This window comes from Oncorhynchus clarkii, chromosome 20 (genome assembly GCF_045791955.1).
Source record: "Oncorhynchus clarkii lewisi isolate Uvic-CL-2024 chromosome 20, UVic_Ocla_1.0, whole genome shotgun sequence".
Taxonomy (NCBI): Eukaryota; Metazoa; Chordata; class Actinopteri; order Salmoniformes; family Salmonidae; genus Oncorhynchus; species Oncorhynchus clarkii.
In genome coordinates, this window is record NC_092166.1 from 63,232,772 (window position 1) to 63,304,166 (window position 71,395).

Here is a 71,395-nt window from a genome sequence, read left to right on the forward strand (position 1 = left end):
AGCCAAGAGGCCCATGTTCACTCTGGATGAACTGCAGAGATCTACTGCTGAGGTGGGAGACTCTGTCCATAGGACAACAATCAGTCGTATATTGCACAAATCTGGCCTTTATGGAAGAGTGGCAAGAAGAAAGCCATTTCTTAAAGATATCCATAAAAAGTGTCGTTTAAAGTTTGCCACAAGCCACCTGGGAGACACACCAAACATGTGGAAGAAGGTGCTCTGGTCAGATTAAACCCAAATTGAACTTTTTGGCAACAATGCAAAACGTTATGTTTGGCGTAAAAGCAACACAGCTGAACACACCATCCCCACTGTCAAACATGGTGGTGGCAGCATCATGGTTTGGGCCTGCTTTTCTTCAGCAGGGACAGGGAAGATGGTTAAAATTGATGGGAAGATGGATGGAGCCAAATACAGGACCATTCTGGAAGAAAACCTGATGGAGTCTGCAAAAGACCTGAGACTGGGACGGAGATTTGTCTTCCAACAAGACAATGATCCAAAACATAAAGCAAAATCTACAATGGAATGGTTCAAAAATGAACATATCCAGGTGTTAGAATGGCCAAGTCAAAGTCCAGACCTGAATCCAATCGAGAATCTGTGGAAAGAACTGAAAACTGCTGTTCACAAATGCTCTCCATCCAACCTCACTGAGCTCGAGCTGTTTTGCAAGGAGGAATGGGAAAAAATTTCAGTCTCTCGATGTGCAAAACTGATAGAGACATACCCCAAGCGACTTACAGCTGTAATCGCAGCAAAAGGTGGCACTACAAAGTATTAACTTAAGGGGGCTGAATAATTTTGCACGCCCAATTTTTCAGTTTTTGATTTGTTAAAAAAGTTTGAAATATCCAATAAATGTCGTTCCACTTCATGATTGTGTCCCACTTGTTGTTGATTCTTCACAAAAAAATACAGTTTTATATCTTTATGTTTGAAGCCTGAAATGTGGCAAAAGGTCGCAAAGTTCAAGGGGGCCGAATACTTTCGCAAGGCACTGTAACTTTGTTTAGACTGAAGAACATATTGTATAGTCCATTTTTAGGGAGTATGAGCGCCTATTCGAGTTCTGCTAGGAGCAAACCGAACCTACAGTGGCAAGAAAAAGTATGTGAACCCTTTGGAAATACCTGGATCTCTGCATAAATTGGTCATAACATTTGATCTGATCTTCATCTAGGTCACAAGAATAGACAAACACAGTCTGCTTAAACTAATAACACAAACAATTATACGTTTTCATGTCTTTATTAAACATACCATGTAAACATTCACAATTCAGGGTGGAACATTATGTGAACCCTTGGATTTAATAACTGGTTGACCCTCTTTTGGCAGCAATAACCTCAACCAAACATTTTTTGTAGTTGCGGATCAGACCTGCACAACGGTCAGAAGGAATTTTGGACCAAACCTCTTTACAAAACAGTTTCAGTTCAGCAATATTCTTGGGATGTCTGGTGTGAACTGCTCTCTAAAAGTCATGCCACAGCATCTCAATCGGGTTGAGGTCAGGACTCTGACTGGGCCACTCCAGAAGGCGTATTTTCTTTTGTTGAAGCCATTCTGTGGTTGATTTACTTCTGTGTTTTGGGTCGTTGTCCTGTTGCATCACTCAACTTCTGTTGAGCTTCAATTGGCGGACAGATAACCTAACATTCTCCTGCAAAATGTCTTGCTAAACTTGGGAATACATTTTTACGTGGTTGATAGCAAGCTGTCCAGGCCCTGAGGCAGAAAAGCAGCCCCAAACCATGTTCCTCCCTACACCATACTTTACAGTTGGGATGAGGTTTTGATGTTGGTGTGCTGTGCCTCTTTTTCTCCATCCAAACAACTCAACTGTAGTTTCATCTGTCCGCAGAATATTTGGAAAATCCAGGTGCACTTTTGCAAAATTCAAAAGTGCAGTAATGTTTTTTTGGACAGCAGTGGCTTCTTCTGTGCTGGACTTTCTCCATTTATAGACAATTTGTCTTACCGTGGACTAATGAACATCAAGGTTTTAAGAGATACTTTTGTAACCCTTTCCAGCTTTATGCAAGTCAACAATTCTTAATCTTAGGTCTTCTGATATCTCTTTGGTTCGATGCATGGTTCACATCAGGCAGTGCTTCTTGTGAATAGCAAACTCAAATTTTGTAAGTGTTTTTTGTAGGGCAAGGCAGCTCTAACCAACATCTCCAATCTCATCTCATTGATTGGACTCCAGGTTAGCTTTTGGAGAAGTCATTAGCCTAGTGATTCACATACTTTTCCCAACCTACACTGTGAATGTTTAAATTATGTATTCAATATAGACAAGAAAAATACAATAATTTGTGTTTTATTAGTTTAAGCACACTATGTTTGTCTATTGTTGTGACTTAGATGAAGATCAGATCAAATTTGATGACCGATTTATGCAGAAATCCAGGTAATTCCAAAGGGTTCACATACTTTTTCTTGCCACTGTATACATATGTAGATGGACAATATTGGGAATTTTCCAGTACATATGTGCACATTATACATCTAGAGTAGTAAGCAGAATCAGTACAAGCCATATGTGTCTGGGCCATTAGGCTATTCTAAGTTCTTACATATACATTATTTTATCAATCCACCCTTAATGACTAAATAATACACACTGATATATCAAACACTATAGGGAAACATAAATGTTATACAAGAATAAACCAAACCAATACATGTAATGACATTCGATTACTCATCAATGACTGTTCTATGCCTATATCCAATCATAACTCTTCCGGTTAGGATTTTCATTATAATCTTCATGAAAGAACAGCCTAAACATTAAAAATGGTATCATCCAACATGGGCTCCTTGTAGTTAAAAGAAACTGAGCCTTCTCCTAGGCCTGGAGCTCTGTATTCGTCATCCCACTGGTCGGAGCTCGGAATCGGTCCGTATCTCACCATCTGCTGCGTCATTGACCTCTCCAGAGTCCTGGTGATTAAACCTCTCACACATGGGACCAAACAACATCCACACAGAACCAAAACACTCATACAGGTGAAATTTGCCCACAACACAGTGATTATGACATTTTTTCCATTTCCCAAACATACTGTCAAACCAATTTGTTAGAGAATTATCCACCCCAGAGTTCTTTGCTAATTCGTGAGCTAATGTGGTTAAACCAGCCAGGGCCTTGGTCACTGATCCATCTGGAGCTGTGTTATTTAAAAAATAAACGTACAGCAATGAACCCCAATCATTCTACATACCCCGCCCTTTTCTGACATTAACATACAGAGAGTCAGTCTATTTTACCAGGCCATGAGGGAGGTGGCGGATAATTGGTCAGAGAACCCCTTTACTGCATCCCCAGTATCATTCACGAATCTCTGTTGATTATAATAGATGTCATTAATCCAATCCACATTTTTACTTATTGTCAACCACCAAAATAATGTAGTGGTAAAGCCTTCACCTATTTGATTCATCTGGAACTTCCCTGAGGATGCCAATAGCATCCATCTAGACTCCCATCATGGTCAAAACTCCTCCTGTGCCTACTTAAGCCTCCTATAACTGGCCTCTGATGACTAGCTCGAACAGGTTGGACCCAAGTGAGTCACTCAGGTATTCTAATGGCAAAGGCGGTGGTTTAACATAACCTGGTATGGGCCTTCCCAACGGGGCTGCTTCCAGTCTATTCTCCTCAGGGACTGGATCCACACCCCGTCTCCTGGTTGGATTGAGTGAATCACCTTCTCAGGTAATTCACCTGTTGGACACAAAATCCTGGACATACGGGTATGTTCTGCTAGTATATCTTCAACTTCTATGTCTATCTGTTCTGGTCCCTAACTCTGGTATTCTATTTGTTCTACCTGATTAGCTAAAATGTCATCCATTATTTAAAGAAATAGATCCTAGTAAACCCTCTAGAGATAGTATCTTGACCTAATATTTTAGCTACCATAATCATGTCCGCCAAGTAAGTTGGGAATGCTTCTACCCCTTTAATATACTTATCTATTATTGTTAAACACCCCTTCTTTCCCTCACTTCGGAATAGATCAATGAAGTCCATTTCCAAATGTTGGAGTGGATATTCTACAAAAATAATATATATTTTTAAAGTAATTATCCTCTAGGCCATTAAGTCTTTCCTAACCTGCAGTGTTTCCTAACCTGCTCTACCATCCTTCCTCTAACCTGCTTTCTGTCTACCCTGGTGATTATTCTGTGCACAAATGACACAACGTGATTTTTAAAAAAAATAGTTATTCCGTATGCTACAAAGTGTTGTCTAATTTCCTCTACCAACCCTCCGGTTGATACATGGCTCTGCCCATGTATCAATATAGCTGCATATCTAAACAATGACTTAGGTAGTATGGGCAATTTATCCTTGTACCAAATATTTTGTTCAAATTCACCGGTGTTACCTAAACAATCGAACCAAAAATGAATAACCAAAAACTATCACAAAACATTTACGATTCAACTATTCAGACCTGAATCCCTTACAGCCAAATATAGCCCAGCGCGCACAACCAACTCTCCTCTTCTTACCCGTGGGCAAAAATATAACCTCTACTCAAACAACGTTCTGCCTTACCTCTATCGTAAGATTAAAACCAAACTTTATAACTGTCCCTTCTCTTTCGGCTTCACCCTTATGAAATGTCCCAGACTTAAAAGTCACATGTAAATCGGCAAACTTTATAACCTACATCAGTCAATCCATAAGAATAACAAACCCATTTCGGTGGGTACAACTCTATCGCAATTATCGCCGCTATTATTTATAATTTATTTGATTTAGGTAACTGTCTCTTCTATGATTCAGTAATTTAAATACGACTCCATTCTCAATACGTTATTCCAGCAGATCATTTAGGCAAGACAATGTATTACATCGAAATAGCCTCGCTATTATTTAGAATGAATTAGTCTTTCAATTTAACCTAAACAAGCTATTAAAGCGTTCCGTTTATATCTTAAACAAACACTAACAACCGTATCTTTCCAGGCAAAACATATCAATAGTTGAATTACAATCAGTAACCCAGATTTGAGTCTATTGGTGCATAGGCTGGGATACAAACCCGAGTGGTAGGCAAGAATTCTACCGCTGGACCACCAACACTATTGAAATGACGAAGACTCTTCGCAAATAACCCTATTTATAATTGTCTGTAGTCGTAAAATCAGGCACGTACTATTTTGTTGATGATTTACTTACAGGAGAGTGAGACCAAATCATGGACTCTGGACAGAGTGGATTTCAGTTGTAACAAAAAGGCAGTTTATTGAGTCAAAAGATATCTTGCCCTGCAGTTTTAACGTGCACGGACCTGATTCATATAACTCAAAATGGAGTTAGCTGAAAAAGGGCTTAGACAAAGGTTACAACAGTTTTTATACATAGAATAATGTAGGTGGAGTCTTGTCGTGGTGGTCTTCTGACTGGTCCCGAAGGGTTGGAGGCGGACTTGCTCCAGCCAGAGCAGGAGCCCCTATGGTGCACAGCAGAGCCTTCTGCTCTGGGCACCCGACCAGTAGAGGGGGGATGGAGTGTGTGTGTTTATGCAAGAAGGTATTTGTGTGTCAGGGGATCGTGAGGTAGGGACTGAAACTGGCAGTTTATGGCTGGGGGTAGGGTGCTTCCTGTTCGAACAGGGGTGCTTGCAATGACTTGAGTCAAGCGGATAAGTTTGGCGCTGTATAATATATGAGCTATGTGTATGAATATATGTATATATGACACTACCGAGACAATTCCCAGAAAATAGCCCTAACTTAAAGGTCCAGGCATTTCTCCAGCGATGATTCTCCTTACTCTCTCTCGCTCTTCTTTCTAATATATCACTGCATGTTTTAGAACTACTGAATGTAAACTCTGATTTTTTAAAATATAAATATGAATTTTATCAAACAAAACATACATGTATTGTGCAACATGAAGTCCTATGAGTGTCATTGTTGATAAATAAAGAGTTCACAGCAAAAGAATTGGGACCCATGATGAAGAAAGCCAAGAAAAGTAAATGGAATAAACCAGATAATCCATTGATTTTTCACTCTAAAGATAAAGCCTTTATCAAAATACTGACCACAACAGTAATGAATGGGGATCCAAGGGAAGTAGTAGGTTACAGCTAATCAACAAATACAATTAGGAGAATAAATAGAACCAATAAGCGAACAAAGACAGGAAATGGAGAAAAAAAACATACCAGAAGGGGTATGGTCGCAACATGACACAGACATTGGATTGGTAAAATCAGCAAATCCTGTAGGCATCAAAGTAAAACCGGACGCTAAACCCCCTTGGAAAGCTCAATATTATATGAATCCTGAAGCCGAGGAAGGCATATATGACAATTGAGGGACTAATAAAAGCAGGGTTATTGATAAAGACACAAAGTTGCTGTAATACACATTTCTACCAGTTCTTAAAGCAGATGGTAAAAATGGAGATTGGTACATGACTTAAGGGCAATTAATGACATAGCACAGGACTGGGCTGCGGAAGTTCCTAACCCTCATACGCTGCTGACCAATGTTTCCCCAGATGCCAAGTATTTTACAGTGATTGATCTACGTGGAGCATTTTTATGTGTGCCTGTGGCGGAGGGGTGTAGACATTTGTTTGCGTTTGCATACAGAGGACAACAATATACGTATACTCATCTTCCCATGGATTTAACTACTCACCTCATGTATTTAATCAAGTGCTGAGAGCAGATTTGGAAGAATTGGTGCTTGATGAAACGTTGATTCAATACGTTGATGCCTTGCTAATCTGTTCTCCCTCTCTAGAGCAGTGTCACACAGACTCCATGAAAGTGCTAAAACGATTGGCAGAGGGAGGACATACAATTTCAAAGAAAAAACTGCAACACTGCCAGCCCTAGGTTGAGTACCTAGGAAGAACTATAGCTCATGGAATCAAGGCAATTAGCACCAGGACAGTTGGAAGGAATCAGTAAAGCACTGTTGCCACAAACAGTAGCTCAAATGATGACCTTTTTATGGATGACTGGATTTAGCTCAGACTGGATAGAAGAATATGTAGTGAAGACAGCCCCCTTGAGATAAATAATGAAAGAAGCAGGACAGCTTAATCTCAGGGCTAAACTGGACTGGAACAATGATGCCCTGGTTGCATTAGAAACACTAAAAAAGGAAATGCAAACAGCACCAGCTCAACTCTAGCTCCAGATTACACAAAACCATTTTTGTGATATTTAGCAAGCAGATGTCATAAGTATGCAGCAGCATTACTTATGCAGGAAACGTATAGTGGAAGACAGAAACAGCCCATTGCGTACTACAGTACTAAACTGGACCCTGTTGCCCAGGGATATCCTCCTTGTTATCAGGGAGTGGCAGCATTGCAGTATGCGTATGACAAAGCATCAACCAAAGCTATGGGATATCCAGTAACACTCCACATACACCATAAAATAGTAGAGTTATCCAGATGTATCTTTTAAACGATGCACTACAGTAAATCCAGCTGAAAGAATTCAATTGGAATTCAAAAGAACAGCACAAGATTGTGTAGCAGAATCTCTGACATTTACCAAACTAAGACCAGATCTTGAATCTACACCATTGCTGGACAGAGAAGGTACTTGTTTATAAGAATACTTTGTTGATGGTTCCTGCTATAAAGACTATACTGGTAACCATGTAGGATATGCAGTAGTAAGAAAACAAGGAAAAGGAAAAAACTGAATACTGTCTACAACCATGTTCAGCTCAGTTGGCAGAACTAAAAGCTCTTACTGCATCATGCGTTTAAAAAAAGGAAAAACAGTAAATATATATATGCTGACTCAGCATATGCACACGGAGTATGTCACTTATTTGGAGCTGTGTGGAAACAAAGAGGATTTAAGAAAAGTGATGACACTCCCATACAACATCACGTACAAATTATAAAATGAATGATGGCATTGATGTATCCTAAAAGACTAGCGATAATTAAATGCCAAGCACATAAAAAAGGAAATGATTTTCTACCAGCATTTGCAAAGAAATTCATTAAAAATCCTACAATGTGATTTTCTGGATTGTTTTCCCTCGTTTTGTCTGTCATAGTGGAAGTGTACCTATGATGAAAATGACAGGCCTCTCTCATCTTTTTAAGTGGGAGAACTTGCACAATTGGTGGCTGACTAAATACTTTTTTGCCCCACTGTATGAGACAACTAGCTGCCATACACAAAGTTATCTATCTCCAGGAAAAAGGGCAAGAACCTGAACCAGGATCATACCAGGAGATCGGATCTACCTCCGAGTGTTCCAGAGGAAGTGCAACGAGCCAAGGCAAGAGGGTCCCTACGAGGTGGTCCGAGCGACACGAACAGCCATCCAGGTGGAAGGAAGCACCACGTGGTTCCATCTAAACCACTGCACCAAAGCTCCGAGGGTGATCGAGCGATCATTGAGCCCAGAGGGAACGGAAGGAGAGGATGCTGATACCTCAGGCAGGAGTCCGGAGGGAACGGAAGGAGAGGATGCTGATACTCCAGGCATGAGCCTGGGGGAAACAGAAGGAGAAGAGGTCTAAGGTGCAACCCCCAACAGTCAACAGATACACTCACCTGAAGATCCAGAGAGTCCAGGGATGGGGAGGAGGGACATGCCTGTTGCTCCTGATGACCTATCTACTCTGGCAGATACCCCTGACGGAGGCACTGTCCAAGGGAACGGGGAAACAACGACAGGAGAATGGGAAGGAGACTTCCCTACCATCGACTTCTCTGCCCTCACATGGTCTCCCTGACAGACATTGGAAACCAAAACAACTGAAGATTGGTGAAATAGCCTTGACAGCAACAGCAGCAAACCTAGGAAACATGGTAACAAACCCACCTACAACCATAGAGTATGCCAAAAGTAGGGTAAGAAAACAAGTTTCTACGAAATCTCATTTAGAAAAAAATAGGATCAGCATCCCCATTCCATCCCAAACAATAATGAAAGCAGAAGTTCAGAGGTCCCTCTCAATTAAGAGAACCAGACCTCTACCAGAAATATGACTCTGTGGATGGTCCCATCATCAGATGAGGGGAGAAGCCATCTGGGACTTAAAAGGATGCAACCTAAGAATAAACAAAGGAGAAGCTAATTGGCTGATTACCATGGAAAAGCATGAACAAAAATGAAGGTGAAGAATATATAATAGAAATAGTTAGCACTAAATGGTCTGAAGGGATACGACTGCAACAAAAACAACAGCAGTAACGACTGCAGAAAAAACAACAGCAGTAACGACTGCAGAAAAAACAACAGCAGTATCAACCCAGCTACCGTCCACTGCTATTACAAAAAAGCCAGAAACATCAGAATCAGTTGGGTTCCTCCAAAACATTTGGAACCTTCTAACCAATCCCAGTAGTTTAAGTCAAGAAAAGGAGACTGTAACCCCAATTGATGATTCAACCCCAGAACTATACAAGGACACATCTTTGAAGAAAGTAGCAAAAAAATGAATGGTATGAATGGGCTCAATATACAGCATCCAAATTTAGACTGACAAATTGCTTATTGTGTGCGCCCTTTCCACTGAAATAATGAATGGTGGGACCTAATCGTTATGATTATAGGGCTTGTGCTGACTTTAATAAAAATGTTTGTTATTTGAGGAGATCAGAAAGGCCTTATTGTCCAGCTGAAAGTTTGTCATATTTGGGTAATCAACACTATCAAATATATTACAACCAAACTGGCTGGGGAAAATGGTGTCAAGAATTGGATGTACGGGTGGAAGCACAGAAGTTAGAGACCCCATATAAATATTGAATAGATTATAACCAACCGTATGAGTGTTTTAACAGCACAGAAGAACAGCATGAGATGGGGTAGTTTAGAGGCACATGTGAGACCACACGGCACTTAACTAACGACACCAATTGGAATGCAGACACACCAAAAAGAGCTACGTATCAAGCAGCTGGAAGTTGGGTGGGAAAAGGAATTACTCACGATAGTTGTCAAAAGCAAACTCTAGCACTACCATTAATTGCACCATATGAAGAACAGACTGTGGTAGTGGCAGATTTCTTCTGGATATGTGGAGGGAAAAGATTAAGGGAAACATTACCAAAAGGATGGACAGGCCTTTGTGCAAGTTAGGTTGATTCAACAGATAAATGTTACTGAATGGAATCCTAGTGATACTAAGCAACAAACTACAAAACAGAGTAAGGAGAGAATATAAGTCCCCAAGGTCTATTCAGATGCAATAGGACAACCTAGAGGAATCCCCAAAGAATACAAAGCAAGAGATGAGGTTAAGTCAGGATTTGAATCAATATTTCTTTGGATATCACCAAACAAAAACCTAGAATGGATAAATTACATTTACTATAACCAACAAAGATTCATTAACTATACCGACTCTGCATTGACAGCTTCGGGAGAACAGGCCACTAGCAAAAGGACATGGCAGAACAGGCAGGCTTTGAATGGGCTCTTAGCAGACAAAGGTGGAGTTTGTTTAACATTCAGAGAAGAATGTTGCACCTTCATTCCCAACAACACGACCCCAGAGGGATCATTTACGGAAGCTATGACCAAACTAAAAGGATAACGGCAAGAAGCAAAGGACAATGCTGGATTTGATATCCACGCTTGGAACTGGTTGGATTTAACTTTGGGAAAATGGGGAGGAATGCTTACAAAAATTGCTATCATGATAGGTGTTGCACTGGTGGTCATGAAATAGTTTTTTGTTGTGTCTTACCATTGATAAAGTCTCTCCTGGTACAGACTGCATTAAAACAAATGGCTGTGGGAATGGGTGTTTATGACCCACCTGTTTTAGTGAATCCTGTGCCTGATGCTCCTGGACAATATAAAGATAGACCATGCAATGCTAAAGGAGGACCATTGGACTGTGCTTTTGGAAATCCAGAATGTCTATATGGAGTTAGGCCAGGAGGGGGGTGGGCTTGCCATGACTATCAGGATCAACAAAGGTTGCTGGGAAATGGACTGGACAGGGATCTTCCTGACCTATACCCAGTCCCGGACTATGGTGGTGATGATACTATGCCCAAAAAGAGGGTTGTGCAAATAGTGTAAACTAGATGATCAGAGACTTGGACATTTTCATCATGCGGACCCAATTGTCTGTGCTATGTGTCAAACGGGTGACTGCCCCTTATTTTGGGATAAGTAATGTGTTTAATGGATTCACATAGTATGAAATAATATAATCATGTACACAGTGTTAAAAGTATATAACCATGTACTCAAGGATAAATGATGTTAGACCTTCTGAATATTTGTTCCCCTGAGACATATTAATATGTAACATATAGGGTGTTTCGGTTACAAGTGTCCACGGACCATCTAACAGGTTTTTCACTTGTGACAAAACAATTGTTAGAGAGGTGTCTGTGAGGGAGGGCCATGTGTTTAGGTGGCATATTGATCTTATAAGGATTTATAAGGTTCTAGTTTATCGTCTTTATTATTTTTATTGTATTCTACATAACTGCGATGACCTCGGGCAAGGCAAAGAAATGCACATGCTTTTACACTATGTTAAAGGACAATTGAGGACAATTGAGGATGGATGGATCTTTTACTTATTTTAAAAAAGAAATTCACCTACCCCATTTTTTGTGGGAGGGATTTTTGTCTCATTGCTACAACTCCCGGAGGAAACACTGTGCACCTGGCCAGCATGCTCTGTGCTCAGCCCACCACAGGAGTCACTAGTGCGCAATGAGACAAGGATATCCCTACCGGCCAAAAAAATAAATAGATAATGGTGGCTAAATACCCAAGGGGATGAATAATTAACATGAAGAGTGACTATCTGTGTGACTTAAGGATGAAAACTGTATAAAGAGTGTGTGCCGTTGCTGGAAATTCAGTTGATCCATGGACCAGCTCAGCTTGTTACTTTGTAATAAAGTCTATTTGAATTCACAAGTTCCGGTATCTGAGAAATATTATTGAGCAACTATTTCTACGACAACACCAAGGCTGCGTTTCAAACTCATTAAAGACCCACCCTTGTCCACACCTTATGCCCTTGGGGGAATCTTCGTCCCCATCTTGGACGTCGGTCCAAACGATTAGCCAAACAATGGAATTTTGCAACGTAAGCCCCTCAGCCCTCGTTTTTGATCGAGTTTGTGAGTGTACAATCAAATAAAATAACATTTTATTGTAAATTATGTTCACCTCGGGGCCTGAAACACCCCATAATTCAATTCGCGATGATTGTACATCCGCTAAGAAAAGTCAGCCGAAACTTAAAACCTCAACGTCAATATGGATATGTCAACATGTAAGTAAAAACGAATGTAAAAAGGTTAGAAATTGTGCTACTAATACACATGACGGCACAAACACGACTCGTAAAAGTAATTATGGTTTTGTTTGGTTAGCTTTTGGAAATTGTAGAAATCAAACATTTTCCTTCATTTTTTCAAGTCAGTTAAGAACAAATTCTTATTAAAAAATGATGGCCTACAGGCCTACGTTAGTTAGCTAATTAATTTGCTAGCTATCATACAATAGGCGTATTTTAATAATTAAATAGTTAATATAAGTAGACATGCAATCATTATTGACTGTAGCACATATAAACACCCACAAGCTACCGCTGGCTGAAAACACAAACCTCGCGGGATGAACGACTGACAAATTTCCGGGCATAGGCTGTCCATTTCAAAAGAATTCGTTCTGACGGACCAGGCAACAGCAGACACTTGGCTCCACATACACCCAACCCACAACAGCTAGCTAGCTAAACACTTTATAGTTCCATCTGAAAGAGAATCGCCAAGAATCCAACATGCCCAAGAGAAAGCAAGGAGCTGCTGGGGACGCCAAGGACTCCTCCGAGTCCTCCGTCCTCTCCCCCGAGGAGATCCGCCCAGTTATCAGCAAAAACAGCCCCAGCCAAGACTGAACCCAAGGCCAAGAAGGAGAAACCACCAAAGAAAGAGAAGGCTGTGAACGACAAGGAGGAGAAGAAAACTAAGAAGGGCCGCTGAACGCAGAGGCAGCTGAGGAGAACCACTCTGAGAACGGAGGCGCCAAGTCCAACCAGATGGAGGGGGTGGAGAAGGAGGAAGCCAAGTCTGAGTAGCAACACTGCCAACCCCTGACCCCTAACCTCCGTCCCCAACCCTCCCCCCCAGCCTGCCCCAGTGTTCGTGGTCCCCCTCCAAGGCGTATTGTTAACAGTGGAATATTTTTTATCAGTGATTTTATAAGTATACTATCTATTGTCCGTACAGATTTTTAGCACAAAGTCAAGCTGAGTAATATGATGCAGATCTGCAGTGGTCATATCAACAAAGTGTCTGCAGGCAAGATGAACACACTAAAATCGTTTTTTAATTAAACAGCATTTCATGATTGTGTAGGAAGAAAAGTGCGACCCGCCCCATAGTGAGTTGTGTGTTCCTGTGCCTCCCTCCTCCACAGTTGGTTATCCTAGGGTAATACCTTAGTCCTGGTTTATTAACGGTTCTCCCTACGTTCCCTTGCTTTGTTTAAATGTTCCTGTTTTTACATGAAACATGTTCTAAGCGTGTTGGAAGTGTGTTGTCCAATAAGAAAGAGGAAGAGTCCTGTGGACCCCACCCCCCCACAAAAAAAAGAATTAATAAATAAATAAAATATAAATGTAATTTATACTCGTCAGACGTTATGAAACGTCATCAGAAGTGTCGACTTAATTTGAGGGTGTGTCTTTTAAGTGTTTGGAATGATTGTACCCAACTGGTTATGCCACAGAGGCGCTTTAGTTATAACTGGTCGTGTTGGAAATCCATGATGCATTGTGGGTAAATGGTGACTGACTGATCTACAAATAACAACGAGTTGTTATTTATGATGTTTTGTAGATCAGTCAGTCGGCTGCAATGTCAAACAAGCCCGTTTACACATTTACCGGTACCTCGTGTGTTACATTTAAATAGGTCCTCGCAGTACTTACACACAGTGGCACCGAAGATTATTTCATATATTGACAAGACTATCAAGTGACCACTCCAACAGTGGAACTGCATATCCTCAAAAATGGACGGCAGGTGGGAGGAGGCGAGATCAGGCGGGACAATTCTAGCCAATGAGAAGGCAGATACGCGTGTGAAGAACATACACTACTCCGATATAAAGTAATTGTTATCAAAGTTGCAGAAATGCCGCGTGCGTTGCCTTATATCGGTGCATTCGTGACAACCTAACCATTACGAAACGTCTATTCAACCAAATAAGCCTGACGTAGCAAATGAGCAGTTACATTTTCTGTTATCCACTTTGACCTCCATTCAAAGTGCCTCACTTCCTGGCCTTTATTTTCGTGGACTGATTTTGGGCGGCGTAAATCCTCTCGCTTCGCCTCTTCCTCGCTGGTGACGCCTTCTTATATGCAGTCATTGGGTGGCACAAATTGGCAAAAACGATTGGCATTTTCGTGTGTCTAGTGTGACTGCAGTGGAGAGACATGCAAAAACAAATGTCTGGGGGGAAAGGTAACATATGTATAGCTAGCTATGTATACGATACTAGAGCTAGGGCATAGTTAGCCATACTTAGCTAGCTAGCTAAGTATGGCTAACTTCCTACTGTTTTGTGCGGGAACTGGACTCGTTCCAGAACGTCTATAATATGTTTTGCGGGTCTTTTATTTGGAATTATTGAAGTTGTGCAGCATTTCTAAACCTCTCTGATTTCATGCCCGGCCTTTTATTGAATAATGCAGTAGAATAATTAAACTTCCTTGACGTTTTAGCTTGCTAGCTAACAAGCTAATGTATTTGCTGCTTTGCAGTCGTTTCACTGCTTCTCTAGGCCCTTCCAGAAACAACCCTACAACCTGTCCCCATTATTTTAGATCCACGCTTTGATCAACTCCCCAAAGCTAATCAAAAGGAACACTCTGTGACTCCAAGGGAAGGGCTAGGTGTTGTTTCTGGATGGACAAGGTCTTCTCACTCACACAACATTCTTGACAATGACACACATAGTAGTTCCACACGCTAAAGTTTGATGTGCCGCGCAATAATGGGTGCTTGATTTGTGAACAACCTATGTCAAATTCTCTGTTTCAGGTCCCCCTCTTCCTCTCCCCTCTCTGCGCCTCATGGTCCCGCCACTGCGGCTGGTCTCAGCAGCCATCTGGCAAACGATCCAGCAGAGATACGTGATGGATTATGGGATGCTAGAGGAGTTTGTTACCATGGTCACAGAGATGGTTCCAGAGCTTCTGAACATCCGACAGAGGGCCCAACTTATTCTGGGTCTTCGAGCACGGGTGAGAGAGGGGTGGAGCTAGTGCTCATCATTAAGGGGGAGATATATGATCATAATTAGTCATGTTTATGGTCTCAAATAAGTCTCCTGACAGGTTTGCTCTGCTTTCAGCTGGTCCTGGAGTTGTGTCGCTCGAAGCCGATCACAGACCTCCAGACCATTCAGCCACACCTAGACAGGATACAGACCCTCACACCTCTCTGGGGGACACAGGTGAGCTCTTAAGGTCAGAGACTCAGCAAAGGTGTACATCAACCAGTCAGTCAGTCCCACACAACTGATTTGATAATGATCATTATAACAGAAGTGTTTTCTTTCTTGCAGACTGATGATGAAGATTTATCTGAATCTAACTTTCTGGGGCTGATTCAAACCCTGCTGAACGACCCAAATGAGATGGAACACTTCTTCCAGGTCAGTGTGGCTTTGGAATAGCTGTGTAGGTATACTACTACCCAGAAGTGCACACTCGTAGTCTTTGTTATTTATAAACAATGTTTACCTTTTTTTTTTAAGGCCTCCTTTTATTCTGATTACAGCTGTATGTGTCCATGTGAGTTGCAGGTGCCAAATGTTCTTATATCAGATATGATTTATTTTATACTAATTTCTTATTCTCAGGATGTTTTTCCTGTGGAATTTGGTCCCAAGTATGATGCAGCAATCGAGAAACTCATGTGTCAGTTTCTTTCAAGACTTGAGAAGCTACTTCCAGTATCAAACTTTCAACAGGTACTGAAATTAGAAGAGTACCTTCATCAATTCAGTGAAGGATCACTATTCACAAAGGTTCATTCATAGAGTATATTTTGAATCACCCCTAAATCGTATCCATTTTCCTTCCGTGTCAGGCTGCGTCCCTGCTCAGCGATGTCCCCTCTGTTCTGGAGGAATGTGTTCAGTCTGTGTCTCACCCCCAGCAGCTGAAAACCCTGCTTCAGTACCACAGAGACCTCAGCCAGCTGGACAACCATGGTAGACATCTATCATAGGACGCATGTAGATATTGGCCAATCTTCTGTCGGGACGTTGACATTTATTCACTTCTTAACCATTGTCTTTAATTTCTCGCTTCCCTTTCTAGATACTCTGTCTTCTTCCGATGGGGACTGCATTCTTTCAGCTCTCTGTCTCCCTCCAGTAGAAAGGGTGGTGATTGCAACTGAACAGACAGAGTCAGAAACACAGACATTATCCTTGAATGTCTTCATGGATACATTTACCAAAGAGTTGGAGGTGGACTCTGCAACACTGACAGAGTACACAGAGATGGAACCCGGGACAAGTATGGATGTAATAAAAAGCGAGAAGAGGGTGGAATGTGAGAAAAACAACAAACAATCTATAGAGTTTACGGACCCTGTGGAACATGAGGACATGGAGGTTCATGACGGTAATGAAGAAGAGAATGTTCTGGGGATTGGACAAGTACAAGATGAGACGGAAGGTATTGTTGAAGAAGTGAACCCCAGGTACAGAACAGTGATGGTTATCGGGGAAGATGGGGTGGCACAGCCTTATGAAGATTCAAGCGTCAGAAAGCCCAAAATAAAGACTCATAAAGACAGTGGAAGTCATGGAGAACAAATGAAAAGCATAGACGTATCTGATAAGATCATATCCTCAATGCTTCACAAGCCTTCAGTGGAGCTACAAAGAATTGATACTACTAACCTGATATTACCATCTAGACCAGTTAGACAAAACAGGGGGCGTAAGATGAAGACATTGCTAGCACGAGAACGGCAACAAACCAAAACAGAACTTTCAGAAGAAAATGCATTCAAAAAATGCCCAATTTGTGGGAAGACTTTCAGTCGAGGTGCTGACATGAAGCGGCACCAGAAAATCCACACAGGTGAGCGCCCATTTCAGTGTCTCCAGTGTAAGAAACGCTTCCTGTACCATTTTGATCTGAGGAGACATCGGCAAAATGTGTGTAAAGTCGTTGTGTCAGAACCTAAAGGTGAAACATCCAAGCAACTCAAAGGCAGGTCAAATATGTGTGATATGAGTTACAAGGACCCACAAAGCTTGGAGAAACCGAGACTAAAATGTGAAAAAGACTCCAAGAAAAAGCGTAGCAGATCTCCAGCTAGTGATGAGGACACAATCCAGAAACCTGAGGGAGGAGACACGGAGCCGTCCAGTGGTGTTACTCTTGAGGCAACACCCGAGGACAGTGACTCATCCTCCACCAGTACTCCCCAGGACCCATCTTACGACCCATCTGGCGAACCTAGCAAGACTGAAAAACACAAACAGTCAAAAGTGTGCTGCATTTGCAAAAAACGTTTGCCAAAATCTTACAGCATGAAAGTTCACATGAGGTCCCACTCAGATCTGCGCCCTCACAAATGTCCTCATTGTGGGCAGACGTTCAAGAACATCTATGATATGAGGAAGCACATTGTAAAGACTGTGTGCAAGGTGCTGCGAGCTGATCCTGAAGAGGCCCAGGCCCAGGTACATGCACTCACCCACAGCCCCCTCCACTGCACTGAGTGCAGTAGGATGTTTGCAGACCCAGTAAAGCTAGATAGGCACAAGCTGTCGCACAAGCCTTTGAAATGCACCATGTGTGAAAACAGCTTCAATGGGGTCAAGCCCCTTAAGAAACACTATCTGGATGCCCATAAATTCAGCGGGCCATTCCTCTGCACCTCCTGTGATAAAAGCTACACTGATTTAGCAGCTCTCATCAGACACGAGAGGACTCACACCGGAGATCTCCCATACCAGTGCTCCCACTGTCCACGGAAGTTCAACTTATCAGCGGTTCTTGTCGAACACGAGAGAATACATACCGGAGAGAAACGATGCCTTTGCTGGGAGTGTGGAAAGGGATTTATCAGCAATGCAAAACTGAAAATGCACATGCTGTGTGTTCACAGAAAACCTGAAGATAAACACTTCTCCTGCTCCCAGTGTGACAAATCTTACGCATTACAAAGGACGTTACAAGTCCATGTGGCGAGACATCATGCTGGGGTGCGTTTCCCGTGCACATACTGCGGTAAGCTGTTTCTGAACATGTCCTCATTGACGAGGCATGACCTGATTCACACTCAGGAGAGGCCTTTTAAATGCCCCGAATTGGAGTGCGGCAAAAGTTTCAAATCCAAATCTGAAGTGAAGGTACACATGAGATACCATACTGGGGAGCGGCCATTCAAGTGTAAAGTCTGTGGGAAGGGTTTTACTCAAAACTGTTATCTCACTCAACACATGCGAACTCATACGGGGGAGAAGCCATATCCTTGTTCTGTCTGTGGAAGAAAATTTGATGACTCTAGGAAACGGAAAAGGCACATGATGATTCACACTGGAGAGAAGCCCCACAAATGTTTGAAATGTGAGAAAGCTTTCAGTCGGGCAGACCTGTTGAAAGCACATGACAGGAAAGAACACTGAACAAGTTCAAGTCCAGGGATTATTTTATTTTGTTACTTTGTATTTTTTCTTCTTCTGTATAGATGTTAGTAATGAAACAGTTTGTCCCTCTATGTTGTGAACGTATTCTGGATCTTTTCTGAAATGTTGTTGTCTTAAAAATTAAGGATCTAAGAAACATGACCTGTCTGGGAATATGTATCCCTGAGATGCTTTTAGGGACGAGTTGGAAATAATGCAAGCTATTAACACTGATGCAATAGATTGGATAGTTGTTTAGTCAACGGCTTTTTATCTATCCTCATTCAAATAAAACCATGTGTATTTTGATGCAAATCTGTACTCGCCGCTAGAGGGAGTTGGTCATCTTTCTCAAGCATCCATTCACACTTCACTCTGAATAAAAGTAGATAGGGCCATGCTTTCGGAATGTACATTGTTTTTGTCAGTCAACATAAGTTGTGCTTTCTGAAATGTATGGTGAAATGTATATTTTCAGTTTTGTATGTTACAAAATTGGACAAAAAACATGAGGGTAGCATCTGTTTATGAACGGTGATGATCAGCAGCATCACAACACAGAGGTTGAGCTCAAAGTTCAAGATGTTCAGGGGTTTTCTAAGATAAGGCTCTAACATTTTCATACTGTCAGATAGATACTAGACTAGTCTATGTATGCTATAGTGCATTCTAGAGTGGAAGGGGTTTTCTGCCAATCAATGTTATGTTACAATAATACCAACAATGTACCAATAATGTTTCAGTTTTAATAATGGTCCCTATGGCTGATTTTAGATGGGCAATTCTGATATTTTATTGACTAATTGTTCTTTTGACCAATCAGATCAGCTCTGAAAAATATCTGATGTGATTGATTAAAAAATAATAATAATACAATTAGTGGAAAAAAAGATCAGAATTGGGCTGCCTGTCTAAACGCAGCCTATGAGACCCCTGGGCCTGTTCTCATGCATAGGGCTTAGCTTTGTTGTTTCAAGTACAAATAAAATGTATTGAATGATTGTGAATACAAAATATTTTTGAAATAATGCTTTCAATAGTTAATTTGTGTATTTATTATGTATTTTATGGTCTGTGATAACTGTCTTTAATAGGTATTTTCAGAGGTAGGCTATTAAGGTTGGCTGGACTAGACATCGATGAATGAATTATGTGCACATGTTTTCCCAGACCCTACAAAATGCACATAGCTTAGTAGGCCTGTAAAGGAAGACAAGACTATTCATACTCGATAGTACAAGTCATCCAATGGCACACACTTAGGATGCCTACGTCATTTCAACTTATCAGCAAAGGGAAGTGTGCAGTGCAATAGTAACTGATAGAAAATAACAGTACAGAATGTTGCCAAGAACTCAAAGTGGTGATTTTCTGTGTTTCACACGCCTTGGGACAAGACCTGTGACTTGCTTTGCTCTCCAGAGCAGGGCGCCTTTGAAAGGAGTGATGGCTTGGGTGGTATTAAGTGTTGAGGTGGAGCAACTGAAATTGACCCGGTGGTGAAACTGAGAAGACACTCTCTGTTCTTTTGAGTTTTGAAGCAAGAGTTTTTACCTGACAAAGTCATGTTAGGATATGTCAGAAGTGCCCAGTGCGAGAGAGACAGGTTAAGGTTGTCAGGGTCAGAGTTGAACACAAGGTGTCGTTTGCTGAGGCAGTGAAGAGGGTAGTGGATGAGGGGTCAAAGGTGAGTAGTAAGCCTAGGCCAATACAGAGTGATATGAATTTGTGCTTCAGTGAGGTTGGCTTTTTAGCATTCATTGCCCTGGTTTTCAATTGTACCGCATAAATGTAATGTAAGTCACAGAAAATAGATGTGATGGCAGCTGCAGAGAAGTACTTAGGTGTACGACAGTGGAGGATGCTGAGGGGAGGACGGCTCATAATGATGTCTAAAATAAAGTGTTACGACTGGAATGGAGTGAATGGAATGGAATCAAACACATAAAAACCATGTGTTTGATACCATTCATTCCATTCCAGCCAATATTCTCCCCTCAGCAGCCTCCAATGGTGTACAAGGCTTTGCTGCCGAATAGTTACATGGTGTGTTGAACGAAAGAGTCTGTTGTTATGGTGTATGATCAATTAAGGTCAAAGTAGTGGAATGGGATGGTGTTATACATATTTTTTTTTAAATAGAGGCGTAGAGATAGTCCCCCTTTTTTTTTTTTTAGCATGTAATGTAACGTGATAGACCACACACTACCGCACAGTAGGTGGCAGCAAGCACAAACAAAATGTGCGAACGCCATGATATCAAAGAAGGAGAAGAAGAATAGACCAGTGCGCGTTTACTGACGTGGTAAACTACGTTGCTGCTGGAGGGGGATATTGTGTGTGGAGTGAGATGCTTAGGCAGTTTCATCATACTGTGGTTGTAGCCGGTGAATAGACATACGCTTTAGACAGCTGATGAGGGGAAACGCATTTGGTGGATCAATATATCTCAAAGGCATGTTGCATTGGCTGCGAAATTAGTATCCTACCTATTCCAATGAAAGCCCATTGATCAGTCGGGGATTCATTGTGGCCGAATATGCTTACAGATATGATTGAGGTGGAAGAATTCGAAATCCAGGAGGATGAACCTTGGTATGACAAGCAGGACCTTGAACATGGTAAATATTATTATATCCATAATGATGACCGAGACTGGGAAAGCGCGGGTCGACCTGTGCTGTGCGTATAAGTGGCCGGCAGCAATAAACCAGGCATTGGCCACAATTTGACACAGCGTAAGACAAAATTATTTTCAAGCAGGCGCTGAAACAATGAGCGCCTGGTGCACCGCCACTTTCATATGGCAGGTGTCATGTCACTAGCAAATGTAGTAGCCTACATGCTACGAGACACATTTGGTAGCCAACTGCGGCAGAACACACTGTCGGACTTCGGACAAATATTTCAAGGTAGTCTCAAGCAGAAATTCAATCACCCTCGAGGCTATCATTCCATTGCCATGGATTTAGTAGGCAACCATTTGTAAAAATGAATCCTTTGTCTTAGATTTTCTACACATTTTTAAATGTACTTCTCTGCATATTAAGGTTTTATTCCACGAATTTGCGTTGTTCAATATCTACCATTGGCTATCTATTGATGAATGCTGGAATAGAAATAAGGAAACGGAAATGGCTCTAGAAACATCTATTCAGTTTTCATGCTCATAAACTCACCCCATCACAAATCCTGTACATGACAGTCTCACAACGCATGAATTAGGCCAGAGTGATGAAGGTAGATTTATTTATTTCTTAACTTTCTGATTCCCTGACATGGGTCAAATAGCCTACATATCTCCAATATATTTGATGTGTGTTTGATTTATCCCTTTTGGGGTCTATATTCCATCAGTTCCATTGTTGGCAAACTATTGTAAATCATGGGCAGCACAAGTAGCGTGTATTTGACACACCAACCCAGGGAGGATGTCTGCAAGATAGATGCATGTACCTGACCTTGAGCATTGAGGCACAGACACAGCCATAGGTGCACTCTGCAACCTCTTGTCGCACTAATGGCCGCGTCTTTGCCCAAGCCATTATTTCGTTGGTGACACACAGTGATCATTTATCGATCCTATTCTCTGATCTCTCTTTTCTGCCATGTAGACCTGCACCTAGCTGCTGAGCTGGGGAAGACCCTGCTGGACAGGAACAGAGAGCTGGAGCAGGGTCTGCAGCAGATGTACTCCACCAATCAGGAACAGCTACAGGAGATAGAGGTAAGGGTTTAACCAATCAGGTTGTAGCTACGAGGGTACAGGTAACTGGGTTTGACCAATCAGGAGTCAGCAGACACACAGTCCCAAACTATAGCTATAGGCATTTCCCGTAGTGTGTGCAGTTTTTTTTCCCATCCTAGCACAAGCACACATTATCTAAGTAATCGAGCACTAGTTGACACACCTGAGGCCTGTCCGTTAGGCTACAATCTGTTCCTGTTGAAAACAAGAGATGTTGAAAAGAAAAGGATCTCTCCTCAGATTTGTGCTCCTTTAATTCCTTAATCAAATCAGTGTTCCATATTGCCAAAAGGCAGGCTACCATTATCTCCCTTTGAAGCTGAAATGAGAGGGTTGGACCCTGATGTCCTGATTACTTAATCTCTCGGTTGCACCTGTTGTTTACCATGGGTCCATGTAGGGTAGGACTCTAGAAACACAAAGGTAACAGAATATAATGGCTATTTTATAATGCAGACTTTTCATCTGAAATGGTTTTGTCAAGACAAGGCTACAAAATCTATATTCCAATCCTTGTCTTTCTTTTTCTATACTAGAAATCCCCAGGTGATAAGTGTTTACAAAACCATTATCAAACGGTAGTGCACCGATTGGGATCTCTTACTCCTTTGAAAACAGCATACCTCAATGCTTTTCACCTTGTTTAGTGAAGTTTCAGGTGCTTCTACACCTGCATTGCTTGCTGTTTGGGGTTTTAGGCTGGGTTTCTGTACAGCACTTTGATATATCAGCTGATGTAAGAAGGGCTATATAAATACATTTGATTTGACTAGGGAAGATAGACTGCCCATATCAGTTGTCCTCTTTAATTTTTTCGGACATACCTTTGAACCAACATTGCCGCCATTGTTTTGTTGTGACTCAAAATAATGTTAGATTAAATAGCCTCTCCATGCTATAGAATCTATTAAGCCAATTATTGAGTTTGTATTTAAATATCACATTCAGTGATATGTTTTTTTTTTCTCTTGTATCAATACTGAATCTATATTGTATGGTCAGCAACCGCCACTAATTTCCAGATGAGCTCTGGATTTAATTTCCCTGAGCAGGGTCAGCTCTGGATGTGCGACTCCTAAATCCTCCCCCGTCTCTGAAACGGCTGACTGACAGAATTAATCTCTCTGAAGGTGCCATCCATTTCATGACCTGACTGCATGTAGAAACGGTACAGGAGAAAGCTGATGCTGTGAATTATGTTACCTTGCCTATAATGTTATGTTACACAATAGATCATCACCACAATTTTTCATGATATTAACTTAGTATTTTGAATTCTGCATGTTATCTAAGTGAATTGCGTGGCAAGATAATTTAGAGCTCCTATCTACTGTAGCAGTATTTGTTTTATTGCCATGATTTATGTTTTTAGTAGGTGTTTTGTGGCTGATCTTACTTCATGAGCTGACTAAAGGTTCACATCGTTCTCCATAGATATTGAACTGTTATCTATGGCATTCTCCCTGTTTTACCCTGATAAACTGTTCTCAAAGGAAAAGAGAGAGAGATGTATAGAGAAAAACAGAAGATGAAGGGTATAGGGAGTAGCAGAGAAATGATGTGTGAGGAGAGATAGTGTTATGTTATCCCAGCACCATTGTTAGTGTATTTAGCTCTTCAGTCTGAATCAACCTGTGTTAATAAGAGCCTGACCTTAACCTTGTGCTGGTGCCTTTCTACATTCCTCAGGAGTCAGCCTCTCGCCAGAATTGTTACGCTCCTACAGACACTCATTCAGACCACTCAAACGCCATTACAGACATGCTGCTATTAAAGCAATGATAGTCGCCCAGCCAGGAGGTAGTGGTCATTGATTCTGCTAAGTTTGATTGATCTCATTCATGGCTGAACAAGCAGCCAAATTAAATCATGTGTATGCCTTGTATGTAGTGGCTTAAAACCAATCGTATTGACGTGAACAAGTACAATGGTGTAATCTCAGTGGTAGAAAAAGTACTCACTTGTCATACTTGAGTAAAAATAAATATGCCTTAATAGAAAAGGACTCAAGTGAAATTCCCCCAGTAAAATACTACTTGACTAAAACGTCTAAAAGTATCTACACTGAATAAACTATAAACGCAACATGTAAAGTGTTGGTTGCTTGAGCTGAAATAAAAATGTGTCAAATGTTCCATACGCACAAAAACAATTTATTTCTCTCATTTTGTGCACACATTTGTTTACATCCCTGTTAGTGAGCATTTCTCCTTTGACAAGATAATCCATCCACCTGACAGGTGTGGCATATTAAACAGCATGATCATTACACAGGTGCACCTTGTGCTGGGTACAATAAAAGGCCACTCTAAAATGTGCAGTTTTGTCACACAACACAATGCCACAGATGTTTTAAGTGAGTGTCCAGTTGGCATGCTGACTGCAGGAATGTCCACCAGAGCTGTTGCGAAAGTATTTAATGTTAAGTTCTCTACCATAAGCCGCCCCAAACGTTGTTTTGGAGAATTTGGTAGTATGTCCAACCGGCCTCGCAACCGCAGACCACGTGTATGGCGCTGTGTGGGCGAGTGGTTTGCGGATGTCAACGTTGTGAACAGAGTGCCCCATGGTGGGGTTAAGGTATGGGCAGGCATAAACTACGGACAATGAACACAATTGCATTTTATCGACGGCAATTTGAATGCACAGAGATACAGTGACGAGATCGTGAGGCCCATTGTCGTGCCATTCATCCGCCGCCATCACCTGCACAGTCCCATAGCAGCATACCCCCTGCATCCCACTGCTGGCTTGTGTCTGAAGCTAAGCAGGGTTGGTCCCTGGATGGGAGATCAGATGCTGTTGGAAGTGGTGTAGGAGGGCCAGTAGTAGGCACCCATTCCTCTGGTCTAAAAAAAATATCACAATGCCCTGTGTAGGGTGTCTTTCGGATGGGATGTTAAATTGGTGTCCTGACTCTGTGGTCACTAAAATATCCCATGGCACTTATTGTAAGAGTAGGGGTGTTAACCCTGGTGTCCTGGCTAAATCCCCAGTCTAGCTCTCATACCATCATGTCACCTAATCATCCCCAGCTTACAATTGGCTGATTCATCCTCCTTCCTCTCCCCTGCAACTATTCCCCAGGTTGTTGCTGTAAATTAGAGTGTGTTCTCAGTCAACTTACCTGGTAAAATTAAGGGTAAAAAAATGGTGCAAGGATCTGTACCCATTCCTGGAGCTGAACATGTCCCAGTTCTTCCATGGCCTGCATACTCACCAGAAATGTCACCCATGTCACCCTCCCATGTCACACCAATATTCAGCAAATTCTCACAGCCATTGAAGAGGAGTGGGACAACAGGCCACAGTAAAAGCCTGATCAACTCTATGCAAAGGAGATGTGTTGCACTGCATGAGGAAAATGGTGGTCACACCAGATACTGACAGGTTTTCTGATCCACGCCCCTACTTACATGTTGTTGTTTTTTAAGTATCTGTGACCAATAGATGCATATCTGTATTCCCAGTCATGTGAAATCCATATATTAGAGCCTAATTTATTTCTTTCAATTGACTGATTTCCTTAAATTAACTGTAACTCAGTAAAATCTTTGAAATTGTTTCATGTTGCATTTTATATTATTGTTCAGTATAGGTAAAAATGTACAGTTGGGTAAAAAGTACTAAATTGTCATAATTGAATAAAAGCAAATGCTATACATGAAGTTCCTTATATTAAAGCCAACAAGACGGCACACTTTTTTTTTTTAGACAGCCAAGGGCTGTAGTGGAGTATAAGTTGTCAAAAATTGAAATAGTAAACTACAGACACTCCCAAAAACTACTACATCGTACTTTAAAGTATTTCTACTTAAGTACTTTACACCAATATGTAATCTGGATCCAAAGTAGAAATGAATTGTGAATTTGAAGGTGGCCGGTTATGTGATGATGCTGAGTCCTGGTTCTCTCCTCCATCCCCCTCCCTCCCTCCAGTACCTGACTAAGCAGGTGGACCTCCTGAGACAGGTGAATGATCAGCATGCTAAGGTGTACGAGCAGTTAGATCAGTCCTCCAGAGAACAGGAGCAGAGCAACACCCGCCTGGTACAGGACAACAGGACCGCCCAGCACAAGATCCAGGGGTGGGTTGACACCTGAGGCTGCGTCCCAATTCTTCACCCGTCTCGCTCAATTTCTCATATTAATCTTAACAGTGGTGGAAACTCCCTTCAGCCAATGCTTATACCAATCCTATGCATCTAAATCAATGACGGGGTGGAGAATCGGGACACATCCTGAGTCTTTCTGCAGAGAATACAGATGAAATGGTGAACGACTTGAGTTGGTGAGAGGAGAGCTAAATGTGTGAGGGCAAAAGCAACTTGATTAGTCAGTCTCTCTCCAGGCTCACAGAGATGATCGAGGCTCTGCAGACCCAGGTGGAGGATCTGCAACGTCAGGTAGAGGATCTGAAGACCGCCCCTGCTAATCCCCATAGGAAACCCCTTGCAGAATCATGGCGGCCCTACGGGGTGCAGAGTGTGTCCTGCCTGAATGAGTTGCAACGCACACACAGGTGAGATCACAACACTCATACATGAAATACACACACTCGGCGTTCCCGGTCTTTGAGCTTGTGTGGCCTACCACTTCGCAGCTGAGCCGTTGTTGCTCCTAGACATTTCCACTTCACAATAACAGCACTTACAGTTGACTGGGTCAGCTCTAGCAGGGCAGAAATTTGACAAACTGACTTGTTGGAAAGGTCATTTGAGTCAATTGGAGGTGTACCTGTAGATGTATTTCAAGGCCTACCTTCAAACTCAGTGCCTCTTTGCTTGACATCATGGGAAAATCAAAATAAATCAGCCAAGACCTCAGAAAATAAATTGTAGACCTCCACAAGTCTTGTTCATCCTTGGGAGCAATTTCCAAATGTACCACGTTCATCTGTACAAACAATAGTACGCAAGTATAAACATCATGGGACCACGCAGCTGTCATACCGCTCAGGAAGGAGACGCGTTCTGTCTCCTAGAGATGAACATACTTTGGTGCGAAAAGTGCAAATCAATCCCAGAACAACAGCAAAGGACCTGGTGAAGATGCTGGAGGAAACGGGTACAAATGTATCTATATCCACAGTAAAACAAGTCCTATATTGACATAACCTGAAAGGCCGCTCGCAAGGAAGAAGCCACTGCTCCAAAACGGCAATAAAAAAGCCAGACTTCCAAAGTTGTGGCAAAATGGCTGAAGGACCTGAATGTATTAACATGTGAGATATTTACAGCTGAATAGCTTGTGCATTAATAATTGTTTTTATGCTGCAGGAAGAAATAGTTTTGTGGTAAGACGTGGCCCCACTGAAGTTGCCATTAGTTTGTTCTATTCTTGATGGCCTAAGGCCCTGAGCCTCACTTTAGATTGCGTTCATTCAATACCACTATGTTTCAACAAGTCTCTTGGCCCTGCCCTCGCATCGCGGTTTGGCTCTTTCGCTCTCTCTTGCCGTACACTGCAGCTGTGGAAGGGGACTAGTGCTGCTGCTAGTACTCTCGCCCTATTCCTGTCCTCTGATGCCATAGCAGTTCAGACCGTGTTATTGAGTTAGGGATGGGCTCCTCTCCTTTAATCCAGGCCTAAACTCATAGGTCACTGATAAACACACATGCCAAGCAGATTATAGTACTCTCTCCCTACTGACCTCACTGAGCACTGGTCACAGTTGTCACCCACAGGATTTGATTTGATTTAAGATAATTTTCCACCCGTAAGGCCACTCATCTCTGCCTTCACTAAAGATCACTCCCTGATTAGTCTTATTGGCAGCTTATCAGTGACTTTATTACACTGATTAGGTGTAAGTGCTGGTCTGGACTGGAACAAAATCTGTTTTCCATCCTTTTTAAAGTTTGATTGGTTGGATTCTCTCTGACCCCTCCATGGTACTCAAGTGTCTACTCTGGAGACCATTCGGATGACCCCTGGTCTCCCTCTGACGTCTCGTGGCGGGAGGAGGAGCAGGAGTCACTACTGAGATCGCTCCGCTCCCTACAGACACAGTTGGCCAATGAACGTGCTCGGAGGGAGGGGGCAGAGCGAGATGCAGACCACCTAGCCAATGAGAATGTGGCACTGGAGCAGCGCCTGGGAATGATGGAGGGGTGCCAGGTGAGAAAGAGAAACAACACACACAGAATAATTTGAAGCAGATGCGTGCTTCAAATTCAAATCGTTTGTAGGGAAATGGAAAAGTCAAGAGTTCCATGTGACATTACTGAATCTGGTCTCTTTCTCTCTTCCGCCTTCTCTCTCTATCCCTCCTATCTGTCCTCTCTCTCTCTCTCTCTCTCTCTCTCTCTCTGTCCAGGCCAGACTAGTGGAGCTGGAGTGTGAGGCTGAGGAGCTTCGTCAGCTGTGGAGAGCCGACTACGGCAACAAAGCTTTGAGGTCAAGGGTCAGCCTGGGCATGCTGCCCAATGCCCTATTCTTCCCCCTGAACCAGGAGAGGGGGATGGGGGAGGATGGAGAGAGTGAGGGAGACCTGATGGAGGTCAGCTACCGTTCCAAGGTGAAAGGTTGTGATGTCCTAAAGCACTGCAACAGCGAGAAGCAGCTTAGGTCGCTGCGGGGTGAGGGGTCAGACGTATACGAGAGTCATGACCACGAGCGTTCGTGCGTCCGCCATTCGGAGGTGGTGAAGCAGCGTGGGATCTCCCTTCTCAACGAGGTTGACGCTCAGTACAGCGCCCTGCAGGTCAAATATGACGCGCTGCTGCGGCGCTGCCACCAGGGGGAGCCGGACCCAAGTCAGCAGCACAGCCAAAAGGAGGGCCAAAAGCCCAGCGGAGCCCCTTTGGTCTGCCCACGAAGCCCAGCCTCCCTCTGCCAGGGCCAGGAGGATGAACTTCACCAGCCTGAGTACAAGGCCCTGTTCAAGGAGATCTTTACCTGCATCCAGAAAACCAAAGAGGATCTGAGTGAGAACAGGGGAAAGTCTTGGCAGCTGGAGTAGCATTACTTTTGCAAATAAACGTAGAAAAATGGGTTTGTGCTGAACAAGCTATTTTTCTCCCGAATTGGAGCTGGGACATACTGTATGTGCAAAACACCTTACTCTAAACTATTTGAAAGACTTTAAGTGTGCCTGGGAACTGACGTGTTAAATCTGGTAGAAGTGAAGATGAATTGATAACCTTCTCAAAGGGCTCATCGTTATCTATGGACGTTGGCACAGCTAAAGAAAGGCAAGATACACCACCTCTTATGCATGGAAACAACAGTGCCTAACGTTCAGTCTATTGTACATAATTCTGCCTCAATCTCCCAGGTATACCTGAGCCAGTTGCTTAGCATCTAAGGGCAACTTTACTGTACATTGAGAAACCAAGGACCTCTGGAAACTATTTCTGTGGACTAGCTCTTTTCAATGGTACCTCCTATGCACTGTTAAATCAAAAGTTGCATATCCTTTTAAAGTGACTTGTCTGAGCCTGATGGTCAAAACGGGAACTTTTTACCATCTTTGTGTGCCTAGAAATGCCACTGTTTCCTACTCTTGGTAATGAGTTACCTTGCAAGGCAAGGTGTGAAGGCAATCTGTGAATTTTAAAAAGGGAGAGCTTGTTATCGCTTTTGTTCAGTGCAGCTATACAATAATCATCAACTACAGCTACAGCTATGAAATGTTTGGCCTAGATCTTTGTCATTATTAAAAGTTTCTGAAAATTTTACCAGAAAAAAAACACCTGATGGTTTTTGGTGCTCATGTAAGGTCATGTAAGGTCCAAGTTGCACTATAATTTCCGGAACTCTATCTTTCACAATTGTACTGTATGTCTTCAAAGTGTTTTGCCTGATCCTGAAGTTTAAAAACAAAAGTAATTGGGTACGAAGAATGAGTTGTTAATGAATAATGTAGTAGCTAGTGATAATCTACTGAGGCTATACCAAAACTCAGCTATATACTGTACGGTGCTATGATATTAATGTGCTTTACAAATACAATGTAGACATTTCATAAGTGCTGTTCCGAGTCTTTGTCAGAAACTGTCTGGTTAATCAAATGTTGTTTTTTTTAACTCGTGCTATCCTAATTGTTCATGATGTCCACTAAGGATGTGGCTATCACTGTAAAATCACATTGTATTGAGATGCACTTAAGACTTGCACAGGGATCGTTGTTATTTTCTGACACTATGTAGCTTGCCACTGTATAACAAGTGCTATTAGTAGTTCCTGTTCACTGTATTAGATACCAAAATATTGTCAAATGTATGCGTCACCTTTGATAAATGCAAACTCTGAGAGGATTCTGTGTTTCCATTGGTCAGTTATTACATGCCTAGTCATGTGGTTTGTCAAGGTGCTATCATCACCCATGCAATTTTAACAGACCAGTTTATACACAGAGGGACATCATCACACTGGTATCACAAGACAGTGAAACAACTCTCACTTTGCAGAAGGGACAGGATGGAGGGCAGAGCACGGTGGGACTCTGTAAGTTGCTGTTTTCTACTGTGTACATGTGTGCAACACCAGGGTTGTGGGGTTGATTCTCATGGGGAACCCGTACGAACATGTAAGTTGCTCTGGGTAAGAGTGCTGCTAAATTGCATTTATTTATTTGTATTTAATAGTCTACATAGTAACAGATTCACTTGCCTTGTTTGGCATTTTACAAAACAGTTGAGTTGGAAGGAGTAAAAAGTCTGGTGTTTTGGAAATGAGTAAGACAAATTCTGAGGGTTAGTATAATCTTTAGTTCCAGCCAATCAGTGCTCAAAATCAGTTTGTTGCAAATGCCAATAAGAATTGTATATTATGATTGTACCTGTACATAATTAGGCTGTCTTTTGAAATGAGAAAAGTTTGGTAAAGTAGATGTAGATATAATTCAATGTATTTCCTGATGAAGCTTTATTTTATACAAACTAAACATACGTAGCACTAACTGGAATGTAGACAATCTTCCAGTGTATGAATAGAGCTGGTTTCTCTGTAAGAAATCAAATGGCATGAAGATGGCGGTGATGAGGAAATATGGTGCTATGCAATAGATTTTAAAAAGCTAAGAAACAAATAGACAAATTAATATCACTGACCAAATTTTTTTAAACATATGATTTCAAGATTTTCTGGGGGATAACTTTTAAAAAAAACGTTGTCTTCCATTGTTCCACTTCAAGACAAAACTGCATGTGTTCACTGTACACTGATGGGTTTCTCAAAGCCTTTATATCCACCTCCAAAATCCGTCTCTCTGGGGAGAGAAGGGGACCACTGACTCTAATATGAGTCTCTGGGGAGAGAAGGGGACCACTGACTAAAAATGAGTCTCTGAGGAGAGTGAGAAGGGGACCACTGACTCTAATATGAGTCTCTCTGAGGAATGAATCAGGAGAGACCAGATTCACTTGTGCCCAGCTGTGTGTCCATGAAGAATGACCTGTCTATGATACTGCCAATATAATTCAAGCATGGAGCCTTCGATGATAAACAAGGTTAAGACATTGGCATTTTCTTAATTACTTTTCTTGGTAGAAACACCAATATAACATAATAATATATAATATAATAAATATTCATTTTCTGCTTAAATAATGGATAATGATGTTATTATAGGAGGAGAAGATGTTTTATGAAACTTGTCCATGTTAGTCCAAAAGGCTCCACTCTTAGTGGGATAGAGAATGGTTCTGGACTTATAAGGAGTAAATAAAAGTTATGAGTTTCTTGCATCCCTGATTCGAGTACTCTCCTAAATTTGGTCAAATTAGATAGTAGGTATTTATTTCTCTGTGATTGATTTGGTAAATTAGTTTTTCTTAAATTTTAGTTCACCAAGATAGGGGTGGTTTGGATTCCGAGTTTTATTCTCCCTTAGGTAGTTAGCTGTTGTTGTGGGGAGATTATATTTTTGTGAGAAATTTAACACAACAAGGCTGTAAAATTGATATTATAGTATTATATTTTTTTGTTGAATAAGGTTATAAAGTTAGCAAGAACAAGTTTTAATTATGGTAGACTTATGTTAAGTATTTAGGACATATTTTAAGCCAACAGGATCAAATGATAGAAAGTGTTTTAATTGTGACGAAACAGGACGTCTGGCCCGAGAGTGTAGAGCTCCTCCAAAGGATGAGAGACAAAGACAGTATTGCGACAGACAGAAAAGACAGAACAAGAATAGTAGGAGACAGGAAGACTCTGAAGAAGAGGAGGAAACATGACTAGATTGGGAAGAGGAGGATAGTGAGAGTGAGGACTCATTAGATCTAGACTACGAGGTATTCGAATTGGCCAACAAAGATTTAGCATTACAACAGGAACAGAAACCATACTTGACACTGACTGTTATTGGAAAGAAAAGACACGTAAAGAAAGAACAGAGAGAAAGATCGTCAGGCAGATAGTAGGAAAGACAGACGGAGAAGGGTTCCCCCGCCCTATGCTGAGCCCGAAGTTACCTTGATGGTTTGGGAGTAGTAGGAAGAGGAGGGGGGCTAGGAGGAGAGCAAGAGAGAGATCAGAAGGAATTTGAGGAGAATGAGAGGGAGACTGGGAGTGAGGAGCAGGAGACCTGGAGCGTTACGAAGGTTAAAATCTCATAATAAGCCAGGATTGAGAGATGACAGAAGCGACACAGAATGGTTAGATGACGATGAGGCGATTCCCCAATTCCCACTCATAGCCTTACACAACCCCAGAGCTGGGGACGGAGCACATCAGACACGATAAGAGAGCAGAGCAGAAGAAGGAGTCACACATCCTAAAACAGGAATAGAGGGATTCAGAAGAGATCTAGAGGGTCTCTTGGCCAGTTTCAAATTGAACACAGGAGAACTGGAAAGGGCAGTCAGACAGAGAATAGGAAAAGACGGGGACGACACGTGTCGTTAGTGAACGAACCATCTGAGGAATGGCTGGCATTGGGGAAAGGGGTTCAGTAGGGAAAATGAATTACTGATTGGTAACAGTTACTGAGGAGACCAGCATAGTTCATTTATAGACAGGTATAGATGAAAACTTTTTCCACATTACCCACTGCAAAAAGGTAGGAACACGTACAAACACTGCTGAACACACAGAGTTAGGGAGCAGAACCGAGTACCAATAGGGTCCGGAGGTTACCTCCCTAACGAAGATTCCCTATCCTGACCTATCATCACTGTGTGCACTCATAGAGCTGTGGGTATGCAGTGGTTCCTAGCAGATCGACTAAGGGCAGAAGAGGGTTGGCAGTTTTGGGGAATATTAGAGACTCTGAGCTGCATCATAGTCTTGGTAACCTTTCTGATACATCCAGATCCACCACCTTCCTTCTGCGTACATGCAGAATCTGCCCACAGGAGATGAGTCCTTGTGTGGGACACATGTACTACACTTCATTCACTGCTGTTTATATGGTAATGTTGTATGTAATTGGCGTCTGCTAAATGTTTGTGTATGTAACATTAACTGTCCTATGATGCTGTTGATAGTAATCTAGGAATAAAATAGATTACCATTGAGTCCACACATCACTCCTTTAATCTGAGTGACTGTTAACTGATGTATTTTACAGTTACTGTAAATGTCAACTAGTGTTCTTGGCAGACATGTTGATAAGGCTTGTACCAGTGGAGGCTAGTGGGAGGGGCTAAACTGGGGTCAGTCCCTGCACCTCTCCTGTTCCTCTGACTCACCTTAGACCTCACCACAAAATGTACCTTAGATCTGAATCATTCAACTCAAAGGTCTTTAATTCTACAGGTTTAAAAATGGAACTGGCCACAGAGTAGACTGAATGACAGATGAAAGAGGCTGTGTTCTCTCCATTACAATTCAGTGAATCATTTATCACCACTAAAAGATCCTGTTTCCCTCTAATGTCATGTGTGTCTCTGCTGTTTCTCATTAAATCACATCAAGACCTGTACATCAACGGGCATGTAATACTAACAACATATCAGGCAATCCACTCGTGTGTGTGTGTGTGTGACAGCTTATCTCAAGGATGTGAAAATCAGACAATAGGCTTTCCATTATTGCAATTTTTATTGAGCAAAAGAACATACCAATGGAAAAATAACCAACAGCCTATTGAGATCATTGATCAAATTAATACACCTGAAAAACCTGAATATTGCATGGACAGAAAGTTGTGGAATGCCTCAGACGGTTGCACTGATTGTGCAAGTCTTCGTGAAATGCCAGATAGATGCTTTTGTTGATGTTGAAAATAGCTACAGTCAGAAAAACATACAACTTTGTCTAATTTGACCTCTTATATTAATATCAGTGATTACTTATTTTGTCCTGAATGTCTGCAGAGGCACTTTTATAGAGACCTAAGATGGGAGCAAGGAGCGACACAGCAGTAAGCATATCTTAACCAAATAATACCAGGTCCAAACAATGCTGGCAGATATTTTAACATGTACTCTGTTAGCTTCCTTTGAATGCGCCAACAATTAAATCCACTCATCTCCCAGACATCGCCAATCCTCTTTTCTTCTCAAAACTCTAACCGTTAAATAATAGCAAACCAATCGACATTCAATTGTTTTTATTCACATTTTCCACGAGGATCCACTACCACGTGCATAACTGTCCAGTTTTGAAATATGTCTATCGAATATAAAATTAATTTGTTTAAGTTTCTTTCCAAGTAACATTCACCTCCACAGTTTAAGCGATTTGCTACCAGGCTGCGTCACATCCAGCTGTGATTGGGAGTCCCATAGGGCGGTGCACAATTGGCCCAGCCTCGAAGGGGTTTAGCCAGGGTAGGCTGTCATTGTAAATAAGAATTTGTTCTTAACTGACTTGCCTAGTTAAATAAAAGGTTAAATAAAAAAAATGTAAGTTTTATTCAGACAGTATTTGGTTGTAAATTGCAATAACTTCAACACCAATTCACTCCTGTATTATAATTCACCTCAGTCCTCGGCACACTCCTTTTAGTTTACTCACAACAGTAGTTTAATGTGTCTAGACTCATGTTGATCCAACTATTAATTGATTGCTGTACAACAATCAGTTTTATAGACTAATTGTTTAGGAACAAAACCAACGGGGAAAAATAGATGGGGGGGGGGGGTTAGCCCTTAGACTGTTGACATGTCAATTATATTCTCCAAATGTTTATTGAAAACAAATACATTTGCACAATGAGCACTTGTCTCCTCAAATACATCATTAGAGTTGTTGGTTAGCTAGCTTGTGAATTTTTGCCATAATAGCATAGAAATGACATCAGTCAAAACACGACATGGTATCATTAACCTTTTGACGCGTAAGTTCTAAATATTAATACACAGACCTTAGAGGGAGTTTTTAGCACGCGGTACCAGAATTCTATCCTGCTGTTGGGAGAATTTGATTGTTGCATTTTGTCGCTATTCTCTACACCCTGCATTGTATCAATACCGCAATGTCTGCTTCATATGAGGCTTTATAAAACGTTATTCCTATAATAGTAGCAGTGAGTATCTATAGTATTATAATTATATTATGTATATTACATGTATTATTATCTGAAAAAGGGTTTGGTATTAGCCTGTATGCGGGGCTGCGTGTGACATAGGGCGGGAAACCTGAGGCACTAAATCCAGTGTATTTGATACAATAGTGGCATACAACAAGTGAGAGCGTGATATGAGCATATATAGCACATATGCCGAACATGTCCAAGGCCGGGAAAGGCTGGCATCCTAAATACTTTTTCTCCATTTTTAAAAAATGACACATTTATTCTCCCCTGGAAAAACTAGACTATAAGGGTGGCTACATTTCATCACCATGTCAACGTATTATCACCACTGGACATGTAGCCTACAGAGGCCTGCCTCGTCACCAAGCGAGGATATATTTCTCAAATGCGCTGAGTATTATGGCTTGGATAGGTTTTAGCCTGGTCGAGGAGAATGAGAACAGGGTGGTGGACAAAGTCATGGAAGCAACAAAGTGAGGTAGTTTGTGCAGGCGATCAGATTGAATGGTGCGTAAAGTCTAATCAGCTATGTTGTATGCAGAGAACGTGGCATGAGTGTAGCGAGGATGTAGATATAATGGGTTATCGTAAACTATGGAGCTAGACAGGATTAAGCTTTGGTGCCATCTAAGGGGATGAATGTTGTGGGTCAGTTATCATTCTCCTTGCAAAACTTGGTTACATTTATATGAACTTCAAGTATTACTAAGTACACAGTATATTTATAGTTTATAAACTTCTCCTGTTTGCCCCCCATCTATTGATAAATCCCCCATCATAGTAATATTTCCTCCATCATATCCCCCCATGAAACCTTCCCCCATGCACTGAAACCCACCCACAAATTAAATGAACGCCATTCAAACTCCACTAAAATGGTTTCAACCAAATCGGTCAGCCCTGTTCGTGCTACGGCTAGGCAGTAGGCTTGTATTTGGGTGATGATCTATGAGGCGATAACATTTTTTTTTGCTTTGTGATTGGTCAAAAACTGTAAACTTGTCATGTTCTCTGGTAACAAGCTCATGCAGATTTGTAATATGCTGAAAAGTGGCCAAACTAACATGATATTTTCTGGGCAATGGGTGCAACCATCTTTGACTTTGTTTATTTGCGTCTTATGCAAAGGTTCAAAACAACTTGGAACTCGGAAAAATTCAAGGTAAAATCATGACCTTCACGTCGGAAAGTCAGAGCTTTAGAAAGAGGCCCCGAGTTGTACGGCGTTCAAATCTAATTTTCACCAGTCGGAGCTCATTATTTTTCAGAGTTCCCAGTGGTTTTCAATACACTGAAGTCGGAGATTTCCAATTTCTCAGTTTTGAATGCGGCATTATAGTGAAGTCGCCTTCTGGGATTAGGGAGTTCTCGCAAAATGTAAAAAAACATGGCTGCCATCATAAAGAATGTAGCTGCTTTTAGCTTAGCTGACAAGCATTTATTTTTTAAACATTACATTCGTCTTTTGTGCTCGCCAGAGATGTGGTATATTGTAAACTAGTCTAGCTGTTAGGTCGCCAACTTGTGTTAGACTGGTTTATTGAATGAGTTTGAGCTGTGGATGTGTTCCGTGTGATGCTTGGATGATGAAGTTTGCTTTTATCTTTTACAATAAACTTTATTCCTCCATTTGACCTTTTAAGACCTTTACTTTCCATCAATACAACAAAAATATTTAGATGCTGTTCAGACAACAATGTCGTCATACGTTATGTTGCTACTGTTCCAATCACGTATTTGAGATCGTACGCTGCAGGGACCACTCAATATTGATCACAAATAAGTGATTGTATGCGTCAAAGGGTTAACAAGTTACAAGCTGAAACGAGCCACCCACATTGCAACTTGTCACTGTTGCTAGCTATCTGACCGTTCAGAATCATAACAACTTACGCCTTCCAGCCACATCGATGCGCGCATCATTTTCGCGATGTCAGCCAACCCATCTACAACCCTCAACACGATGCTGGGCTGTCCTCTGTATGGTCTGTATCAGTGACGGGGGGAGTGAATATCTTACCAAAGTTATAATTCCTCCACTCTCCCTAAATTAAAAGTCAAGAAAAGAGTAACGATAATTTAAAAACTCAAGCCTGGCAATGTGCTAGCCTAGTTAAGGCTTTAAACTCCGGGGGAGGCGAATAGTAAAATGACAAATGTTATTATTATTATTTTTTTTTAAGGCCACTAACGGGTTAAAATCATTGGACTGGGCCTCCCGAGTGACACAGCGGTACAAGGCACTGTATCGCAGTGCTACAGGTGTCACTACAGACCCGGGTTCAAGCCTGGGCTGTATCACAACCGGCCGGGATAGGGAGAGGATAGGGCGTGCACAATTGGCAAAGCGTAGTCCGGGTTAGGGGAGGATTCGGTCGGGGGGGGGGGGCTTTACTAGGCTTATCGTGCTCTAGCGACTACTTATGGCGGGCCGGGCGCCTGCAGGCTGACCTCTGTCGTCAGTTGAACTGTGTTTTCCTCCGACACAGTGGTGCAGCTGGTTTCCGGGTTAAGCGGGCGGGTGTTAACTTCTTATGGCTGCAGGGGCAGTATTGAGTAGCTTGGATGAAAGGTGCCCAGAGGTGCCCAGAGTAGACGGCCTGCTCCTCAGATCCAGTTGCTAATATGCATATTATTATTAGTATTGGATAGAAAACACTCTGAAGTTTCTAAAACTGTTTGAATGATGTCTGTGAGTATAACAGAACTCACATGGCAGGCAAAAACCTGAGAAGAAATCCAAACAGGAAGTGGGAAATCTGAGGTTGGTCAATTTTCAACCCAGCCCCTATTGAACACACAGCGGGATATTGGTTATGTTGCACTTCCTAAGGCTTCCAATAGATGTCAACCGTCTTTAGAAACTTGAATGAGGCTTCTACTGTGATGTGGGGCCGGATGAGAGCTCTTTGAGTCAGTGGTCTGGCAGAGAGCCAGGTCCTGGTCACACGCATTTCACATGATAGCGACCTGCGTTCCAGTGCTTTTCTACAGACAATGGAATTCTCCGGTTGGAACCTTATTGAAGATTTATGATAAAAACATCCTAAAGATTGATTCTATACTTAGTTTGACATGTTTCTACGACCTGTAATTTAAGAAGCGCAGCTTGGCAGGTCATGTTTCGGAGGACGCATGACTCGACCTTCACCTCCCAAGCCCGCTGGAGAGTTGCAGCGATGACACAAGATCAAAATTGTGGAGAAAAAAAATAAAAACAATTGGACTATGAACTGCATTCACTTGTTTCCTTAGCGTACACCACACTCCGTCTAGTAAAATACTTCTATTTAATTTCTTAACTACATTTTTTTAGGTAATTTTCTTAACTGCATTGTTGGTTAAGGGCTTGTAAGTAAGCATTTCACTGTAAGGTGTTGTTGTATTTGAAGCATGTGACAAATACAATTTGATTTGCTTAATAATTCAAAAACAAAATAATTAAGGATCACTATCAAAATTTTCTAATTTCTCAATGGCATAGTACAGTCGTGGCCAAAAGTTGAGAATGACACAAATATTAATTTCCACAACGTTTGCTGCTTCAGTGTCTTTAGATATTTTTGTCAGATGTTACTATGGAATAATCAAGTATAATTACAGGCATTTCATAAGTGTCTAAGGCCTTTATTGACAATTACATCAAGTTGATGCAAAGAGTCAATATTTGCAGTGTTGACCCTTCTTTTTCAAGACCTCTGCAATCCGTCCTGGCATGCTGTCAATTAACTTCTGGGCCACATCCTGACTGATGGCAGCCCATTCTTGCATAGTCAATGCTTGGAGTTTGTCAGATTCTGTTTGTTTGTCCACCCGCCTCTTGAGGATTGACCACAAGTTCTCAATGGGATTAAGGTCTGGGGAGTTTCCTGACCATGGACCCAAAATATCGATGTTTTGTTCCCCGAGCCACTTAGTTATCACTTTTGCCTTATGGCAAGGCGCTCCATCATGCTGGAAAAGACATTGATCATCACCAAACTGTTCCTGGATGGTTGGGAGAAGTTGCTCTCAGAGGATGTGTTGGTACCATTCTTTATTCATGGCTGTGTTCTTAAGCAAAATTATGAGTGAGCCCACTCCCTTGGCTGAGAAGCAACCCCACACATGAATGGCCTCAGGATGCTTTACTGTTGCCATGACACAGGACTGATGGTAGCGCTCACCTTGTCTTCTCCGGACAATCTTTTTTCCAGATGCCCCAAACAATCGGAAAGGGGATTCATCAGAGACTGTGACTTTACCCCAGTCCTCAGCAGTCCAATCCTTGTACCTTTTGCAGAATATCCATCTATCCCTGATGTTTTTCCTGGAGAGAAGTGGCTTCTTTGCTGTCCTTCTTGACACCAGGCCATCCTCCAAAAGTCTTCGCCTCACTGTGCGTGCAGATGTACTCACACCTGCCTGCTGCCATTCCTGAGCAAGCTCTGTACTGGTGGTGGTCCCGGTCCCGCAGCCGAATCAACTTTAGGAGACGGTCCTGGCGCTTGCTGGACTTTCTTGGGCGCCCTGAAGCCTTCTTCACAACAATTGAACCGCTCTCCTTGAAGTTCTTGATGATCCGATAAATGGTTGATTTAGGTGCAATCTTACTGGCAGTAATATCCTTGCCTGTGAAGCCCTTTTGTGCAATGCAATGATGATGGCACATGTTTCCTTGCAGGTAACCATGGTTGACAGAGGAAGAACAATGATTCCAAGCACCACCCTCCTTCTAAAGCTTCCAGTCTGTTATTCAAACTCAATCAGCATGACAAGAGTGATCTCCAGCCTTATCCTCGTCAACACTCACACCTGTGTTAACGAGAGAATCCCTGACATGATGTTAGCTGGTCCTTTTGTGGCAGGGCTGAAATGCAGTGGCAATGTTTTTGGGGGATTCAGTTCATTTGCATGGCAAAGAGGGACTTTGCAATTAATTGCAATTCATCTTCACTCTTCATAACATTCTGGAATATATGCAAATTGCCATGATACAAAATGAGGCAGCAGACTTTGTGAAAATGAATATGCGTGTCATTCTCAAAACTTTTGGTACAGTGTTCCCCGATCCATTCCTCGAGTACCTCCAGGACTGCACATTTGTGCTCAGACCCTGAACCAGCCCACCTACATTAGTTGGATCAAGTGTACCGGTTCTGGGCTAGAGCAAAAATGAGCAGTTCTGGGGGGTACTAGAGAAACAGATTGGGAAATAATGGCATTGTACATCACCTCCAACTTTTTCAGTATTGTCTCAGTCATATACATCTCCTCTGCTCCAGCTCCAGCCCTTAGCATGAATATGGAAGGTTTTCCGTCCAACAGATCGGCTCCGTTTGGGCCGAGCTTAGAAGTGACTTCTTTAGCTGCATTAACAACAAGTGTCATGTTCTGACCGGAGCAGATGACAGACATCTCATTCCTCTAATCCCAGTCCGGAGAGCTGGGGGCAGGAGGGCTACAATTGGTTTGTGTGTCTGGTTGTCCCGCCTCCCCGTACAGAGCCCTCCCACTAGGCTCTGGGGGAGTGGGCTTGGTTGGTTGATGGTGGCCACAGGGGCGTGTCCTCAACGTTGTCAGGACTGTAGGGTACCCTTGAGGTACCACATCCCTCCAAAGCTCACACAGCACTCCTAATAAGAAAGGACCAGAGAACATAGGTTAGAAACACAGCTGGTTCTTGAGACAGTTCTGAAGGGGTTCCTAGAGCTTTGCAACTGTGTCAACTCTGTACACACTCAGTTACTCAATGGCAACTCTTATAAGTTGGTTCTAGAACCCATTCTAAAGCTGGTTCCAGAGCTTATTATAAAGTTGGTTCTAGAACCCATTCTAAAGCTGGTTCCAGAGCCTATTATAAAGTTGGTTCTAACAGCCCATTCTAGAGCCTGTTTCTAAAGCCAGTTTGAGACGCTGTTCAACAGTCTGTTCTATAACTATGTTCGGAGACCAGTCGTACCTTAAGCAGGCGGTCCACATCATCCTTGGTAACCTGGTCTCCCATCTCCTGCGTCAGCCTGGTCTGGATCACGTTCCTCCTCACCCGGTAGTTCTTCATGAAGATCTCATACAGGACCTGACGATGCTGAGGGGCAGGACATACAACAAGATCTTGAAATGTCGACAGTAGAATAGGGTCCTTTAAACACATCCTGATCAAGTCAGAGAAGGCAAACGGCTTAAGACATGATCAATGTATTTCTGCATGACTTCAAACCATAATACAGGACATACACATACTCCGAGTGATTCCTTGGGTGCAGTAGGAATGTGGAACAAAAAGAGGAAAAAAAACATTTGTACAGACTTGATTAAAAGAACCCCACCCGGGCCCCTGTTGTTGTTACCTTGTCGAAGGTCTCTCCTGTCTCCCACACAGCAAACACCTTCTGCTCATCAGCAGCTGCTGTGCTCTGGGCTGGAAACTACGTGGAAGAAAAGAGAGGAAGGAAACAACTATTGAAGAGAATGACAACTGAAGAAACTAAGGGGACAGGAAAGAAACCGCTGCAGTGAACCACACAATCACTTCGGATTATTCCCAATCCCCAAAAAACACTGAGGCAATGCACATCTACAGACAGGCGTGCTGTGTTCATAAGATGACCAAGTTGCTCTTGATAAGAGCATCTGCTAAATGACCAAAACAAATAAACCAATCACTAAATCAACCCTCTCCACTCCCTGTAGGCATTAACCCCTGCTGGGATAGGATGAAGTTGCCCCCCGTCTGCCTTCCATCTGCCTAATGTTTACGGTTAATCTGATCCTAGATCTGTGATTATGGCCAATTTCTAACCAGTAATAGGCTTTGTCCTCTCAGCCAATAACAGAAGCTATTTAACAGTGGGCTGGTTTCCTCCACCCCTCCAGGGTCTAAAACCCTACCACCCCCCGAGGAGAGAGAGGAGGATAAGAACCTAAGCCAGGTTGAAAGGGGATCGGATAGGAGGGAGAAGATGAGCTCCATGTCCATACAATAGGTGTGTCTTGGTATTAATGCTAACAATGTTCATTCAACTGTTTCTCTGATAGGTCTTAATTCCATAGGACACAACAATGAGAGCAAAGTTTGAAGAGCCACACCTCACAGGAAAATGTAGGCTTCACCTAAGGTACAGTGCAGGCCAGTGGGTTGTAGTTCAATTGAACAGCTAGATTCTACAATCCCACAGCCATCAGGCTCTATTCAGAGCTGAACCTGAGAAGGCCAACCTTCCAGTGCATCACTGCTCTCTACTACCTACTTACTACCCTCAGGAGCAAAGCTGGTGTGCTGCTACAGGGATAGGTCACATACCAAAACCACCGTTAGTTTGTTATTCTGTTTAGGAAAGGTGATAGCCGCACTCCGGAGGCAAGCAAGAGACCACCATTCAGGAGCGCTCGCTAGCAGAGAGCTCAGGGAGGCTAAGTTTCATCTGGCTGGTAGCCTAACGCCGATCTCTTTAGTTCAGGGAGAGGATTTGTTTCTTTGGATATCCAGGCTTACTCATCGGGTGGAAGAATAGGCCTGTCTAACTGAAATCCTCTAGTACCACAGTGGGTTGTCAGTTTACGCTTTCTAGTGGAACTAACCCCATCCCCAGCCTTATGTCCTTTTCACAATCTTAAACCAAGACCAAACCTCATCGGATACTAATCCTGTAGCAGGGTTAGGGCTCCAATACTCACAGGCACCAGTATCTGTTTGCAGTGGCTCATCAGTATAGTATCCTGTAGCAGGCGGTCTGAGATGGAGTGGAACAGGCTGTCTCCGGGAGGCAGGGAGGCCAGGTGGAGGTTGAACAGCCTCTTGACTTCGCTCAGCGTCAGCACATGCTGCTTCCTGAACATGTTCCACACAAAGTCCCTCAGCTCAGGTGACGGTGAGGGCGTGGGAGTCCCGCCGTGCCCGTTATGAGGATTCAAGGCAGCGGAAGTGGCGGCGGATGGGTAACCGTTTACCAACCCGTTAGGGAGAGCGGAGGAGGATGTGTCCATGGGTTCGTCTTCACCGTCGCTGACAGGTTCCTCTTTGACTCTGACCGCGGCTCCACCGCTCGGTCCGGTTCCACCCTTTCCCTGTCGACGAGCGCTCAGGTCCTTCTGAAGAGAGGGCTGGTTCTGTCGTGCACGCTCATGGGCTGCCTTCAGACGCTGCTCGCCACTCACGTGCATAACTTCTTTAACAGAGAGGCACACAGTTTTCAGCTAGAGACACATAAATACCTTATGCCAGAGGGACTTTCCTATGAGCACACAATCAGTACACACCTGTTTGTGGGTCCTTTTTGGATACCAGGTCCTCCTTAGAGAAGTTGAAGACCTTCTCCAATCTGCAAACACAAAACCAGCATGAACAATAAAATCAACCCACAGTCTCTTTCCACATTACCATACCAAGAGAAACAGTGAGTGATAGTGTGTGTTCGCAAATATCGTCTCTTACTTGCTCTGTATCCCAATCCACAGCATGTGCTGCCGCTGGGCCACGTCAGGGTGCTTTTTGATGAAGTCACTGTCGCTTGGCAACAGGAACTCCCAGCCACGGTTTATACGAGGCACCGCCATGTGTTCCAAGAAGTCCTTCACATCCTCCGGCAGGAGCTGAAAATAATAGGTGTGAACAGACATTTAGTAACACCCTCTAGGGCTAACTGTTAGTGTGTTACACCATGTACTTTAAATAAAGTTGTACTTTAATTGTGTATATCCATCTTTGGCCAGGTGAGAGACTAAAGGTCTATGTATCACTAGTAGTATCAACTGTTTAAACAGCTGATTACCTTGATGATGGCTGTGACCTCCTTCCTCATCACTGAGCGCTCCTGAGTGAATCTCCACATCTGAAAAGAGAAACAGATCATTAACAGGATTCAAAAGATAACTTTTTTTTTACATTTCACCATGAAGTCTTTTGAAATTTGAACCTGTGTCGTGTGGCACATTTGACTGTGGACCTGTGCAGGAAGATGTGCTATGAGATATGGTAGGGATATAAACAGTGTGACCCACCACAAAGTCTCTTCCTCGACACAGCACCTCAGCAGGCACACCACTGTGGGGACTACAGCTGTTCTTAGGATACAGCACGTCACTGAGGGAAGAAAAAAAACTGTTCAATTGGTTTCAGGAACATGACCCAAAATATTTCTGGGACAATATAAATATATTTTCAGTATTCAAGCATAATCTCTGTTCATGAAATCACATATCTAGTTATTGAAAAACTAAACCAGAACAACATTTTGGATCGATTTGATTTTGATCTGTGAACCTGGTCCCTAGGGCCTAGTGCCTCCACAGTCCTGCTCTGCTGGTCTCACCTCTTGACCACCCAGTTGCCCTGCACCAGTAGCGCCACCTGCTGGATGCAGCGCAGCACCGCAGTAGAGTCTGTCCCAGGGGTCAACAAACCCATCAGGTTGGCAAACGGTATCACTTTGACTAGAGGGGAGGAGAGAAATGATGGAAAGAATAAGATGGAGAAAAGCATGTACAAATACTTCAATTTCCGTTAAGGTTAGCAGTTAGTGAGCGTACCGTTCTTCAACAGGGTTTTGACCTGGTCACCTAGCGGCAGGGTCCGAAGCTGGGCCATGGACAGCACGTTACTGGGACCTACGGGCCTCACACTGATACACACACAGGACATCGGTTTCATACCTGAAATGTTACAACATGGAGTAGTACATTACACACTTCATGTAAGTGTTACTTACATCTTCTCCTCTGTGATAGGGGGCATGAGCATTGCCAGGTACTCCCTGAGAGAAGAGAGAGATGAATAAAGGGAGTGGGAGGACACAAAATCAGCCCAAAAATAAAGCAAAAGCAGACACTTAAATAGGGACACTACGTGTTAGTACTCACTTTGGTGTTTTTACCAGTTCTGTGTTCTCAGAGCCTCCCATGGCCTGGCAGTACAGGTATTGCCTCTCGTGGTCCGAACGGCCATCCTAAACACACACACACATAAGGTATGTGTTGAATTGGTACTGGCAGTGACATGGATTCACAGAGGTCAGAAAAGAGTGCATGAGACAGCCTCATTACGTTGAGGCCGTGGTAGTGCAGGTAGACCCAGGGCTCCTCTGCCTGTTTCTTCTGAAGGAAGTCGTACGACTGGATACGCCGCTGACGAGCCTGGTCCGACTCGGGACGGGAAAACCTCACCTAGAGCGAAGAAACGGAGCTCAACAATTGTTTTAAGAGGATCATTGTGTGAGAACTGTGATTGTAACTGTGTGTTTCCTTACAGTGACGGCCTTGACGTCTTCCTCCACCTCATCCTGAGAAGAGTCTCCCCCTTCGTTAGCGGCCTCCCGCTCTCTGTGTTTGCCGTCAGCCTTATCCAGATAGGAGAAGCTGGGTCGCATCTGAAGGATACCCTGCAGCGGCGTGATGTGGAGCTCCCCTGGTGACAACACAGGTCAGTGACAAACATTCAGATATTGACACTAACATAAAGAGCAATGACAGTGCTGATGAGGGCTGATTGGATATGAATGTACAGAAACACAGCTACCTTTCCTGAAGACAGCAGCAGCGTATCTGGAGGTGTTGGTTGTGGACTGGATGGATGTGAACGTCTGTTTGTCCATCATCTTCCTGCGAGGAGATTGATCAATGGTCATTGTCAATTCCCAGCATGCCACATACACAACTGAGACGTAAGGACTAGCAGAGTACTAAGAAGTGAACCAGCACAAAGTGTACCAATTATTGCACTCACACAGAGTAGGTGTTGGAGTCCTCTGAGGTGGTTCCGTCCACGTTGAGGGCGATCTGCTCTCCTTTACTTCGACAGTAGTTAGGACTCAGAGTGTTAATGGCCATCTCCAACTCCACCTACAGGGAGACAAATTGTAAGCTAAGAATGTTTTATAATTAACAGGCTGATATGTTTTATAATTAACAGGCTGATCCAAGATGGATCATAAGTTGTCATTTAGGTATCAATGGGAGATGGAAATCTCTTTAACAAGGGAGCCCCGTCACACCTTCTGCTGCTTGGGCTTGATCTTGGCAGATAGATGAGTGACATCATCATAGGTCATAGAGGAAGGGCGTACTGGATACTATAAAAGGAAAAAAAAATCAAGATAAAGGTTAACGAATGACTTTTACCACAAACATATCAAATCGACACAGCTTGATGCCGAATAGATGTAGATTTACCTGGAACAGATATAGCTTGTCCGCAAGGCTTTTAGCTAGGTATACATCAATCTGAAGACAGAAAGAGAAAGCTTGGTTCATATTCTTTTCATCACTCATCATCGCCTTGCCAAGAAAATCAAACCTAGGCTTGGGCAGAAACATACTGGTAAATGGGGAACTGGGGAAACTAGTCACTCACCTCTTGTATGACGGGGTCATTGTCCTCCTCACTGGCCATAGTGAGGGGAGAGGTCTGGGGGAGACGTCAAAGAAGAGCAGCAGACCTCTGGGGACCCAACCTAGGATGAAAGAAATGCTGAGTGACTGAGACACTCAAACTAACAGAGGCAACTTTCCAATAAATATATCAAGGGTCTTATTCTGGTTACATGATCGATGCTTGGCTTCCGCTTGACAAAAATAATCTCGCTCTTTTGTCCATAATAATCTCATCATGTAACCTATACGTGCAGATACAGTATAGAGCACATGTGCCAATACCAGAGTGGGCACACTTGCTATACAACGCAATGTTTCTTTGAGAAAACCATCAGTAGAGTTGATGATGCGATAAAAACCCATTTAACTTTATTTGGTACGTGGGAATTTGTGCACTCATCACACGCAGCCTTTAATCAATTTGATGGAAACATCTGTTGGGAAAATTTACATATTGTTTTAATGCAGATGATTGAATATTCACGTGAAAATCTGTCACCAATTGGACGGAAAACAAGCTAGAGATGCCACAGAATTGCTAAACCCAGATGCCCAACATTGCAATACATCCGGGAACCTTTCGTGAAGCATATTCGACAGACCAGACGAGTTTGGGAAATGTGAACATTTCTTCCTTTAGTGGTTAATTCTAGACACGAGACAACCGTTAGACCTAATTACGTGTTTCTGCGCATAAGCTTAGCTGGCCAGGTTGAGACCGTGGCGAAGTTGGAGAGAAGTCTTGTGAATTATGACGCAGAGGAATGGCGCTAAAATCAAACCTGCGTCTTCAGAATATAGACCTACGTCTCCCGTATATACAGCTAGTACTGGACCTCACGAATATAAAACAATGTCATGACTGACTACAAGAACCCAAATATGTCAGATCAGATATGCAATGAATAACTTTAATCAGACACCCTCTCATGGAAAGAACTAGCGGGGATTAACAACTCACATCCTGTTGTATATCAAGGGAGAAGATTCAGGCTTGTGCTCTTAAAATCTACCAAAGGAATGTGCTTTGTCTCAGACTTTTTCCCGCTGAAACGCTAACACGTTCAAAAGCTAAACCTGGAACAATATTTCTAACGTAGAACATGGGAAATGGTCAGAGGCAATCTATAGGACACTAATGTAATTGTGTTTTATTTTGTGAAGTCATTAACAATGTTATGAAGGAAATACTGTAACTTGGAAAGTATACCCACTACATAGATGACAGTTCCATACTATGGGTTGTGCATGTAATATGAAAAATTGTGTTTTTGTTAGAGAGATGTTAAGAGATTGTTTTCCATAACTTTGCACAATGTGTAATCACCGCCCCAGAGTGAGACCAGGGATCGTGCCATTCTGCCGGAACCGCCCCTTTCAAGCAAAAGCTATACATGATGGGTTGCAAAATTAACACATTGGACCAGAAAAGCGTGAAGCTGCACATTTAAAATGGTTTTAACTTCGAATCTCAACATGAGGTGGAGACGATAAACTCGCCTCACTGGTACGGCTGATTAGCAGCTTTAAGTAAAGGATCTTTGAAAGTGAATTTAAGAAGGACCATCCTGTTACTCTGCTCAAACCATCGTATTAGACTACTCTAAATCACCCCACTGGGGAACCATCGATACGGCTGGCTAGCCTATCTTCAATAGCAAATGGAAGGTAAATCAACTCTGTAGTTCTGTTCAGGATTAAATGACAAGTCACCGGATACCAGGCACCTACAAAGAAGGACAACAGTAGAAGAGTTGTTGAAACCATTTCCGACAATCAGAGACTTACAAGCGTGACACGAAAAAGCCCAACCCCCTTTCACGTAAATACATTCATGATTTCTTGCTCAAAGCGGGTGGTGGTTTGTGTGCAAAGTATATGGTTATTGGAGGTGAGGGTGGTTTCTGAATGTGGTAATGCTAAGTGTCTCTGTCCCACTCGCTCCTTTTAAATATCTTCTTTAACAAGCATCCATGTTGATGTCATTCTGCTAGGGACCTGTTTTCAGCGTATTACGTTTCCAGTCAATAACTGGTGCAGTGTGTGTTTATCCTGTGTTCTCATTTAATTAGCTAGTAAATAAAAATGTACCAATTTGTGGAGTACTGAATCATAAGTAAGGCTCAGGTTTTTGCAGATGCAGGGAGATTTAGAATGGTGATATGATACGAGGCTAGTATTAATAAGTTAACTGTTTACAGATGTGATAGATAAAGACCTTTAGAGTTTAACTCTGGAGATGATAACTCTTTAAAGAACCACTCTCGTGGTGCCCCAGATCCTAATGAGTTAATTGTTTACATGAATAATAATTGTTTAAAAAAATCAGGTAACAATTAAACATTGTTATTCATCTAATAAACTAACTGTCTTCAAATTAAAGTTAAAGTCATGACAACAACCGAGGCAGAGTACCTTTTTTCTCCTGTTAATATAGGGCTGTAACGATTCTAGTATCGCAATATTTATTCCACGGCAAAAATTAACACACAAAACAGACCGAACTCTTTGGTCCTTTAAAAACCTGCTGTATGTAATATATTGTGTGCTATAGCATGGAAAATAACTACATCTGACTCCGGATAACAAAATTGTTTGTTTCTAACATCAGGGCTATTTTCCTAAAGAAGTTAAATCCGCTTCATGTTTTGTTTCCTTGCCAAGATACTAATGAGCCCCAAGCCCTAAGTTAATAGTGACAATGGAGGGAGTGTCATGGAGTTTAAGATGGAGGATGAAGTATCAAAACATTGTTGGAGTACGATTCAAGAAAAAAAACAAGTTTACATTTGAATATTTGTAGCTACTTTAACTAAACCCTGGTAGTAAATTAGTGCAAAAAGACAGGAGATAAAGCAGATTGCGTTCTTCAGTTCATCTGTCACATGATTTTCATTAGGAAGCTTACTGGTAGTCCCCAGTCATGTGGTGTTTGTTTACAAGCACACAACGACAAGACGAGCAATCTGAGTCACTCACTGTGTGAAGCACGCGCCTGGTGATGTAGTTACAGTACGGAATTCACAATTAAATGTTTGCCAGCTAGATAACTCTTATAACTTAAGTTAACTGTCTAAATTGTGCTACATGCTCTGCAGTTGCTTATTTCTCTCAAAGTTCGTAAACAAATTTGTTTACATCACTGTTAGTGAGCAATTCTCCTTTAACAAGATAATCCATCCACCTGACAGGTGTGGCATATCAAGAAGCTGATTAAACTGCATTATTATTACACAGGTGCACCTTGTACTGAGGACAATAAAATGTCACTATGTGCAGTTTTGTCATACAACACAATGCCACAGATGTCAAGTTGAGTGAGTGTGCGATTGCCATGCTGACTGTAGGCATGTCCACCAGAGCTGTTGCCAGAGAATTTTATGTTACAATTTCTCTACCATAAGCCGCCTCCAACGTACTGTTAGAGAATTAGGCAGTATGTCCAACCGGCCTCACAACCGTAGACCACGTGTAACCACGCCAGTCCACAACCGAAGAATTTCTGCAGAAACTAGATTGGTTCTTTTGACCAATCAATTGGTTGACATCTTTAAACGTGTATTTTTCCATATATAGATAACCTGTGTTTTAATCAAACATATGCACTGCGCTTGTCTGATGCTTTAACCACACAGTTTGATGAACTAAGTAAGACACGACTAGAGGGAGTCCGACCGCAATCGATTCTATTGTGCCCGGCCAGGCTCATACTTGACAGCAAGTGACTGTGACTAGCACCCATTGTCTCCCTCTCCTCCCTGCTGCAGCGACCACCACAGAACATCAACAGCGTTTATTGCACTGTCCGTGTTGCTGAAGCTGCAACATAATTACAGCCAATTCTGACTTAAAAGTTCTGTTGTCGCCAGCCCAGGACCTCCACACCCAGCTTCTTAACCTGTGGGGCCTGGCTTCCCAGTGGGTGGGCCTGGCTCCCAAGTGGGTGGACCTATACACTCCCAGGACCACCCATGGCCCCGCCAGAGTTTTATATCACATATGCGGTTCTCTCTCTTTCTCAATAATAGCTATTGAACCAAGCATACCATGACCATGATATATTCTGAATCATTTTTTCAAAATAAATCTCAATCCTCCCCTGATTCAGAATATAAAATGTTCATTGTATGCTTGGTTCAATAGCTATTGACAAAGAAAACCAAATATCCAATAAAAAAAAACTGATTAATGTTCTCGGTGCCGAACCGAACCAGACTTTTAAACAAGTTCAAACTCGCAAGGCCACTGGGCTGATGGAATTCCAAGATGGAATTCCAGGGCGCGTTCTCAGTTCATGAGCTGACCAGCTAGCAGGTGTCTTCACAGACATGTTCAATATCTCATTATCACAGTCTGTGATCCCAACATGTTTCAAGCAGAACCCCGTAGTCCCTGTTCCTAAGAACTCAAAGGTAACCTGCCTAAATGACTATTGTACCATGGGACTCAAATCTGGAACCATGAAAACCCTGGATCCACTCCAATTCGCATACCGCCCCAACAGATCCACAGACAACTCAATACCTATTGCACTGCTCTCTCCCACCTGGACAAGAGGAATACCTATGCGAGAATGCTGCTCATTGACTACAGTTGAGCGTTCAATACCGTAGTCCATCCAAGCTCAGGACCCTGGGACTTAACACCTCCCTCTGCAACTTGATTCTGGACTTTGATGGGCCACCCTCAGGTGGTGAGGGTAGGTAAAAACATCTGCCATGCTGACCCTCAACACTGGGGTCCTCAGGGGTGCGTGCTTAGTCCCCTCCTGTACTCCATGTTCACCCACGACTGTTTGGCCATGAACAACTCCAACACCATCAAGTTTGCTGAGATGATGATGAGACTACAGGGAGGATGTCAGACACAACAACCACTTTCACACTCTCCACAAAAGCTGCTACTACTCTGTCTATTATCTATCCTGTTTGCCTAGTCACTTTTACCCCTACCTACATATTTTTTTTACCTTTATTTAACTAGGCAAGTCAGTTAAGAACAAATTCTTATTTTCAATGATGGCCTAGAAACAGTGAGTTAACTGCCTGTTCAGGGGCAGAACGAGATTTGTAAAGTGGGGGATTTGAACTTGCAACCTTTCGGTTACTGGTCCAACGCTCCAACCACTAGGCTACCCTGCCGCAACTACCTCGTACCTTCTTGTATATAGCCTTGTTATTGTTATTCATTACTTTTAAACTCTGCATTGTTGGTCAAGGGTCAATAAGTTAGCAGTTCACAGTCAAGTCTACACACCTGTTGTGTTTTGGCGCATGTGACAAATAACATTTCATTAGGTAAACAATACCTTCCTGTGCATACCTTGTCTCAAATTCCAGCAGCTTAAGGACAAAACCCACAGACAACTGGTCGAGTAAATGTAATTGTATTCAACATTCTGGCTGGTAAGGAACATTTCCCCTATTTAGCAGACTAACTATAACGTTACCAATGACTTGTGTGTTAGACTGATTAATTAGACTACCATCGAGCTAGCTAACGTTACCTACAGACACACATTATCACTATAAGCAACATAGCTAACTAGCCAACAACTAGCCATGCAGCTAAGTTAAAGGTGTAAGAACGTAGCTAAATACCTTTATCATCGTGTGTAGTTATCGCAGTAAAATAACATGCGTTCGTGGAATTTGCTACCGTTAGCGTACATAGCTTATTTACATTGACACATCATGGCAAGTCACCTGCTTAAGGCGGCTAACGTTAATAGCTAACTAGCTAGCATATCTGTGTGAGCGAGCTAGTCATTCGACCAAACCCAGCGAGTCAAAACGAATCGCTAAAACGAATTCGTGAAATAACAAGAGTAACGCGGTCCAAACAGCAAACTAATTGTGGCTAGCTAACGTTATATCTGTAACCTTAGCTATTAATGTACCGAGCAATCAAAATAATTGGAAGTTATTTGCCAGGCCTCGATTGTTTTAAAATAAGTTTTCACTGGTATATCAATTAAACTGATGACTAAATCTCACCTGCCCATTTGACCGTTCCTCTCCGTTTATTTCATTCACGTTCACTTTAGGTGAGGTGGCTGTCTGCGAATGCTGCCATGTTGCTTGGCTGTAGAGCTTCACACAGACATGGCCACACGTGGGGAGGAGCTGCTATTTCTGTTCCCACAATGCAAAGCGATAAAAACGTTAACTTTTTTTTGCCTGCAGATGTCGCAAAAGCTCTTAAAATAAGATCATGTTGTTGATGGCATAATACCGTGTGTGAAATTGAGTAGCATTGCTACGTTTTGTTAATACAGTGTATACATAATTATAGTCTGCCCTGTTCGCGAGTTACCGCTTGGACTGTCTGAGTACATCACCCGGGATAAAAAAATAAAAATATATATATTGACAGCGGTGGGATTCGAACCCACGCCCCCGAAGAGACTGGAGCCTTAATCCAGCGCCTTAGACCGCTCGGCCACGCTATCATATAAAATAAGCGTGGAAAATAACACAATTAATACACAGATATTGTTCTCTTTAATTGTTTACAAACAGGCAGCATTTCCGCTAAATATTGATAACTAAGCAGTAAGGGCCGAGGGGTTGTGGTACAGTGCCTGGATACAGCCCTTAGCCTTGGTATATTGGCCATGTACCACAAGCCCCAGCGGTGCCTCGTTGCCATTATAAACGGGTTACCAATGTAATTAGAGCAGTACAAATAACTGTTTCGTCATACCCGTGGTATATGGTCTGTTATAGCACAGACTGGAATATGTTTGGTGATTCATCAGATGGCATTGAGGATTTTACCACATCATCAGTCACCGGCTTCATTAATACGTGCTTTGACAACTCCTCCCCACAGTGACCATACCAGAGCACAGCGGAGCCGAGCTGGAGAGCGTGCCCAATTTGAATCGAGCGCAGAGCGAGTTTCCCAAATACTGGAGCATTGGCCTTCTTGCCCTCTCCAATTTCGCTCCAGTACTATTAAAAGTGATCACTTTACAAGCTCATGGCATGCCCGGCCCAGCATGCATTTGTAGGCTAATTGTGTGCTGCTATAGCCACTTGCTTTCCTCTCTAGGTTTCTTCCTAGGTTCTGGCCTTTCTATGGTTTTTTTCCTAGCCGCCGTGCTTCTACACCTGCATTGCTTGCTGTTTGGGGTTTTAGGCTGGGTTTCTGTACAGCACTTTGAGATATCAGCTGATGTAAGAAGGGCTTTATAAATAAATTCGATTTTTGCTTTAGCTACTGTCATGGAGTTTGCTAAATATTTTCATAAAGAAACATAATGATGTACTAAGTGCACATGCTAACAGAATGGAACGAGGTGGATAGCTATCTAAGTGTGTCTGTCACTATAGCAAAGTATTTATAAAAAAAGAATCAAATCTCTTAAACGTTTAATTCATTTTCGTTATATTATCAATACAATAGGCTATCATTGATTTTGTCCCGATAAGCCTGACATGACCTCTTTCAAGGAGCTATCCGTTTTGATAGGGTTATTTAGCCTAAATCTTTTTTGTTTTGTTGCCAAAAACAAGTCTGCATCCCTGCCCAGCCTGGCAAGAGTGGCCCGAAGGGTGTTTAGCATTCACAGTATGGTTCCATACAGAGACGGTATTCTCCACTGCTGGCCTGCTCTCCAGGCACCATTGCATGAACCTGAAGCCACAGACCCTGGACAAACTCGTGTTTCTAAAAGTGAATTCCAAGGCACTGCAGACTGAGCCTAATAAAGCAATTTTCATTTAATTCCAAGTCACAGTAATTCACATTTATAGACTATAATGATTTACTACAACAAAATGTTGTTTAAATGCTGAGCACATAATGTTCCTGCCAGCCGAGTGTGTTGCACTTGCATATGCTTCACAATGTATTTATTTGTAGGCTACAGCCTTGAATTAATTTAAATAACAGGCTAATAATATAGCCTAAATGATTCAGTTTCTTCTTCTGCTACCTGTCTGGCACCGGACCTATTTAGAGTGTTTATATGATGTTTAATACGAGATGTAGACTATTTGAAATGATGAGTGCTTCTTACAGTCTGTTTTTCATGTTGTTTATTAAAATAATTTTCATTTAAATCATATGGTTTGGTTTCAATACTTCAAAACCAAATGGTAGGTCCAGGTAGTCACAAAAAAAGCGATGTGAGCGATGCAGTTGAGATGTCAACTCTGCACACAGCACGCCACCATTCACATCAAAGGGGCTGTAGTGGAGAGGGTCGAGAGCTTCAAGTTCCTCATGGGCCCTCAGATCCTCAAAACGTTATACAGCTGCACCATCAGGAGTATCTTGACTGACTGCATCAATGCTTGGTATGACAACGGCTTGGCATTCGACCGCAAGGCGCTACAGAGGGTAGTGCATACGACCCAGTACATCACTGGGGCTGAGCTCCCTGCCATCCAGGACCTCTATACCAGGTGATGTCAGAGGAAGCCCAAAAATGTTTCAAAGACTCCAGCTACCCAAGCCACAGACTGTTCTCTCTGCTACCGCACGTCAAGCAGTACCAATACACCAAGTCTGAAACCAACAGGACCCTGAACAGCTCCTACTCGCAAGCCACAAGACTTCTAAACAAGACTGCTAAATAACTAATCAAATGGCTACCCGGACTACCTGCATTGACCCTTTTTTGCACTAAGACTCTTGCACTGACTCTAGGCACACACACTGGACTCTACCCACACACTCGCACATACTTACACTGACACCCCAACACACACACACACACATACAATGCCTTCAGAAAGTATCCTGGACTTTTTCCACATTTTGTTGTGTTACAGCTTGAATTCCAAACGGGTTAAATTGAGATGTTGTGTCACTGACCTAAACAGAATACCTTTTAAAATCAAAGTGGAATTATGTTTCTGGAAATGTTTACAAATTAATAAAAAATGAAAAGCTGAAATGTCTTGAGTCAATAAGTATTCAACCCTTTTGTTATGGCAAGCCTAAATAAGTTCAGGATAAAACATCTCACATAAGTTGCACGGACTCACTCTGTGTGCAATAATAGTGTTTAACATGATTTTTGAACGACTACCTCATCTCTGTACCCCACACATACAATTATCTCTAGGTCCCTCAGTGAATTTCAAACACAGATTCAACCACAAAGACCAGGGAGGTTTTCCAATGCCTCAAAAAGAAGGGCACCTATTGGTAGATGGGTAAAAAACAACAGACATTGAATATCCCTTTGAGCATAGGGTAGTTATTAATTACACTTTGGATGGTGTATAAATACACACAATCACTACAAATATACAGACGTTCTTCTACTTCAGTTGCCAGAAATGAAGGAAACCACTCTGGGATTTCACCATGAGGCCAATGGTGACTTTAAAACAGTTACAGAGTTGGCCTCCCGAGTAGCACAGGGGTATAAGGCGTCACTACATACCTGGGTTCGATTCCAGGCTGTGTCACAGTCGGTCGTGACCAGGAAACCCATGAGGCAGCGCATAATTGGCCCAGCATCGTCCGGGTTAGGGGAGGGTTTGACCTTGTGTCGGGCCCAGGCTCCTGCAAGCTGACTTCGGTCACCGTCTGGACGGTGTTTCCTCCGACACGTTGTTGCGGCTGGCTTTTGGGTTAAGTGAGCAGTGAGTCAAGAAGCAGTGCAGCTTGGCAGGGACCTTCGCCACTCCTGAGTCCGTAGTGGAGTTGCAGCGATGGGACAAGACTGTAACTACCAATTGGGAAGATTTAAAAAAAAAAATAATAATAATAAGATACAAATAAATACAAATAAAAAAGGTTTAATGGCTGTGATAGGAGAAAAGTGAGGGTGGATCAACAAAATTGTAGTTACTCCACAATACTAACCTAAATGACAGAGTGAAAAGAAGGAAGCCTTTACAGAATACAAAATATATATATTTTTGCAATAAGGCACTAAAGTAAAACTGAAAAAAACGTGGCAAAGAAATCATCTTCATCATGAATATTTTGTATTTTTGGTATTTAATTAGGATCCCCATTAGCTGTTGCATAAGCAGAGGCCACATATTTACATAAGTATTCAGACCCTTTGCTTTGAGATTCGAAATTGAGCTCAGGTGCATCCTGTTTCCATTTATCATCCTTGAGATGTTTCTAAAACTTGATTGGAGTCCACCCATGGTAAATTCAATTGATTGGACATGCTTTGGAAAGGCACATACCAGTCTATATAAGGTCCCACAGTTGACAATGCATGTCAGAGCAAAAACAAAGCCATGAGGTTGAAGGAATTGTCCGTAGAACTCCGAGACAGGATTGTGTCGAGGCATAGATCTGGGGAAGGGTACCAAAAAACGTCTGCAGCATTGAAGGTCCCCAAGAACACAGTGACCTCCATCATTGTTAAATTGAAGAAGTTTGGAACCACCAACTCTTCCTAGAGCTGGCTGCCCGGCCAAACTAAGCAATCGGGGGAGAAGGGCCTTGGTCAGGGAGGTGACCAAGAACCTGATGGTCACTCTGACATAGCTCCAGAGTTCCTCTGTGGAGATGGGAGAACCTTCCAGAAGGACAGCCATCTCTTCAGCACTCCACCAATCAAGCCTTTTTATATTTTTTATTTAACTAGACAAGTCAGTTAAGAACAAATTATTATTTACGATGACGGCCTACCCTGGCCAAACCCGGACGACGCTGGGCCAATTGTTTGCCACCCTATGGGACTTCCAATCACGGCCGGATGTGATACAGCCTGGATTCGAATCAGGAACTGGTAGCCCTATGGTAGAGTGGCCAGACGGAAGCCACTCCTCAGTAAATGGCACATGACAGCCCGCTTGGGGGTTTGCCAAAAGGCACCTAAAGGACTCTCAGTCCATGAGAAACAAGATTCTCTGGTCTGATGAACCCAAGATTGAATGCCAAGCGTCACGTCTGGAGGAAACCGCGCATCACCTGGCCAATACCAGGGGATGTTTTTCAGAAGCAGGAACTGGGAGACTAGTCAGGATGGAGGAAAAGATGAACGGAACAAAGTACATAGCAATCCTCGATGAAAACCTGCTCCAGAGCGCTCAGGACCTCAGATTCCAAGAACACAGGATGAGATGTTACTATCCTTTGTGCAAGCACTTCCAAGAGTTAATGAACAGTGAGCCTGGTGAAATTTGGGGAGCGCATCATCAGTAGTGTACCTTTGGTTCCTAGGGTGTTTCGGCCTTTCACACTATACACCCTCCCCAAAGGCGGCCAGCGACAGGGTGATCAATCCTACGCTTGCGTCCCATTCCCAATTAGTCATAGGAGTTGCCTTGTTGATGATAGCCAACATCCCATGGGACTATGCATGGCAGGGGCATCCTCCTCCCTGAGTCAAGCATTGTTGACCGCATACCTCCTGGCCCTCTCACTTCGGGGCCCAGCTGGGGTCTTTCCTCTTCATCCAGAGCCACTGACTGCTGCCTTCTGCCGCCTCCGATACAGCTTTGATTGCCGAACGCTGGCTCTGGCCCTTAATTCCAAGGTCTCTAAGCAGTCTGGTTGTAGATGTTGCCACAAAACCTCTGCAGCCCACCTCCACTGGTCGGACTTCTGTGTTCCAGCCATGATGCCGTGCTTCGGCAGCTAGATCGGCATAGCGCAGATGCTTTCGCTCATAAGCCTCATCTACTGAGTCCTCCCAGGGTACTGTGAGCTCAATGATGAAGACCTTCTTGAGTGAACGGGACCAGAGCACGTGTCAAGCCGCGCTTCGGTGGTTTAGCCCCTTCGCGAACAAAGTTTGTCCGTAAGGGGTGTGATGCTGCTGGGGGTGGTAGGGAGTTGGTGGCAGCTCGCTTGCCCTCCAGGGCGGACGCAAGGTTTTTAAGGACTTGGTTGTGACGCCAAGTGTAGCGTCCTTGAGTAAGGCTTGTTTTACACCCTGTGAGAATGTGCCTGAGGTTGGCTGGCATGGAACAGAGGGCACAGTCCGGATCTTCACCATACCATTGGTGAAGATTAACTGGTGTTGGAAGACGTCATATGTTGCTCTGATGGAGAAGCTCAACCGCCTCGCTTCCATGGCCCACAGATCCTTCCAGCTTATCTTCCTCTTCTCCACACTGTCCCATCGAGTCCACTGTCCCTGTTTGGAAAGAGAGACTGCCTTGGCCCACCTTGCAGCCTCCTCCTGATGGCGTACTTCCTGCACTACCATCTTCCGCCGCTCTGGTGCAGTGGCCTTACTCCAAGCAGCACGGCAAGTTAGCCCAAGGCCTCCTCTCCCTTGCTGAACATGACCCACAATGTCAGCATGTCTGAGGGCTGCTGTTGCCTCCTGGACTGCTTTTCCTGGCCTCCATTTGCGCCCAGTTGCCAAGGTCGGCGCGTTGTTGCTCACCACTGGGTCTCGAGATTCATTCAGTGTCATCTGGAGCCTGGTTTTTGAACACTTGAATTCCTCTGTTAGACTGGTGAGGGGCAGCTTGAGGACACCATCTCCATAGAGGCCTATGGTGGTAAGGCATCGTGGAACTCCGAGCCACTTCTTTAAGTAGCCTGTGACTCCTCTTTCCATCTTCTCCACTGTTGAGATTGGAACCTCATACACTGCTAAGGGCCACAACACCCGGGGTAGGAGACCAAACTGCAGACACCAGGCCTTTAACTTTCCAGGTAGCTGGGTGTTGTCGATGGACTGTAGGCTACTACTGATGTCTTTGCGCAGCTGTTGCACCTGGTCTTTGTCCTTCAGGCTTGCATCATACCACCTTCCAAGGCTTTTTACCGGCTGCTCAGACACTGTTGGGATTTGGTCATCTCCGATGAAGAATTTCAGGTCAGAGAGTACTCCCTTCACAATCGAGATGCTGCGTGACTTGGATGGTTTAATCTTCATACGGGCCCAGCTGATGTTCTCCTCAAGTTTTCTGAGCAGTCTCCTGGTGCATGGTACAGTGGTGGTCAATGTTGTAATGTCGTCCATGTAGGCTCTGAGTGGAGGGAGGCGGAAACCAGAGTCGACTCGCTGTCCACCAGCAACCCATTTTGAGGATCTGATGATAACCTCCATTGCCATTATGAATGCCAACGGAGAAATGGTACATCCCGCCATTATACCTACATTCAGGCCCTGCCATGAGGTGGTGAACTCTGAGGTGGTGAAGCAGAACTGCAGATCCTGGAAGTACGACTTCAACAGGGTTGTGATGGTGTCCGGTATGTGGAAAAATCTGAAGGCAGACCACAGGAGTTCATGGGGCACAGAGCTAAATGCATTGGCGAGGTCGAGAAAGACTACATGGAGGTCCCTTTTTTCCACCTTGGCCATTTGGATCTGGTGCCAGATCATGCTGGAATGTTCCAAGCAGCCAGAGAACCCTGATATTCCTGCCTTCTGTACAGATGTATCGACGTACGCATTCCTTTGCAGGTACTCGGCCATCCTCTGGGCAATGACCCTAAAGAAGATTTTACCCTCGACATTCAGTAAGGAGATTGGGCGGAATTGGCTGATGTTCACTGCATCCTTCTCCTTAGGGATCAGGACCCCGCCTGCCCTACGCCACACTTTGGGTATTATCTTATTTTTCCAAGCTGTTCTCATAAGCCTCCAGAGGAACCTCAGGACGTCTGGTGCGTTCTTATACACTTTGTATAAAGTTGGCCCTGGGGCTGATGCTGTTCTTGCCCGTCGAACTGTGTTTTCCACCTCTTTCCATGTCGGAGGGCTGGTCTCAATATGATGTTCCGGGGGTTCAATGGGTGGGATATCTGATGGGATGGCCAGATGTTCATGTCGCTTTGAGTCAAAGTTTGTTGTTCTCAGGTGCTCCTCTAGGTCTTTCTTTGTTGTTTTTAGAGCTCCACTTTTTTCCTTCGTGAAGAGACTTTTAAGGAACTTGAAGGGATCTTTATAGAATCGAGTTCTAGTTTGTTCTTTCTTCCTTCTGCGTTTCCGTAGGTTCTCTGCTCTGCGGAGGGATGCCAACCGGGTTTTGATATCAGCCTGAAGTGCCTCTATGCCCTCCTTTTCCACTTCCGAGGCCTTCTTCCACTGTTTCTTAAGCTGTCGCCTTTCTTGAACGAGGCGCTTGATTTCTTGTTGCCTCCTGGAAACTGGTGGGGTTGGAACCTTTCTCCCGCCTTTTGCCTCTTCCACTCCAAATCTTTCTGTCCCGTACTCATAGATAATGTCCCCCATCCTCTCCAACTTCTTCTCCACTGTGCCTCGAAGTTTCTCGAGGGTCAAGGTAAGGTCAGTATTCACTGTTTCCCACAACTTCTTGTCACTGGCGCCAGGCCACTTCACATACGGCCTGTGCCCTGGTAGTCTCCTCTCGACTGCAGGTCTGGGAGGCTCGGTGAGTTCCACTCCTGTTGTTGGTTCCACCTCAGTTGTTACTTCGGTGCTTGAGTGTACGTCCTCCATGACAGTGGTGCTGATGCACTGCAAACTATGGTTTGCGTCCAGTTGCTGTGCTTCATTCGACTGATTTGATCGCTTTCGCAGAAAGTAATCAATGCGAGGCCTCTGTCTCTCTTTACCCAAACACCCCTTCTTCCCCTGGTGGATCCTCAACCCATGGTGTGATGTAACTTTCCTCCAACCACAGACACATACCTGCATCTGTTTGTGGCCCGCTGTTGCAGCAGAACTTGTGACAGTTGCTGTGGTGTTCTCTTGTGCTGTGCTCTCATTACTCGTAGTCGTTTCCGGTCCAGTCGTTACCATGTTGTCAGCCGATGAGTCATCTTCCGCCCCCGCTCTCGCAGACTCTAGGGGTATTCTCGTATGTTGACTTTCTGTAGCTAAAAGCGGGTGTTTCCAACATACTGCGAAGCATGGGAAACTACAGAAATGGGAAGCTACCCCATGACTGTCCCAGTGGGGTCTATTCCCTCCTGTCAGCCGTCTCTCCGTGCCGCCACAAGGACTTTCCCCTGTTGTCAGCTGATCTTTCTCAGCAGTCACTGGATAAGTCCAGATATTCAGATTCCAAGAACACAGGATGAGATGTTACTATCCTTTGTGCAAGCACTTCCAAGAGTTAATGAACAGTGAGCCTGGTGAAATTTGGGGAGCGCATCATCAGTAGTGTACCAGACTAAGGGTGAAGGTTCCCCTTCCAAAAGGACAAATCAAATCAAATTTATTCATATAGCCCTTCGTACATCAGCTGATATCTCAAAGTGCTGTACAGAAACCCAGCCTAAAACCCCAAACAGCCAGCAATGCAGGTGTAGAAGCACGGTGGCTAGGAAAAACTCCCTAGAAAGGCCAAAACCTAGGAAGAAACCTAGAGAGGAACCAGGCTATGTGGGGTGGCCAGTCCTCTTCTGGCTGTGCCGGGTGGAGATTATAACAGAACATGGCCAAGATGTTCAAATGTTCATAAATGACCAGCATGGTCAAATAATAATAATCACAGGCAGAACAGTTGAAACTGGAGCAGCAGAAAGGCCAGGTGGACTGGGGACAGCAAGGAGTCATCATGCCAGGTAGTCCTGAGGCATGGTCCTAGGGCTCAGGTCCTCCGAGTAAGAGAAAGAGAGAATTAGAGAGAGCATACTTAAATTCACACAGCACACCGGATAGGACAGAAGAAGTACTCCAGATATAACAAACTGACCCTAGCCCCCCGACACATAAACTACTGGGACATAAATACTGGAGGCTGAGACAGGAGGGGTCAGGAGACACTGTGGCCCCATCCGATGATACCCCCGGACAGGGCCAAACAGGAAGGATATAACCCCACCCACTTTGCCAAAGCACAGCCCCCACACCACTAGAGGGATATCTTCAACCACCAACTTACCATCCTGAGACAATGCCGAGTATAGCCCACAAAGATCTCCGCCACGGCACAACCCAAGGGGGGGTGCCAAGGAGTGTCTTTGGGACAAGTCTCTGAATGTCCTTGAGTGGACCAGCCAGAACCTGGACTTGAACCCGATTAAACATATCTGGAGACCTGAAAATAGCTGTGCAGCGATGCTCCCCATCCAACCTGATAGCGCTTGAGAGCATCTGCAGAGAAGAATGGAAGAAACTCCCCAAATACAGGTGCGCCAAGCTTGTAGCGTCAGACCCAAGAAGACTCGAGTCTATAATTGCCGCCAAAGGTGCTCCAGCAAAGTACTGAGTAAAGGGTCTGAATACTTATGTAAATGTAATATTTCAGTTTATTATTAATACACTTGCAAAAATGTCTAATTATGTCTTTTCTTTGTCATTATGGGGTTGTCGTGTCTTTGGCATCATTAAATTGAAGACTGTTATTTTATCAAATCAATTCTCTGTAATTATTATTACGTGATTAAACTAATCATGTAAATGTAATTAACTATGAAGTTGGGGCACCAAGGAAAATCTTCAGATTACAAAGTTATAATTTTCCTAATATAACTTTTCTGATATTTTAATATCTGATCAATTAGTCTTCTAATTAATTAATTATTCTTTACCTCACGTTAGTCTCATTCCAAACGTCATAAGTTGTTGGTTATCTGCACGAACCCAGCCTTCACTATGAATCATCCATACATCAATTGTCTTAATCATTTATTGACTAGCTAAATAATCACATAAATGCATAACAACACAGTAGATATGGTTACAATGAAATTATAGGGGAGTTTCCCTAGTGGGCTAAGCCGATATGACGACTTGGTAGACAAAAATAAGTGGGTGTGGACTGAGAAGGGCCGAAAGACAAAAGTCACTACACAGTTGATAATTATATTGATTGAAATGCTAATCCTTTGCACATGAATGCTCACTCATTCTGGAATAATTGCAATCAATATACACTGCTCAAAAAAATAAAGGGAACACTTAAAGAACACATCCTAGATCTGAATGAATGAAATATTCGTATTAAATACTTTTTTCTTTACATAGTTGAATGTGCTAACAACAAAATCACACAAAAATGATCAATGGAAATCAAATTTATCAATGCATGGAGGTCTGGATTTGGAGTCACACTCAAAATTAAAGTGGAAAACCACACTACAGGCTGATCCAACTTTGATGTAATGTCCTTAAAACAAGTCAAAATGAGGCTCAGTAGTGTGTGTGGCCTCCACGTGCCTGTATGACCTCCTTACAACGCCTGGGCATGCTCCTGATGAGGTGGCGGATGGTCTCCTGAGGGATCTCCTCCCAGACCTGGACTAAAGCATCCGCCAACTTCTGAACAGTCTGTGGTGCAACAGTCTGTTGGTGGATGGAGCGAGACATGATGTCCCAGATGTGCTCAATTGGATTCAGGTCTGGGGAACGGGAGGGCCAGTCCATAGCATCAATGCCTTCCTCTTGCAGGAACTGCTGACACACTCCAGCCACATGAGGTCTAGCATTGTCTTGCATTGGGAGGAACCCAGGGCCAACCACACCAGCATATGGTCTCACAAGGGGTCTAAGGATCTCATCTCGGTACCTAATGGCAGTCAGGCTACCTCTGGCGAGCACATGGAGGGCTGTGTGGCCCCCCAAAGAAATGCCACCCTACACCATGACTGACCCACCGCCAAACCGGTCATGCTGGAGGATGTTGCAGGCAGCAGAAAGTTCTCCACGGCGTCCCCAGACTCTGTCATGTCTGTCACATGTGCTCAGTGTGAACCTGCTTTCATCTGTGAAGAGCACAGGGCGCCAGTGGCGAATTTGCCAATCTTGGTGTTCTCTGGCAAATGCCAAACGTTCTGCACGGTGTTGGGCTGTAAGCACAAACCCCACCTGTGGACGTCGGGCCCTCTGTTTCTGACCGTTTGAGCAGACACATGCACATTTGTGGCCTGCTGGAGGTCATTTTGCAGGGCTCTGGCAGTGCTCCTCCTGCTCCTCCTTGCACAAAGGCGCAGGTAGCGGTCCTGCTGCTGGGTTGTTGCCCTCCTACGGCCTCCTCCACGTCTCCTGATGTACTGGCCTGTCTCCTGGTAGCGCCTCCATGCTCTGGACACTACGCTGACAGACACAGCAAACCTTCTTGCCACAGCTCACATTGATGTGCCATCTTGGATGAGCTGCACTACCTGAGCCACTTGTGTGGGTTGTAGACTCCGTCTCATGCTACCACTAGAGTGAAAGCACTGCCAGCATTCAAAAGTGACCAAAACATCAGCCAGGAAGCATAGGAACTGAGAAGTGGTCTGTGGTTACCACCTGCAGAACCACTCCTTTATTGGGGGTGTCTTGCTAATTGCCTGTAATTTCCACCTGTTGTCTATTCCATTTGCACAACAGCATGTGAAATGTATTGTCAATCAGTGTTGCTTCCTAAGTGGACAGTTTGATTTCACAGAAGTGTGATTGACTTGGAGTTACATTGTGTTGTTTAAGTGTTCCCTTTATTTTTTTGAGCAGTGTATATATTTACACTCAGTGTGTCGTCGTGATCTCTGTTGGAATCGTCCGTCTTTCTGTTGGAAAGTTCATCTGCTTGTCACTCCATCTGCTTCCAAGGAGTCTTTCGTGGTTAGAATGGATACTTCAGAGTCAAATTCAGAAATGTTCTTATAGGATAGATGTTTCGGCGGTTGTCGGTCTTCGCATTCAATGGTACATAATTCCTAGCTGCAGATTAGTAATTAGTATCGAAGAGTTGCTCTTATTCTGTCGGAATCGATAGTCTCAGTGTTTCAACAACCATTACAACCTTAGCTTATACTGAGATTCTTGTGGTCTCTACTCAACCTTAGCTCCCTCAGCTGACCGAGGTAGGCATGGTCTGAAGAGGATATCTCCAGGTGGGGTTTTATTCGGAACAGTAAAAAGGGCTGTCCCATAAGCCAGATCAATGTCTGTACTCATGGGGCGGGCCAATGACTTAGTTCAACTTTAAAGGGAATTGGATTTCCTTTCATTAAACAGTTTAAAATCACATTACATAATTTCACAAATAGTTTCATCTTTACTCATTCATTTAATCCAATAATTAGACTCAAACCTCATAACGGAGGCTCCTGTATAAACAGAGTTGTCTCTCGTGAGGTCACTAACATTAAACAAAACAGACCGGCCATAGCTGGCTTCTCCACCGACTGTTTACACATTCTCCAAAACATGGATATTGTTCAGTTCTCAAGTTCTGTGATGTAGAAGAAGTTCCTTTGTTCTACTGTGAAACCCTCTCTCTCTCTATACTGCCTGGCCCTCAGGAGAGTCTTCTCTAGGAATTTACGACCTGAGATAACAGAGCCTGGGTGTAGGGGAAAGAGAGAGGTGGTGAGATAGAGGGGGAGGGTACTCGCTATACCCAAAGAGGGCCACGTCATGACAGGGTATTGTGTGTAGATTGGGGGAAAATATTTTTAAAATCCATTTTAGAATAAGGCTGTAACCTAACAAAATTTGGAAAAGGTGATGGGGTCGGAATACTCGCCGAAGGCACTGTGTGTATATGTATGTATATATATATATATATATAAAAAAAAAACATTTACAATGCAATAAAATCATATTTATTCCAAAGTCAAAACATTTACATATAGCTACTTCCATGCATTCATATACACAAGTATGCAAACAATGCAACAAGTGCCCTCTATTACAAAAGTGTTAGGCAAAACCAACACAAAGTAAACAACATTTGTTCAAGAAATGTTTATTTAATGAATCAAAACATGAATTAATGTGCTTGCTGAAGGCACGACCACTCTAGATTTCTTAAAATGTAATATGCATTCTTATTATTGGATATCTTCCGCCCGCTCTAGAGCTTAAACTATTTAAGTTATGAACTCAAAACTTTAAAAACATACAACCAGCCCAAACTTAGATTGCTTGAGAATGTATTCATTTTAGAGCATTTATACTTTTTGAACTACATTTTTTTTTTTACATGATCTTTAATGCATTTAATGGCAATAAAAGGACCATTACCTTTTAGTTAATGGCCCTTTTAGTCAAAAGTCAAAACGCATCTCCTCTTGAACCGTTTAAGGGTCTATTCTCATTGACGAGTATTAAGGAGAATTGAGGGATTCTCGAGAGACATAATCGTAATGTAAACTTGCACATTTCTCACGTCTCGAACGCTACCTCCGGAGGTCGCACACGACACTCGGCCGACCGTTGCCCCCCTCTAAGCAGGGCAGTGTAAGCAGAATTTTCTCATTGAGCCCAACATTTATACAGTAAAAATACTAATAGCAGAGCAATGTTTTTGAAATAGCTGAAATGTATAGACATTTTGATATATTTGAGTTGTTTTGTGTTCACCTGAACTTGCAGTAACAGTTTCATTTCTGAAATTGTCACCGTATTTTTAAAAGGCGTCTGCACACTTTCCAGCCGAAACAGTTTGGTAGAATTTGTGCATATATTATGAGACATTTTGTGACGTTTCGGACTTCGATTCGTTTTTTTCCCGGCTGTTCGGGCACACATTTCTTTCTGGAGGCAAGCCGAAGTTTGGAGCCGAACGAAGTCTACTGTAGGTCTACAGTAGGGATTCTTCCATAAAGTCTGTCATTCAACGAGAGATGACTTGTTTTCATAAAATAATACTGCACCAAACATCCTAGTTAGATGTAAAATTGCGGGTCTAAGATCTCCTAGGCAAAAACATCAAAATGAATGACATTTCTTGAGTTATCTTAGATTAATTCTGACTATTCTGAAGAAGTGTAAACTTCCTACTTCATCTCAAAATGGACAAACAGTACTATAGGCGCTTTTCGTTCTGTTTTTCGAGCGAATGTGTTTTAAGGGTGTATGTGAGCACACTAGTTCAGTTTGGCTAGCCGAGTTTGGCTAAGGGCCAGCCGAACTGAAGCACGCCGTAAGAAAGGGATGCTTAGCTATCAACTCCAACCAGACTTTGAAATCAACTTAGCGTGCTTGCATTCAGATTTTTTATACTATAACCATTTCACATTACCATATATTAACATGGGTTTGAATGAGACCCATGGAATAAACTACAATACAAAATATTTAGGCTATCCCAACTTCAATTCATTTGTATAGACTATCATGAATTCAATGCCAACCGTAAGAACACAATGGTAGACACTTACAATGCTAATTATCTGTAACAATTTCAGCTACAAATATTAACACGGCTAACTTTAACACAATGACTCTAAGTCTATGGGGTATCTACTAGCATGCTAGCAGATACCCATAGACTTTGTCATTGTGCTAATGCTAGGTAGCATTGGCACACAAAACTACCTCAAACTTCCTTCTTACTGGACACAAAGACATACAAATCGTATCCACAAGTGCATCTGACTCTGGGGAAGTAGATGAAGGGCCTCATTGAAAAAATCCTAAAATATCACTTTAAGCTAGCAAGCACATTTTTTTTTAGGAAGTGTACTTTTCTAGTTTGAAATGGCTTATTTTTAGTTAGGTAAATTGCCTCTGAAATGCAACCATATTCATTAGTCCAAAGGGCAATGGGGGACAGGAATAGAAAAGAGGAAAAATGTACAAGGCAAGGACCAGACATAATTCCCTCTGAAGCACCAAGAAAGATAGCTAGGCTAGCGGACGGCTGCATAAAAGGTCATATACAGATCAAACAATCACACAGCATTTTGGAAATCACACAGTAAATGTGTCTGTAAACTTTAAACCATTAGGGAGGAAAATCCATCACAACATTATCCTGGGTGCCAGCTTGTTTCTGCTTTAGCCGATTCCTTTGGCCTTACAGAGTGCCAGCCCGTCTCCTACTCCTCTTCCTCCATCATGCCCCAGGCCTCCTCTGCTTTCATATAGTACTGGTTGGCCAGTCGGCCCTTCATGGCCTCCATGGCTGCGTCTGCTGCCTCTGTGAACAGATCACCTGCACAGGGGAGAGAGAGAGAGAAAGTGAGTCTTTGGTTCGTTACTGTAAGTACAACAAAGGTTATCACACAGAAGGCTTGAGTTAGGACTGTTGGCTAATAGTTCTAGGTTCTAAGCTCAGGTGTGGTTCTCTCTGCTGTATCTTACCTGCTCTCTGTGGGTCTGGGTCCAGGCTGTGGCCCCCCTCCTGGTACATCTCAGCCTCTCTGGCCAGCAGCTGGTAGCAAGGCTCGTCCTGCATGCCGTCAAACTCGCCCCCCTCATCATAGTCTGTCATGTTCAGGGCACAGTTGTACCATCTCATCGCCTCCTTCCAGTCCTGGGACCTGAGAACCACAGAGAAGGCTTATAATAGTTTTTATAATATCCATTTCACAGTCCTGATCAATTCTAATCTTTCTCAGATCTCTAGGTAGATATCACCATGTAGGCTAATCAATAAATATGGTGGCAGTTTAGACACAGCCCATCACAAGTTGATACTGTATCTGATATGTTCCACCAGTCGCTGACCTGTCTGGTGAGAGGTTGATGCCGGTGTCGAAGGCCCTGGCCACCAGGATCATGCAGGATCTGTGTCCTGCCTCAGCAGCCTGCAGAAGGAACTTGAAGCCCTTCATACGGCTCCCTGAGTTGTCCTGATGACAAGACAGCAACATGTAGCATGTGATACCAGAGAGAGATTCAAAAGACACCTCTCTAATACACATTGTTATGTTACCGCCTTGTTCAAAAATGTATTTAAAAAAAAAATACAAATCCTCAATCTACACACACAATACCCCATAATGACAAAGTCATTTACAACTTGATTTGAGCCCACCTGTGGTAATTTCAATTGATTGTATATGATTTGGAAAGGCACACACATGTCTATATAAGGTCCCACAGTTGACAGTGCATGTCAGAGCAAAAACCAAGCCATGAGCTCGTAAAGGATTGTCCCTAGTGCTCTGAGACAGGATTGTGTCGAGGCACATTTCTGCAGCATTGAAGGTCCAAGAACACAGTGGCCTACATCATTGTTAAATGGAATAAGTTTGGAACCACCAAGACTCTTCCTAGAGCTGGCCGCTTGGCCAAACTGAGCAATCGGGGAAGAAAGGCCTTGGTCACACTGGCAGAGCTTCAGAGTTCAGAGACCCACTCCAATTTGCATACCGCCCCAAAAGATCCACAGATGATGCAATCTCCATTGCACTCCACACTGCCCTTTCCCACCTGGACAAAAGGAACACCTACGTGAGAATGCTACTCATTGACTACAGTTCAGCGTTCATTACCATACTGCCCTCAAAGCTCATCAATAAGCTAAGGACCTGGGACTAAACACCTCCCTCTGCAACTGGATCCTGGACTTCCTAATGGGCTGCCCCCAGGTGGTAAGGGTAGGTAACAACACATCCGCTACGCTGATCCTCAACACAGGGGCCCCTCAGGGGTGCGTGCTCAGTCCCCTCCTGTACTCCCTGTTCACTCATGACTGCATGGCGAGGCACGACTCCAACACCATCATTAAATTTGCCGATGACACAACAGTGGTAGGCCTGATCAACGACAACAACGAGACAGCCTATAGGGAGGAGGTCAGAGACCTGGCCGTGTGTTGCCAGGACAACAACCTCTCCCTCAAAGTAATCAAGACAAAGGAGATGATTGTGGACTACAGGAAAAAGAGGACCGAGCACGCCCCCATTCTCATTGATGGGGCTACAGTGCAGCAGGTTGAGAGCTTCAAGTTCCTTGGTGTCCAAGTCACCAACAAACTAGAATGGTCCAAAAACACCAAGACAGTTGTGAAGAGAGAACCACAAAACCTATTCCCCCTCAGGAGACTGAAAAGATTTTGCATGGGTCCTCAGAGTTTCTACTGCAGCACCATCGAGAGCATCCTAACTGGTTGCATCACTGTCTGGTATGGCAACTGCTCGGCCTCCGACGGCAAGGCACTACAGAGGGTAGTGCGAACGGCCCAGTACATCACCGGGGCCAGGCTTCCTGCTATCCAGCACCTCTCTACCAGGTGGTGTCAACAGAAGGCCATAAAAATAGTCAAAGACTCCAGCCACCCTAGTCATAGACTGTTCCCTCTGCTACCGCACGGCAAGCGGTACCAGAGCACCAAGTTTAGGTCCAAGAGGCTTCTAAACAGCTTCTACCCCCAAGCCATTAGACTCCTGAACATCTAGTCAATTGGCTACCCAGACTATTTTCAGTGCCCCCTCCCCAACACTGCTACTCTCTGTTGTCATCTATGCATAATCACTTTAATAACTCTACCTACATGTACATACTACAATAAATAACCGGTGCCCCTGCACATTATATCAGTACCCCCCTGTATATAGTCTCGTTATTGTTATTTCACTGCTGCTCTTTAATTACTTGTTACTTTCATCTGTTGTTCTTATCTGAATTTTTTAAAACTGGATTGTTGGTTAGGGGCTCATAAGTAAGC

General features: G+C 43.2%; 4 protein-coding genes, 1 non-coding gene and 1 pseudogene across 10 annotated transcripts in view; 3 read left to right on the forward strand and 3 right to left on the reverse strand.

Moving 5' to 3' along the window:
- Window positions 1-12,699: 12,699 nt before the first annotated feature.
- LOC139376681 (non-histone chromosomal protein HMG-14A pseudogene) lies at window positions 12,700-13,312 on the forward strand (annotated as a pseudogene).
- A 1,029-nt stretch (window positions 13,313-14,341) lies between these two features.
- On the forward strand, window positions 14,342-19,706 carry LOC139376680 (zinc finger protein 665-like). The gene is made up of 7 exons (XM_071119529.1): window positions 14,342-14,486; window positions 15,066-15,268; window positions 15,379-15,480; window positions 15,592-15,681; window positions 15,889-15,999; window positions 16,119-16,242; window positions 16,352-19,706. Exons 1-7 carry the CDS (start codon window positions 14,459-14,461, stop codon window positions 18,679-18,681), a joined length of 2,988 nt encoding a protein of 995 aa, XP_070975630.1. The 5' UTR covers window positions 14,342-14,458; the 3' UTR covers window positions 18,682-19,706.
- A 1,367-nt stretch (window positions 19,707-21,073) lies between these two features.
- Window positions 21,074-30,057, forward strand: LOC139375631 (cerebellar degeneration-related protein 2-like). The gene is made up of 6 exons (XM_071117427.1): window positions 21,074-21,302; window positions 22,296-22,408; window positions 26,369-26,517; window positions 26,781-26,951; window positions 28,333-28,549; window positions 28,749-30,057. Exons 1-6 carry the CDS (start codon window positions 21,221-21,223, stop codon window positions 29,391-29,393), a joined length of 1,377 nt encoding a protein of 458 aa, XP_070973528.1. The 5' UTR covers window positions 21,074-21,220; the 3' UTR covers window positions 29,394-30,057.
- A 4,344-nt stretch (window positions 30,058-34,401) lies between these two features.
- Window positions 34,402-53,320, reverse strand: LOC139376682 (DNA-directed RNA polymerase III subunit RPC5-like). Of its 2 annotated transcripts, none has more exons than XM_071119530.1 (20): window positions 53,201-53,320; window positions 47,185-47,284; window positions 47,004-47,054; window positions 46,826-46,903; window positions 46,558-46,673; window positions 46,351-46,433; window positions 46,082-46,239; window positions 45,879-45,998; window positions 45,696-45,781; window positions 45,545-45,589; window positions 45,366-45,457; window positions 45,149-45,269; window positions 44,838-44,919; window positions 44,609-44,668; window positions 44,272-44,429; window positions 44,097-44,158; window positions 43,515-44,005; window positions 42,188-42,265; window positions 41,800-41,925; window positions 34,402-41,473 (listed from the first exon to the last, which is right to left on the reverse strand). In XM_071119530.1, exons 2-20 carry the CDS (start codon window positions 47,221-47,223, stop codon window positions 41,417-41,419), a joined length of 2,103 nt encoding a protein of 700 aa, XP_070975631.1. In that variant the 5' UTR covers window positions 47,224-47,284; window positions 53,201-53,320; the 3' UTR covers window positions 34,402-41,416. The 2 variants fall into 2 exon arrangements, with proteins under 2 accessions (XP_070975631.1, XP_070975632.1); XM_071119531.1 differs by having other exon boundaries at window positions 36,929-41,473; window positions 43,515-44,002; window positions 53,201-53,310.
- Window positions 53,321-53,573: 253 nt separating this feature from the next.
- trnal-aag (transfer RNA leucine (anticodon AAG)) lies at window positions 53,574-53,655 on the reverse strand. The gene has a single exon. It is a non-coding gene; the product is annotated as a tRNA-Leu (tRNA).
- Window positions 53,656-66,583: 12,928 nt separating this feature from the next.
- The window catches only part of LOC139376684 (eukaryotic elongation factor 2 kinase-like), a 22,803-nt gene continuing 17,991 nt past the window's right edge, over window positions 66,584-71,395 (reverse strand). For all 5 annotated transcript variants that reach the window (XM_071119536.1, XM_071119537.1, XM_071119533.1 and 2 more), the window contains 3 exons: window positions 69,451-69,575; window positions 69,085-69,263; window positions 66,584-68,935 (listed from right to left, as the gene is read on the reverse strand). In XM_071119536.1, the coding sequence (XP_070975637.1) occupies window positions 68,820-68,935; window positions 69,085-69,263; window positions 69,451-69,575 (420 nt within the window). In that variant the 3' untranslated portion in view covers window positions 66,584-68,819. The remainder of the gene's footprint in view (window positions 68,936-69,084; window positions 69,264-69,450; window positions 69,576-71,395) is intronic.

Coding starts and splice junctions, on each gene's coding strand:
- LOC139375631 (XM_071117427.1), top strand. CDS start 21,221: ATGCTTACAGATATGATTGAGGTGGAAGAATTCGAAATCCAGGAGGAT. Junction 22,409..26,368: donor AACAGCTACAGGAGATAGAG/GTAAGGGTTTAA, acceptor CCCTCCCTCCAG/TACCTGACTAAGCAGGTGGA. Junction 26,518..26,780: donor GCCCAGCACAAGATCCAGGG/GTGGGTTGACAC, acceptor GTCTCTCTCCAG/GCTCACAGAGATGATCGAGG.
- LOC139376680 (XM_071119529.1), top strand. CDS start 14,459: ATGCAAAAACAAATGTCTGGGGGGAAAG. Junction 15,269..15,378: donor TTCTGGGTCTTCGAGCACGG/GTGAGAGAGGGG, acceptor CTCTGCTTTCAG/CTGGTCCTGGAGTTGTGTCG. Junction 15,481..15,591: donor CACCTCTCTGGGGGACACAG/GTGAGCTCTTAA, acceptor TCTTTCTTGCAG/ACTGATGATGAAGATTTATC.
- LOC139376682 (XM_071119530.1), bottom strand. CDS start 47,223: ATGGCCAGTGAGGAGGACAATGACCCCGTCATACAAGAG. Junction 46,904..47,003: donor ACAAGCTATATCTGTTCCAG/GTAAATCTACAT, acceptor TTCCTTTTATAG/TATCCAGTACGCCCTTCCTC. Junction 45,782..45,878: donor TGCACTACCACGGCCTCAAC/GTAATGAGGCTG, acceptor GTGTGTGTTTAG/GATGGCCGTTCGGACCACGA.